The sequence below is a fragment of the Dendrobates tinctorius genome, unplaced genomic scaffold (genome assembly GCF_039654945.1).
Source record: "Dendrobates tinctorius isolate UK_male_01 unplaced genomic scaffold, ASM3965494v1 ptg000332l, whole genome shotgun sequence".
NCBI classification, from domain to species: Eukaryota; Metazoa; Chordata; class Amphibia; order Anura; family Dendrobatidae; genus Dendrobates; species Dendrobates tinctorius.
This window is the reverse complement of record NW_027361998.1, coordinates 11,368,165-11,430,501: the sequence shown is the minus strand read 5'-3', so window position 1 is coordinate 11,430,501 and position 62,337 is coordinate 11,368,165. Positions and strand designations below refer to the sequence as shown.

The window sequence follows — 62,337 nt, the reverse complement described above, 5'->3', positions numbered from 1 at the left end:
AGGTGTTGTTCCTGACCAGGAGCCTCCAATGACGACTCAGTAATTTTATTTTTTTGAAACTTCAGAAAAGGAGGCGAGAGAGCGGGAGGCTGTGTCAGCAATGTAAGCCAAAACGTGTTCCTGAAGCTCCGGCTTTAAAAGTGGTTTACCTACTCACAGAAAAGAGAGCCTTCGAGGCCTTGTGGAGCCAGACGATGACGCAGGCTCACCACCTCCTGCCTTAGTTGCTATTGTGCTTTTGCCACTACCAACCGATGCAACACCACCACCACCACCATCGGGACCAGCTGTCAACCCCCGCCCACTTCCATGGCGTCTTCCACCATACTTGCTCATTTTTGTGAAAATGTACCCAAAATACCACCAGCAATATGGTACTGTAAAAGAAGGTAGAAGGTGTATCTACTATTGGAGAGATTTTGAATCTCACTATAGATTTGAGGACGCAGAACTATTGTCTCAGGCCCAGGAGAGATTACACCTCAATGTAACAGGCTGAATTTGGATGGTGTATGACAAGGTGGAGGGTGTCTATAGGATTGGTGAGAATTTGGATCTCACTAGAGATTTTAGGAGGCAGAACTATTGTCTCAGGCCCAGGAGAGATAACACCTCAATGTAACAGGCTGAAATTGGATGGTGTATGACAAGGTGGAGGGTGTCTATAGGATTGGTGAGAATTTGAATCTCCCTAGAGATTTTAGGAGGCTGACAATGATGCTCTCAGTCCAAGTATGGACGCAGGCAGCCTAATAAGCAGGACTGCTGCACACACAAAAGGGTGGAAAAATGAACGCTTGGCAACTGTGGAGAAAAGAGGAAGAAAAGTATTTTGGCTTTTAAAAAAGCAGTTTGCACAGCAGTGTGCAAACAGCAATGCGGCTATCAGGGAGCCTTATAAGGCAGCCTAATAACCAACAGAGCTGATGCACAAAAATATATCCTCCCCTGTCACTGCACACAAAGTGTTATGTTGTAAGTGGAAATTGCTACCAGCAGAAGCCGTTTTTTTGGTTCTTCTTCCCTGCCTAACGCTCTCCCTACAGAATCAGCAGCAGCAGCTCTCCCTATGCTAAGATCGGCAGAAGTAAGATGGCGGTCGGCGTGCTCGCCCTTTTATAGCCCCTGTGACGCCCACCAAAGCAAGCCAATCACTTGCATGCCCTTCTCAAAGATGGTGGTGACCGATGCCTATGTCATCGCGCTGCCCACAGTGTGCGTCCTCCATCATTGGCTGAAAAAGGGCGCTGGATGCATCATTTGAAACGCGACTTTGGCGCTCTGGTCGCCGACCTCGTGGCCGACCTCACACTATGGTCGGGTTTTGTTTCATGAAACCCGACTTCAGCGAAAGTCGGCGACCTTTGAATATGACCGACCCGTTTCGCTCAACTCTACTTGTAAGTTCATGAGAAATCCCCAATATATGAGCACCTCCACCACATGTGACCACGCCACAATTGCTGACGTTTCTCCTCTCCGGTCACAGTCCCAAGCTGTGGATGTAATTCCCACTCAATCACGTGCTAATGTGGGGAAGAACCTACTACAAGCGAGTCCCGTAACAGGTGCTGTCCCATGTATGAAGGACCAGAGTGGCCCAAATTTGTGACAGGAGGATACATTTAGAAAATATAAAATCTGTACTCCGATAGATCATTTTAATTGTTAAGCAATCCAAATAAAACCCCAAGTAACGCTTGGGACTCACGTTACAGACCTTGGTCAGATAAACTGTGGTGCAAAAATATTAAAAGATTTGTCCTAAAAAATCCTGTATACGATAATATTTGCAAACCAACATATCAGAAGGATGCATTGATTCAGAAAAGAGAAGACATTTTCAATCAGGTCTTTTTGTATCACTCAGGATGGCTATTTTACGCAGTTTCCAAATATTTTACTGGACAGACAGGTCTTGTCCTTCTTCATTATTTATAACAGCGACAATTAACAGGAGATCCATAAACCTCAACCTCACAGAAGCTCAGATATCCTGTAATATCTGGTCTGATGATGTTCACGTATCGCCCGGTCATGCCGTCACATTGGAAGGTCTGACTACCGGCTTGCGGGATTGTTGTAATTTTCACGCACCTATGGAGAAACACAGATTATTACACAGACGTCCATGTCAGTTTCTTTTTTCAAACCATTTCAAGTAATTGCGTTCCATAGTGATGACCGCCAGGTGTCTCCCTTCTGTCTAACTTGCTATTCACTGCCTGTTGTCAAGTCCAATCAGTCTGATCAGTGACATCAAGTCAGATCCTTGATCCATGAATTGTGCCGGCAGAATGCTCTACCAGAAAAGCCATTATCTTAAATCAATGTAGTTTATGGCCAAAGAAGACTATCTGTAGTAAGTTGTATGGCAATCCCATGCTTTTGCAGTCCGTGTCATTCCTCACCTTCTATGCGTAACTAGACCAAGAGATCGTGTCACAATTTGGAGGTTTTAATGCTACCTTAAATAAATATCCAGCTTGTCCTCTGCAGATTGCTTACCTTGGGTTGTTATTCCCATTATTGGCCAACGAGTCCCCAATAAGAATTTCGGCTCCATTTATCAAATCCGGGCAGCAGTCTCCTCGGGTGGTGATTGTTATATGCGATATTGTGTATGTTTCCAATAGATCCACTCTCCACCAGGGTGACGGCTCAGATTTAGAAGAAAAGCAAGATCCGTGTTGGTAGAGAGGATCCACATTTCCATCGATGGCATTAATGGCGGCACTTAGGGATTCAAAATTTGTAGACTGTGTTGGCCGTCCCCGAAGGGCCACATTCTGCACTGCAATTCAATACAGAAAAAAAAATAAACTGAGCAATTGATGGTGATGTAAAAACTGGGTGAGAATGAAATAAAAACAGGAGGACCTAATGGTTGGAGTGAGGAAGGAAGGATCAGCCACTGCTTCAAACAGATGTTAGGTGGCCTTGGTAGAGCCCTTACATCACTGCAACCCCATTATTGGGGTTGTACTAAGTCAGTAAATGGTAACTTGATAACTTGCTGATTATTTGGGGTCTCATCTATAGGATCCCCACTAATTCTCTGCCACATGTGAATGAAGCAATGGTCTAGCATGGGACTACTGGAGACAGACGAGGAAAGCACCATGTTATCTCCATCAGGCAATGAATAGAGAGATTGTGCCAGTAGTACTCCATCTCCACTCTATTTTAAAAGGGCACAGTAGAGACTCGTTCTCAGGATCTGTGGGGTTGGAGCCCTCTAGTCTTCAGTGATCAGAGAGTTCTCACCTATCATGTGGAGATCTACCCAAAACCTGATATCTACGTGCCCAGAGGAACCCTGGAAGCTCAAGTTCGGGGAGATTTTGGGGAGATTCTCATACTGCAGCGTTTCTTTACCTGTCATTTTGCAATCTCTCACCTCCTTTCCTTGAAATCCTATAGAGGTCTAGGAAGCTGAGACATGAGGAGCTGATCGGTGGGGTTCTCACAATGTCTAGCTGCCATCTGGATGACTCAGAGGACATTTTTTGAGCTTCATCTTACCAAACAAAAATACCAAAGAAGAAAGGCCAACAATTAAGAGGGAAACTACCAGCAAATATAAGAAACCAATAAACAATGGAAGCGGAACATCCAAATCACTGTGATAAACTTTACTGATACAATCAGAACAATGGAAGAAAATCTGGATAAAGGATAGGAGTGTGGAACAAAGGACCCCACTCCCCAAGGGATCAACAGCATGAGACTTACAGGTAAGAGAAATCCAAGAATGTGAGGTATATAAGTACAATCATATAAACAAGTACACGTCTATATAACTCCAACTATACAAACTTATGCCAAAATGTGGCAGCAATATTGTGGAATAATCCTAGAGAGCAACAGAAAATAGACACAAAAATTGGTATTCCGAAATGATGGGCAAACAGCCAAACAATGGAAAGTGCAAATGCAAAAAAAATTACAAAATGGGGAAAAGTAACAAATCTGTTAAGGAAAGTCGGATTAGCCTTAAGGGAATGTAGCACAGACCCCGATGCGCGTTTCGCATCAGTTTCTTCAATTTTTATTCTATTGCTCTGATTGTATCAGTAAACATTATCATAGTGGTTTGTGTGTTCTGATTCTATTTTTTATCGGTTTCTTATCTTACCAAACAGCTGCATAAAATACCTATTCGTTGGGGAGTCTGAAGTCTTCCTTTAGCAATGACAGTAAAATCCATTTTCCATTAGATTTCACAATCAATAATAAATAAAGTTGTGCACCAAGCACCCATGTTATAGCCTGTGGTCACCAGACCAGATCCTAGAGAACTTCCTTCAATCTGCTGACATCCCTGACTTGTCTTAGTAGGTCCCACGCAAAGTCATGCATGCTTTGTGCCACAATGATGATATTGATGGGGATGCCGGCAGGTTGGAGGTATGTAGAGCTCTGGTCTGATCACCTCGGACTACAACAACAACCATTTTTTGGTAGCTATGAAAGAGAAACTCAGTGACTGTGTGTGCAGTTGGTTCTTGCTATGACATTATTTTGATGAATGGTCTGATTACAGGAGCGAGAAGTGAAGGACTGAACTCACAAGTCTTGGGTCTTGACTTCAAGAAGCCTGAGAAGACAGAAGATGGTAGAAAAGACAAGATCTGCGAGAATTCATCCTTTTCTTCCCCCTGTCTCATTATCATTTTATATTTATTACAGAACTCACAGTGATCTGAGTCGCCGGACACGGAAATCCATAAGATGATGAAGGTGAGGAAGAACATGATTATTCTACCAAACTGGAAAAAAGCAAAATAATTACATTAAGATCAGTAGAAGATGATCGTGAATCGAGTAGATTGCTGGAGCGTTACCACCCCCAGAGCTGACACACTCCTCTCCAACTTATAAATCATACAAGGAAAACTAGGAGTCTTCAGATTGCCAAATTCTGCATCCAGTAAAACGTACCTATACTTTCACGAGAGATCAAATATACTGTAGGACTCTGCAGTGTTATCATTTGCCCTAAATCAGTTTATTAGTGATTTTTGCTGATAACCCGCCTAAGGGACCTCCTGAAGTCTGTGCTTCTGACAACACTGAAACATGTATCGTCTTTTTCCTGCTACTGAGCTACCGTCTTCAGTGTGCCGAAAGCTTTTACAGACCTCGTTCCTGGATTGTAGATGGTAGCTAAGAATGATTAGTGGGACGTTGACTGTTTTTGTGTAGCTGTAGGGAGGGGAATAAATAGGCAGAGAGGGTTCCAGAAGGGAGCCAGTCCAGGAGGAAGAGTTCAGCAGAGCAGGAGACTGAAGGAGGAAGAGACAGAGAGGAAGAACTCCGGGAGAGACTGAAAGGAGAAATAGTCAGGGGGGTGGCCCTGACTGGAGAGCCGCAGGACAGAGGAAGCCCGGGGGTACCAGACGGAGGGACTCGGACAGGTGAAGCACTGTGGTGGTGGGCCTAAGGCAGCCACAGTGAAAGAGCCGCAAGGGACGTCACTGTAAAGGACAGAGAAGAAAGTGAAAGGTACCCGGGCCTGTGCGTAGAAGCTGTTGTGCTGCTGTTGTGTTGCTGTGGTCGTCGGGAGGACGGCCAATAAAGTGGACCTGTTGAACGCACATTGGTTTCTGTCTCCAGTCCGTTCACGGCAAAAAAAGGACTGCCCACCAGTCGGCACACGTACCGACACTTGGCGTAGTCGGCAGGATCATCACCGCCAATACACCAACTTCAGCGGTAAGACTGCGCGATGATCTAAAGGACCCAAGCCGAATGGGTTGAAGATTTACCCTTGTGGATTACAAAAGTGGACTGTGGTCGGGATTGTTGGCTTTAATCAGAAGGATCCGGAACGAAAAGGACTTTGCAGGATGGGGGTGGCATATAAGCGCCTGAAAGAATCGCAGAAGTTTGCTGCTAGATTGGACGATCCGGGGCTATGCCGAATCCACCCCTGGGGGGAGCGGTCTACATCCACTGACAACCGCCCGCTCCTCCTGAACACTGACAAATGGGTGGAGGGGCCGGCCAAAGCCCCACCCTGGAAAGGGAGTGACACTGGTAAACAGGCTGGGTGCGGCTGCCTTTCGCCACTAAGCTTCAGGAAATCGGACGCGATGCGATGCTGCAGCTGCCTTGGTCTCAGACGCCTGGAATAGAGGTATCTTCAGGAGATCGAGGCCCATCGAGAGACTTGCTCCTGGGAGCCACTGTCGGTAGCACGGACACCTACATGGGAAGAGGAACGACCCCGGACCCTGCTGGAGTGGCCACTGGAGAAACAACTACGGATTCTCCCTGCGGGATCATCGGGCCTGGAGGCTTGCCCTGCCGGATGGCGGGGTGAAGAACATCACTTGCTGGAGGAGCTGCGGAATGGCCTGTCAGGAGCCATGGCGCCGGGGAAGGTGAGCGTTCCCCCGGGCCCAGCCGGCAGCAACGCAGGCAGTTCCCGCCCCACGCCCCGTGCGTGAGACAGGCCCAAGGGCCCTGACACCGGCTCTCAGCCTCCCTCTCGGACTCCTGCTCTCTGGCGACCCCGGCTTCTGATGGCTCCATGGTCTCCGCAGGGCCGACCGGCACCCCCACAAACGACTCCGAGCCGCCCCGCCTGGTGGTGCCCTGTCCTACGTCTCCGGCACAGGGCGGGCCTGCAGCCTGTCCACCAAGGCTCGCAGTCACCCCCACCGCGTTCCACACCCCGGCGGCAGTCTATCCATCAGGGCCCGCCGCCACCTCGGCACCACTACCGACCGTAGCTGGGCCGGGTTGCCAGGATCCGCGGCCCTTTCACCAATAACCATGGCTGCATCCACTCCACTCCTGGCTCCGGTTGCGGCCTACTCACCGGCGCACGCGGCTGCCTCTGCTCGACTCGTGGTCCCGGTTGCAGCCTACACGCGGCTACTATGCCATGGCGGTCATCGCATACCCCGAGGGATATGACCTCCGATAAAGGAGAGGAGGACGCCTGGGTCCCGGGCATTCAGGACACTCGGGGCCCAGGGCCAGCTAAAGCATCCCGGGGACTTCACGGCTGTGGAGTTCCCTGCTTTTGGTGGAACATCGGCCGTCAGGAGATGGCCCGGAGCACCACTGGAAAAACGGACTACCGGGACTGCTGTGCGCTGTTGCACAGCCTGGGGACTGTTCTATGTCCCCTCGGGGAAAAATATCCCTACTCCTGACATGGCAGGGATGCATGGGGGGTGCTGTCCTCAAAGGAAGGGGGAGCGCTGATGTTTATGTTTCAGTTTAAAAAATGCTGAGAGTTAAAAAAAAAAAGAGAGGGAGAAGAAGTTTAAAGTGTTATACGTATTAAAAGTAGTATATGTTGAAATTATGTGTAGTTAGTTTACAATGCTAAACAAGAGAATGTTCAACAGGTCCCGGGTACTGGAGTACGGAAAAATGCTTGCCATGACTGATATTAAACTGAAGGTGCAAGAAGGTGTATGGAATTGAAACAGACACTGGTCCATAGATCAGATCCTGAGTAGCACAAATACCCCAAAATGAACAAGGGAATCTTGCGGTGATCTGGTAGGCCAAAGCCTCGGTCGTTGCGCTTCAAATTTAAAAATGGTGCTGAAAGTGAGAAAAGTGGGGGGACGCGCCCGTTGAAAAATCCAGGTGATCCTATCCCAAGAAGAAGGAATTGTCACAGAGGCATACACGGCAGCGGGTAGCCATAAGCTACTCGGAGCAGGATTGCTCCCGGTCTTGTTTGGCTCCCCGTGTATCATGGGCTTTGCTTAACGCCCGGTCAGACAAAAAGAAAGTGGAGAAGCTTCAGTAAGGAAAACGAAGGAGACGAGATTGTCGAGGACGACAATGATAAAAGGAAGGAGTATGTAGGGAAGTGGACTGACCTATGGACCTGTCTGCAGCAAGAAGGTGAATGCAAAATGTGCAGTAAAAGTACTTGACGTGGACTGCTGTGTATGTATGTGGGGAGACAGCTAGAGACAGTGGAAGATGGTAAAGTACTGGGTTTGACCACTAGGGGGAGACCAAGAACAGCAGGAAAAGGAGACAGTGCAGTACTGAAGATTGGCCACTAGAGGGAGACAAGAGAAAGGAAAAAAAGGACTTAAAGGGAAGGTGACATCCCAAAAAAATTTTTTCAGCATTTGAAAAAATGTAAAGAATTAATGTTTACATTTTCTTAAAAAATATTATCATTTGTTTTTAATTTTGTAAAATATGAAAAATAATTTTAAAAAGTTTGGCATTTCCACTTGTTAACACTAGGGGGAGCAGCTACTGAAGTTTGGCACAAAAACCTAGTGCAACTAGCTCACATTACTGCACTGGAGTAAATATGGGCGGAGTCTGCTGACATGTGTGTGATGTCACTCCTCTCCTCCCCTTCTGGGTGTTTGCTAAGGGAAAAGAGAGGATGACATCTAGGAACACAGTGAGCAGCCATTTTGATGGGGCCTGCAAAGTTACTGACTGTCTTTTCATGTAAAGTCTGGATCAGAACAGGCCATCAATCAGCAGAAATGTGTCCTGGATTTCTGTGGAGCAGACAAGCAGACGGTCCATCCATGTGTATATAACACAGCGCTCTATGTACAATCCCTGGCACTGAACAGGGCGCCCCCCACAGACCAGCACGCACACTGCTCTCCTGAAATACTCTGTGCTGCTGTCACCCTGCTCCTTCCACCATACATCAGGCCCCTGTCGCCTCACTTTCACACATCGCCAGGACAGGACCTGAGGAGAGGAATGGGGTCTTCAGTCACTGAGGATGGCAGGCAGCAAGGATTCTGGGAGCAGGGAGACAGCAGCACAGAGTATTTCAGGAGAGCAGTGTCACACGGGATAGGATTAAGGGCCAGTCACGCTAAGAGATATCGCTATAACTAGTGACGTTATATATATATTGCTAGCGATATCGCTGTGTCTGATACTTACCTCCGACCGCTCCCCCGCTGGTGATCTCTGATCGTGCGAGAACGTCCTGGACCGTTTCTCGTCGTCAGCTTCCTGCGGCGCTTCCTGTGGAGAGCCGAGCGACGCGTGGAGCCGGGCGGGAGGACGCAGGATCGCCTAGTGTGACAGGTAAGTAGCGACCCCCGACCCCAGCGATGTCGCTGGTGAGGTCTGCCTGTGTGGAAGCTCACTAGCGACCATTTAGCGATGCACCAGCGATCCTGACCGCGTCATATCACTGGTCGGGATCACTGGTGCATCACTAAGTGTGACAGTACCTTCAGATACACGGCTCAGCAGTCAGTATCACACAGGATAGGATTAGATACACGGCTCAGCAGTCAGTATCACACAGGATAGGATTAGATACAGGGCTCAGCAGTATCACACAGGAGAGGATTAGATACACAGCTCAGCAGTCAGTATCACACAGGATAGGATTAGATACACAGCTCAGCAGTCAGTATCACACGGAGAGGATTAGATACACAGCTCAGCAGTCAGTATCACACAGGATAGGATTAGATACACAGCTCAGCAGTCAGTATCACACAGGAGAGGATTAGATACACGGCTCAGCAGTCAGTATCACACGGAGAGGATTAGATACACGGCTCAGCAGTCAGTATCACACAGGAGAGGATTAGATACACAGCTCAGCAGTCAGTATCACACAGGATAGGATTAGATACACGGCTCAGCAGTCAGTATCACACGGAGAGGATTAGATACACGGCTCAGCAGACAGTATCACACAGGAGAGGATTAGATGTCCAGCAGATTGCCAAGTGTTTGAAACAGCAGGGAGCAGCTCCTCCTATGTTTTGCAGGGGCAGCAGCTGGTCGGGTGATTTGGAAAGAGCAGCTCAGTCTCCAGGAGCTCGTCCTGGTTCCTCTCTTACAGCTGGTATGTGCAGAGTGAACATCCAAGCCCTGTTGTGGTGGAACAGTACAGCATCCAGGGCTTGCAATAGAGTGTAAATGGAGCTAACAGGAAAGCCCTGGGCTCTAATAAGATGGCGCCTGGCCACACCTACAGCTGTGAATTGAGCTGCCCACAGAGGCGTGGCCAGTTCCCTCCTGATGCAGCTGCAATGAAAGAGATAGGGGTCGGGAGCCGACCGTTATGTCTTATGTCCAGGGACTGCCGTAAATGAGCATGGAAAGTGTCGTTCAGCAGCCAGAGTGGTAAGATGGCAGCCCCCAGTGGCTGCATTACTACAGAAAAAAAAAAAATCCATACACACCACTGAGTCAAGCTTAGGGGACAATATCTTTTTATACTATTTTCATTTTTACATTCAATTGTGAAAAAACACGGCACCTTCCCTTTAACAGCAGCTAATGCTTAGGAAACCGCAGAGTCATGGTGAGTGGAGTTACAGGAGCTCTAGAGGGGAATTCTCAGGGAGGGGAATAAATAGGCAGAGAGAGTTCCAGAAGGGAGCCAGTCCAGGAGGAAGAGTTCGGCAGAGCAGGAGACTGAAGGAGGAAGAGACAGAGAGGAAGAACTCTGGGAGGGACTGAAAGGAGAAACAGTCAGGGGGGTGGCCCTGACAGGAGAGCCGCAGGACAGAGGAAGCCTGGGGGTACCAGATGGACGGACTCGGACAGGTGAAGCACTGTGGTGGTGGGCCTAAGGCAGCCACAGTGAAAGAGATGCGAGGACGTCACTGTAAAGGACAGAGAAGAAGGTGAAAGGTACCCGGGCCTGTGCGTAGCAGCTGTCGTGCTGCTGTTGTGTTGCTGTGGTCGTCGGGAGGACGGCCAATAAAGAGGACCTGTTGAACGCACATTGTTTTCTGTCTTCGGTATGTTCACGGCGACAAAAGGACCACCCCCCAGTCGGTACACGTACCTACATAGCCAGCACAGATATTGGGAGATTATCGGCAAAAATGGCTAATAGAATGACTTAGGAAAATGATTATACTACAGAGTCCTGCACTGCAATCACTTTCTTGTGAAAGTGGAGCCACGCTTTAATGGTCTAGTAACACTTTACAGGTAAACGGCATGGTCATAACAATCAGTTTGCTGCCTCATGATTGCTAAGAAAATCCAACTCCTGATGCCAAACTATCACTTGGCAATGCAAAGAGTGGCATCTGCAGAAAATCCACAGCAAAATCTGTAATAAAATACAGACTGTTATTACAGATTTTGCCACGGAATTTCCATTGCAAAAATTCCATATTGGATCAGGTCCATGGGGATCTACACTGATCAGTAATGCAGTCCGCTTTTGCCATTGTAAAGATGAGGGACGGCCACAGGACGAGAGGTACATTATATATATATTTAGCAACCAGTTTATAAAAGCAAAAGACAGACCGGTAAACAGGGTATAAGTAGGAAATGCAACGACAGCAGTTCCTCTCAATAAGGCTACGTGCCCACGATCAGGAATAGTAGCGTTTTGGACGCAGAGTATCTTCACTGACCGCAAAATGCTGCATTTCAATTACCACACTTGTTTGTTAGTACATGCTCTACAGACATGCTGCGACTAGTGAACCCGCACTGCGAGGAGTTTACACAGCAGTGAATAGAAGCACAGTGGACAAGAGATTTCCGTAAATCTAGCCACCTACTGTAAAGTTTGAAACTTGGAGGGTTAGCAGGCGGCCCTCACTATTTATAGAGATCCAGCATATGGCCACAACTATTTTTAGAGGCCAGCAGGTGTCTTGTGGACAGATGAGACCAAGATAGTGCTTTTTGGTAAAGCACATCATTCTACTGTTCACTGTAAATTGAATTAGGCCTGCAAATAAAAGAACACAGTCCTACTGTCAAACGTGGCGGAAGGTCAAAGATGTTTTGGGGTTGTTTTGCTGTCTCTGGCACTGGGCACCTTGACTGTGTTGAAGGCATCATGAAATATGAAGATTCCCAAAGGATTTTGGGTACCATTGTAGTGTCCGGGGTCAGAAAGATGGACTTGCGTCCTAGGTCATGGGTCTTCCAGCAGGACAATGACCCCAAACATACTTAAAGAAGCCTCTAGAAATTGATGGAAAAAAGCGCTGGAGAGTTCAGAAGTGTTATTTGCAGCTCCAGTAGCGTAAAGTCTCCCACCACTTACATACAGATGCCAGAGAGAAACTGTGAATGGACACAAAAATTTTTGCCTGCTTTGATGAATTTCTGGGTATCAGATCACTGCAAAAAGCATGAATCGGTCAATGAGTGTGGATTGCCCGCCAGGGCAGTGGGGTACTCGGTACCGGGCCGGTATCTCAGAGGGAAGTGTCACAGTAGTGGTGACCCGGTCCGTGGCCCTGGGCGTCCATGTAAAAGTGGTTAAGATTGGCTGGTTAAAGTTTATAAGTGGATGATACGTGACGCCACCTGTGGTGCTCGGCAATGAAGGGGTTAAGCCGACGCTGCAGGCCTCTGGGACAGATGGTATAAGGCAGCAAGATGTAATAGCTCCCCACAGGTAGAGCTGGGGTCCCAGGGCAATGGTAATAGGTGTTGAGGAAGAGGTTGTAGTGTCTGGCACAGAGATGTAGCAGTGCTGGAGGGTTTGCAGGAAGAATGCAATGACACAGGGTGCAGTTTCCGTTACCTTTACTGTGCTTTGTAAGTGCAGTCCAGGGTCCAGATTACAGATGGAACAGAGGCTGGCCAGCCTGGAAGCAACTCAGGAATCTCTCTATGCAGATGGGTTGTGTAGTCTCCTTTCTAGCGCTTATCTGAGGTACTTGCAGTACTGTATTACACTGAAGTTCCCCTTGCTTGTTCTCTTTTAGAACTCCCTCGTATGGCAGACAGCTGTAGCCTTCTTCTTCTGGCTCACACGTTGCTGTTGTGCCTCCGAGTCTTATGGGGGAACAGAGCATTTACAGCTTCCTATTCCTCCGGTTTCTGCTGCAGGAACATCAGTATCAATATAACCTTGGAGACCGGACTCCAGACCATGCGCTACAGCTAGAAGTGAGCCTGAACTCTGCTCAATCTTCCAGCTCTTCTCCTCACGTCCACACACGTTTCCCTCCTCACATGAACTCCTAATTTCCCCTTCCTGGCCCCCAGAGAGCAGCTCCTCCCCCAGTTTTGGTTCAGAGCTCCCTCTGCTGGCCTGGAGTGGGAACTGTGCTGTGTGTTGTATTTACCTGATAGAGAGACCCTTTATTGCTTCCAAGCATGACATCACACTCCCTAGGAGGAAGGTAATGCCACTGTGGTGACCATACTCCTGGGGGGCACCACAAGTGCATGGGAAAAAAGCAGCAGCAAGGATTTTAATTTAGAAGGCATTTGTAAGGACTGGGTTTGTATATCTGTTTGTCTGCTCTTGCCCTTACTTCTGATGGATTCTGCCCTTAACCAAGATGGAGTTGCTGGCTTCACGGGGGCCATCTTGTTTCCTGTCTGAGACTCCTTGTTTCCTGTTTGCTGTATACATAAAGGAACTCTGCACACTATGCATTGCTTGTGTATCTTGTTCTTTACTTGCTGCATACCTCCCAACTTTTGAAGAAGGCAAATAGGGAGAAAGGCTGCGGCGCGCTAAGTGCGCCACGGCAAATTTTAGGCCATGCCCCTAGCCACACCCATTTTAGTAGTCACGCCCCTATCCACGCCCCAACAGTACCCATTTAGCACTGCTGATCACACTGTTTCATAAACAATAATTATAAACAGAAAAAAAAATGGAGCACTGTATGGAGCGCTGATGCCCCACCGCCGCTTCTCTGTCCTCCTGCGGAGTCCCGAACGATTACCTCCTCCTGAGGTGACATGCTATAAGCTGACCGCCGGAAATGAGGTCAGAAGCCATTTCCAGCGGTCAGCTTACAGCACGTAATTTCCTGTGGAATGTGATGTGCGGCGCAGAGCACAGTCAGTGGCGTAGCTACTGTTTGTGGCGCCCGGGGCGGTCGAAAAATTTGCCGCCCCTTTGGTCGTTGATAATCCAGAAGCATCCAAAGAGCCCACACTACACTCAAAGATCTAATTTTTAGTCTGCTACTAACTCTGCTGTTATTATTTCTAAATTTCTAGACTTTCATCTTCTTGCATTTCTCTCTCTATATATATATGTGTATTAGCTTGATGACCCTACTGAACCTCCACCACTGCCCTGCCGAGAGCCGCACCATAAAACAGTGTAAGGAGACCCACGTGTCCTCCTCCTGCACAGACCCACAGTACACCCCCTACAGAGCCCTCATGTTCTCCCCTTGCACAGCCCCTCCATGCCCTCCCCTGCACAGCCCCCCATGTCCTCCCCTACAGAGCCCCCCCATGTACCCCCAGAACAGCCCCCCATGTCCTCCCCTACACAGCCCCCCCATGTCTCTCCTACAGAGCTCCCATGTTCTCCCATACACAGCCCCCCATGTCCTCCCCTGAACAGCCCCCCATGTCCTCCCCTGCACAGCCCCCCATGTCCTCCCCTACAGAGCCCCCCCATGTACCCCCCAGCACAGTCCCCCCATGTCCTCCCCTACACAGCCTCCCCATGTACCCCCCCTGCACAGCCCCCCATGTCCCTCCTACAGAGCCCCCATGTTCTCCCATAAACAGCCCCCCATGTCCTCCCCTGCACAGCCCCCCATGTCCCTCCTACAGAGCCCCCATGTTCTCCCATACACAGCCCCCCATGTCCTCCCCTGCACAGCCCCCCATGTCCTCCCCTGCACAGCCCCCCCATTTCCTCCCCCTACAGAGCCCCCCCATGTCCTCCTCTGCACAGCCCCCCATGTCCTCCCCTACAGAGCCCCCCATGTCCTCTCCCTACAGAGCCCCCATGTCCTCTCCCTACAGAGCCCCCATGTCCTCTCTCTACAGAGCCCCCCATGTCCTCCCCTGCACAGCCTTCCCATGTCCTCTCCCTACAGAGCCTCCCCATGTCCTCTCCCTACAGAGACCCCCATGTCCTCCCCTGCACAGCCCCCCACATCCTCCCCCTACAGAGCCCCCCCATGTCCTCCCCTGCACAGCCTTCCCATGTCCTCCCCCTACAGAGCCCCCCCATGTCCTCCCCTGCACAGCCTTCCCATGTCCTCCCCCTACAGAGCCCCCCCATGTCCTCCCCTGCACAGCCTTCCCATGTCCTCTCCCTACAGAGCCTCCCCATGTCCTCTCCCTACAGAGCCCCCCCATGTCCTCCCTCTGCACAGCTCCCCCATGTCCTCTCCCTACAGAGCCCCCCCATGTCCTCCCCTGCACAGCTCCCCCATGTCCTCTCCCTACAGAGCCCCCCCATGTCCTCCCCTGCACAGTCTCGCCGTGGCCACCTATCTGCACAGCCCCCCAATTCCTAGTATCCCTCCTCCCGCCCTCACCTGCCAGTTGCTGGCTCCGTTCAGCAGCGGCGTGCTCTCCCCGGCCTCCTCCAGCTGCTCCTGGCCAGATCACGACACCCTGTTGGCCACATACTCCGCTCGCTGTTTGGGCATGTGACAGCCGGAGCCTCGGCAGATCCCACGGTCATGTGACTGCCAATTTACAGTGCTGCAGCGGGGTCATACGAGGAATGCGCGCCCGAGGCATGACGGGTAATGTAGTCATATAGTGTTACCTTAACAACACGGCTGCTGGGGCCTTTCCTAAAAGCAGCTGAGGAACTGTCATGCTGCCGCGCCGCCCCCACACACGTGCCGCCTGGGGCGGACCGCTCCCCCACGCTACGCCACTGAGCACAGTGCTGTATTTTGCGGGCATACACCGGCCACCGCGATTGCGGGATAGATAACTTCCCGGCCAGGACGGCGGGATACGGCCCCGAAATCGGGACTGTCCCGCGGGAATCGGGAGGGTTGGGACCTATGTTGCTGCCAAGCTGGAAGGACTAGCAACCTGTTTGCCCCTTCTACTCTTCGGGATACCCCTATAAAGAAAATTCTCCAAAGAAGCATTAATAGTCCATTACTGTAAGTACAAGAATTATGCCTCATGTAGGGCAGCACGGTGGCTCAGTGGTTAGCACTGCAGCCTTGCAGCGCTGGGGTCCTGGGTTCGAATCCCACCAAGGACCACATCTGCAAGGAGTTTGTATGTTCTCCCCGTGTTTGCATGGGTTTCCTCCGGGTACTCCGGTTTCCTCCCACACTCCAAAGACATACTGATAGGGAATTCAGATTGTGAGCCCCATCGGGGACAGTGATGATAATGTGTGCAAACTGTAAAGCGCTGCGGAATATGTTAGCGCTATATAAAGATTATTATTATTATTATTATTTATGTAGTCTCAATCGACAAAGACAACTCCCAGTAAATTGTAAAGAAACAAGAGAATGCTGGAGTCCAGATCTATCTAAAGCAGTGCAAAATATTATTGACAAAAAACAGGCACATATAGAGTAACAGAACAATCATGATAGTATAATAAAAAGGCAATAAATGAAAGCCCGGAGCCCACTGAAACAGACAAATCAGCTGCAAGTAAATTTGTTATCATGTGAAAAGCACTCAGGCCCTTTGTAAGGGAAATGAATTAGTGCAAGTAAAAAGTGCTGGGGAGTCTGCACTGAGAAGAGTTAATCCACAGAAGTCTATTGCACTAGACCCTGGCAGTATGAATCTATAGTGCTGTGGCAATGAGTCTGACCCCCACTGATATCTAATTCGCTGCGAACAATATAATCTGAAAATGCAGCATATCATAAGGGGGGCAATAAAACATCACCACCAGACAAGCGTCCCCGCAGTATCGAGTGCAGTACAATACAGGCAGAGAAAAAAAAAAGGGTTCAGCACTATGTGTTATATCTATTACACAGATGCCCAAACGAAGGGCCCCCTGAGGAAGCAGTATTTTCACTGCGAAACACATGTTGGGGTGCACAAATCAGCGCTCTCTTTGCACCAGGACATGATGGGTATGCACACACAATGATATTTCTCTTCCCCTTCGTTTGTAATGTGGCCATTTAGTATTGTAGCCTATGGGTGGGTGGCTGCGTATTTACGCTTGTGTTCCAAGAACTGGGGTAGGGACAACTGAGTGCTGCACTGGGAAAAGGACATGGACGTGGTTGCTGATGGTGGTTGCAAATGTGCAATGACAGGTGCAGCTCTTCAGAGTGTCCAATTGTGGAATCACTGTCTCCGGGTACTCAGCATGGTGACAGGAAGAAGTATCATTATGTGGTTCAGAATAATGGCTACTGAGACTGGACAGTGTGGAAGACAGGGTGGTGCTGGCAAAGTGATTGGAAGAATTATCTGCTATCCATCCAGCAACCTTTTCACATTGGTCTGGCTTCAAGAGTGGTGTTCTGTGCCCCCCTATAAAATGAGACAGGAAGATAGATAGAGATGAGATGTGTGTTTGTTGCACTTCTGTGGCAGGCACAGTTTCACCTTGCCAACGGCCTCAGCCTCTGCGCTCACCATACAATAAATGCAATCTAAAATGTCACAGCTGAAAAAAAAAATTGCAGTATTACAATGCCAGCAAAATTTGCTCACTTCAGATGGATGTATAACACTGCAGAATCAATGTAGCAATGTGACTTGTAAACAAATCATTTTTGGGGGGTGTTTTGAGGCACACCTTTAGCACGATAAATGCAGTATAAAATTTCACTACTGAAAAACGTTGCAGTATTACTATTGCAGGAAATTTTATCCACCTGAGATGTACTGATTACACTGCAGTATCAATATATCAATGCGATTGAGATCCAACCAAGTCTGGTTGTAGGCTCTTGATGCACAACTGTCACAGTAAAAATGGTGTATAATATTTCCATGATCTGAACAATTTGCAGGATTTAGAGAAAAAAGAATAATTTTAGCCCTGAGAAGGGGTTTTGGTATGATTTGCAGGCTGCAGCATAAAGGACGTGCAATTCACCCTATCCTGTCCTACACAAGCCCTTCAGCACAATCTCTTCCTAAGTGCTGCTAACAGCAGTATTAATATTATCATTAGCCCTAAGAAGGGCGGTTGTTTTACTTCACAGGAATATAAATGTGGTTGATTCCCTGGCTAATATGCAGCTACAATCCTGTTCCTCTCTCCCCAGCACCTCTCCCTACACTGCCTGTGTACTGGGTACAAGGTGCCGAGTATGGCGTCACGGGTCTAATATAGACCTGGTGACGCTATGTGACCAGCCAATCACAGTAATGCCACAACCAAAATGGCCACGGCATTACAGTGACTGGCTGGCAATTCCCACATTTTAATTGGCTGTCTACAAAATGCCAAACATGCAGGATGGAGACCTGAGCTCCCACTCGAACATTAAAAAAATACTTGCTCAGTAACAAGCATCCCGAGCACCATGATGCTCAGGCGAGAGACGATTAGTGACGAGCATGCTCAATCATCACGAGCCTCAGAGTCACCAACAACAGAACCAGAGTCACATCACCCTATTCAAACTTTCTCCAAAGAATTTAGCTTCACTCACACCTTGAACTCCCCCCTGACAACTGTCACCAACCACCAAACCTTGGCGCTGCAACTCCGGCCTCTTGCCATTACACTTTACTGGCCAGATCATATAGTACATCACAAATTGCCAACAATACAGTAAACTGTGATTACACTTGTAGGTATATAACTTTACGGTGGTCCATCTGAACCGTTGTGTATTTATCACTTGAATTGCCCTTCTCCTTCAGCGTGCACCTGTCAGTGGTGTGGCAGCCATCTATGTGTGACTCAGTTCATTGACGGTGGAAGTTCACCTGCCATAGCCACCTCTCCATGGTTAGACATGGCCAACTCTCCATGATCTGCCAATGCCAGCTCTCCATGGTCTGCCATTGCCACCTCTCCATGGTCTGCCATGGCCACCTCTCTATGGTCAGCCATGGCCACCTCTCCATGGTCTGCCTTGACCCCCTCTACATGGTTAGTCATGGCCATCTCTCTATGGTCCACCATGGCTACCTCTCCATGGTCAGCCAAGGCCACCTCTTTACTTGGTCAGCCATGGCCACCTCTCCATGATCAGCAATTGCCACCTCTCCATGGTCAGCCATTGCCACCTCTCTATGGTGAGCCATCACCACCTCTCCATGGTCAGCCATGGCAACTGTGGTGTAGTGGCCACTGTGTCCGCTAGGTGGCGCTGTGTGGGTGTCCCAGGAGAGAGGATGAGTGGCAGCATGCTGAATGACCGTTATGTATCTCAAGGTGGGTGGCCTTTGGATGGAAGCTTGAACATGTGTGTTGGTCAGCAGAGGTACTGCTGAGCTTCTGTTACACTGTGTCAGGGAGAGCGTTCCAGGTAGCTGGTTATACGGGCGGAGCCAGCTACCTACAAATCCACCCAGGGGTGTATCTAGAACGCCATAGTAAAGTGTATGTGTGTAAATGCTGGTAGGACCTGTGATGAGGTCATAGCCATGTGATCTGGTGGGTGTGGCTATGGACCATATAAGGTGGCCAGGGTAGGTCACATGAGTGAATGCTTGTACCCGATTGGTCTGTATGTAAGGTCTCGCTGGAAGATGGGGCTGCCTTCCTGACAGCACGTGAAGTGGCTGTGTGTAATGGCTGCAAATATTTGAGAGTTCCCAGTGGAAGGAATGAACGTCTGCAGTGTGGAGAAGCAGCCATGAGGTAACCCTGACGGGGTGAGATAACTGTGAGGCTAGAAAGCCTGCGTATTAGACATTGGATAACCTGTGTGACTACAGGGTTAACAGAGTGGAGCTCTGTCATGGATGCTATGCTGTTTGATATGAACTTTCTATTGCTTTGGGTTTATGATGCCTGAATAAACTGCATGGACTGTTATTGTTTTATGGAAAACCTGTGCCGGATCTGATTATTTGGCAGCAAAGCGAGTATCCCCTACCTTAATGACAAGCGCTACCTTACACAACCTTTCCATGATCAGCCATGGCCACCTCTCCATGGTCATCCATGGCCACCTATCCATGGTCAGCAGCACCTGGCATAACGGGTTCTAAGCTTCATCTATAAAATTTGCGAGCTAATAGCCAAGTGGTAAATTGCATGTGTATGGTAACCAGCCATACTGAACACTACAGCTATGAGGAGACCCAAACAGACACATGAAACTTAAGATTGTAAGGCTATGTGCCCACGGTGCGTGTTAAAACGCACACCAAAAACTGGACTCTTTCCCAGAAATCGCACGGTTTTTTCCGTGTGATTTCACCGCGATTATGATCGCGATTTTGCCGCGATTTTCGTGTGCGATATTCAAGCACTTTCCAAGCGATTTGAAGCATCGCTTGGAAAGTGATTGACAGGTTGGTCACACTCATCAAACATAGTGTTTGACAAGCGTGACCAGGTTTTTACTATTGAGGCCGCCTATGCTGCATCAATAGTAAAAGATAGAATGTTAAAAATGCTAAAAAAAATAAAAAAAATCGGGGTATATTTACCTTCCGGCGTCCCGCGCTGCATTCCCGGGCCTCAGCGTTCCCAGTAATGCTTTGCGAGACCTGTGATGACGTAGTCTCGCGTTGCTTTAGCGATCTCGCAAGACCACGTCATTACAGGGCGTTGCCGCAAGGCATTACTGGAACGCTTAGGCCGGGAATGCAGCGCAGGACGTCGGAAGGTAAATATACCCCGACTTTTTAGTTTTTATTCTTTTTTTTACAGGGGTATGGTACCCAGGGCCTGGAGGACAGTCTCCTCTCCTCCACACCGTGGGTACCAACCGCACATGAGACGCTTAACTTCGCGCATGGTGGGCATAGCCACATGCGGGAAGTAAGCGATTCTCATGCATTCCTATGGGTGCGGAATCGCGGCAATTCTTTGCGATTCCGCACAAAAGAATGAGCATGCTGCGATTTTTTCCGCGATGCGATTCCGCCGCGGAAAAAAGCGCAGCATTAGCACAGCATGTGCGGAATGCCATAGGAATGCATGGGGGGCGTTCTGTATACAATTTTTAAACGTTTTCGCGCCGAAAATCGCGGCAAAAATGCTTAAAAATCGCTACGTGGGCACACAGCCTAAAAGTAAGTGTTACTGCATTGGACAGTTTTTGTTGTTTTATGGTATATAAACATTGATATAGACGAGTTAATGGTTTGCCTTTATATCCCTTTAATTGCCTTTAAGACTTCAATTGCCTTTTGCCTAATATTGCTAGCATTATTCTTATGTAGACTACTAGTCTCTGTGTTCAAGGAGACTATACTTGTTATCATATTTGTTCTCAACATGTTCTGGGTACATTGTAAAAATGGCATAACTCTGAGGGTGATGGTGGGGGCTACATGAGCTCCACAGAGATACATTTGTTGTAAATGGTATAAAAGTTTTCCTTGTATTTCATTACGTCAGATAAAGTGATTTGACCATGGCTTGTGTGTTGAGTCTCTTGTCTCCAAGCGCTTGTCATCAGAAGGGCAAAAAAACTCATAATTCAGACTCACTGGTGATCTGGCATAGCTGACGCTTAGTCAGAACTAAAATCAGCTACAACAGTTTTGGCACCCAACGTGGGGCCGTGGAAACCAGCCTATTCGGAATCCGTATGTGGGAGCTTCCTGGGAGGTTGAATATTCAGAATCCAGGCTGCAGCAGGTGAGAACATTTATTCTTACACTGATTCTGCATCTGCGGCCTCTCTAAGGATCTCTACATATCTCTGGGTAAGACTGTACAAACACGGTTCAAAAGAACCCACATCACCAGTGAGTGGTGAATATGTCTGTATGAGAGTTGAATAATAGAGTAATAAGATAATAATTGTCATCTGTATTATCTGTTAATCTGTTCTGGCAAGATACTAATATACTAACTGGTTGTGTACTGGTGTACTGTGTAGCAGAAAGCCTGGGATAAACTCTGTGCAGCATCTATTTTGGATTGGCAGTAAATCATATGACGCTGTATTTTGTATAGGGCTGTGGTTTTTGGTTATTTTGGACCTTCTGACGTTGATTTGGTTCTCATTGACTCTTGTTGTTTAAAAAGTTGGCTTTGGTGTTCTCAGAGTGTCAGTGGACACTGCTGTAGGGGAGAAGGTGTCAAATCCAAAGTCCAAGATAGGCAGGCTGTGTGAATCCTTGTATGTATATCTATGAGAACCTCTGAATGAAATGAGAGATGAGTAATTGAGATAAGGGATTTTTGTTATCTTCTCTTTGTAAAATCAAATGACCGCTGAAAAGTGAGAGGAAAAAAAAAATCCCTGAATGAGCACGTATGAATGAATCACACATCATTTTTGTGTCAAGAGATTTGTTACCTTTCTAATGTAGTTGTGGGAGATCCCGGACAGATGCGTTATAGATATTTCAAATCTACATCTGAGACTGAATGAATTGAGTAATGATATAGCTCGTGTTATATGTGGCATTACATTGTAAAGTTTCCTGAATGCATTTGGCCAGAAAAGGGCAAGGCGTAGTTACTCACATTATACAGTTATCTGCTCTTACAGTGAAATCCCGTGATTTTGAGTTTTTCTTGTAGAAATTGATTTTGATCAAGTATAAAGAGCTATGGCATTCTGTTACTTTATGAAGGACACTACATTCTGATGGGAGGGGGGAAGGATGGCGCTGTGCGGTTTCTTCTCTCCCCTTCTCTCGCTCCCCTCGTCTTATCTCTGCTGAGTGTCTAATAAGAGGATTCACAGAGCTGCGCTCAGATTCTCTGTGGTTCTGAAATGCTCGCTATAAGATTTGTGCATTTTAAAGCAACAGCACTTACAGCTGTGGCCAAAAGTATTGACACCCCTGCAATTCTGTCAGATAATACGCAGTTTCTTCCTGAAAATGATTGCAAACACAAATTCTTTGGTATTATTATCTTCATTTAATTTGTCTTAAATGAAACAACACAAAAAGAATTGTCCTAAAGCCAAATTGGATATAATTCCACACCAAACATAAAAAAGAGGGTGGACAAAAGTATTGGCACTGTTCGAAAAATCATGTGATGCTTCTCTAATTTGTATAATTAACAGCACCTGTAACTTACCTGTGGCACCTAACAGGTGTTGGCAATAACTAAATCACACTTGCAGCCAGTTGACATGGATTAAAGTTGACTCAACCTCTGTCCTGTGTCCTTGTGTGTACCACATTGAGCATGGAGAAAAGAAAGAAGAACAAAGAACTGTCTGAGGACTTGAGAAACCAAATTGTGAGGAAGCACGAGCAATCTCAAGGCTACAAGTCCATCTCCAAAGACCTGAATGTTCCTGTGTCTACCGTGCGCAGTGTCATCAAGAAGTGTAAAGCCCATGGCACTGTGGCTAACCTCCCTAGATGTGGACGGAAAAGAAAAATTGACAAGAGATTTCAATGCAAGATTGTGCGGATGTTGGATAAAGAACCTCGACTAACATCCAAACAAGTTCAAGCTGCCCTGCAGTCCGAGGGTACAACAGTGTCAACCTGTACTATCCGTGGGCATCTGAATAAAAAGGGACTGTATGGTAGGAGACCCAGCAAGACCCCACTTCTTACTCCGAGACATAAAAAAGCCAGGCTGGAGTTTGCCAAAACTTACCTGAAAAAGCCTAAAACATTATGGAAGAATGTTCTCTGGTCAGATGAGACAAAAGTAGAGCTTTTAGGGCAAAGGCATCAACATAGAGTTTACAGGAGAAAAAAGCATTCAAAGAAAAGAACACGGTCCCTACAGTCAAACATGGCGGAGGTTTCCTGATGTTTTGGGGTTGCTTTGCTGCCTCTGGCACTGGATTGCTTGACCGTGTGCATGGCATTATGAAGTCAGAAGACTACCAACAAATTTTGCAGCATAATGTAGTCCCCAGTGTGAGAAAGCTCGGTCTTCCTCAGAGGTCATGGGTCTTCCAGCAGGACAATGAACCAAAACACACTTCAAAAAGCACTAGAAAATGGTTTGAGAGAAAGCACTGGAGACTTCTAAGGTGGCCAGCAATGAGTCCAGACCCGAATCCCATAGAACACCTGTGGAGAGATCTAAAAATGGCAGTTTGGAGAAGGCACCCTTCAAACATCAGGGACCTGGAGCAGTTTGCCAAAGAAGAATGGTCTAAAATTCCAGCAGAGCATTGTAATAAACTCATTGATGGTTACCGGAAGTGGTTGGTCGCTGTTATTTTGGCTAAAGGTTGTGCAACCAAGTATTAGGCTGAGGGTGCCAATACTTTTGTCTGGCCCATTTTTGGAGTTTTGTGTGAAATGAATGTTTTGCTTTTTGCTTCATTCTCTTTTGTGTTTTTTCATTTACGACAAATAATAATACCAAATAATTTGTGTTTGCAATCATTTTCAGGAAGAAACTGAGTATTATCTGACAAAATTACAGGGGTGTCAATACTTTTGGCCACCACTGTAATTGAAGTGGAATGAAATTTTGTAAGTTGAGGTTGAGAGTAAAATATGGTGCCTAATTTAGAAGGAAATTGTAAGTGATTGTTTGGTCATTGTAAGTGATTGCTTGGTCATAAATGTGGTTGAACCTGCTTCTAGTTGTGTGATTGATTTGTATGGCAAATTGTGGATCAACAAAGGAGGTAGCCGACTGTATGGCTGATAAAGTAGGTCAGAGGCCTATCACACCTGGGCCTTCTTACTTTAGTCAGCGGGTTTTTTTGTTGTGGGTGAGAGGCAAGGAGCCCTCTGGATATACCTTGGCAGGCTCACTCTGACTTGCTATGTGTGGGCTGTAAAACAGAGGTCCAGACACACAGAAGAGCATTTCAGAAGCAAGATGAGCTGTCTAAGTTGAAGTAGCCTTCCCACAATCCATGGAGCTGGGCTGGAAGGAAAAAGGCCTATTCCTATTCTAGCCAGCTGATCTAACGGGTGAGAGGCAGAGAGCCTTCTCGTTACATCCTGTAGGTCTACCGGGTGAGAGGCAAGGAGCCTTCCCGCTACACCTTGGCAGGCTCTCTCTGACTTGCTAAGTGTGGCCTGTAAGACAGAGGTCCAGGCACACTGGGAGGGCATTTCAGAAGAAAGGTGAGCTGTCGGCAGAAAAAGGTTGAAGCCATGGCAACTTGTTCTGTGTACAGTCGGTGCCCCCAATGGGATCCAAGACGGCTATGCAAATTGTAAAAGACAGAGGAGAAAGGAAGCAGTGAAACAAGTGGGACAAATATTGAAAAAGGCAAAAATACCAGAGTGTAAATGTTTGGATGTACAAAAAGGCACAGACAAGGGAAGAAAATAGCAAGTGAATAAATGATGCTTGAGAATGTACAGCAGTATGAAAGGTGTATAATGAATGTTTTGATTGACAAAGGTTAACCAGAGACCCAGACAAAACAGATGGACTTGTAAACACTGTGATCAGACTCAGACAAACCCAGACTGAATAGCTACTTGTGTGACCTGTGCTACTGACCTAAGCAAACTGCACTAAATCCTATCCAGACAAGATCATAAGAAGCTGACAAAATAGTCTGGTTAGTGGGTAGTGGAGACATTGACCTTTGAGGAGTGAGCTGACAGTAGACATCAGATGACCAACCACATCAGGACCTAGAAGGGCGACTAGAATAAGAAAGATGCAGGAGTATTGTCCCTGGAGCCCCTCTGACCAGCTAGCTTTGTTGAAGCAGTTGCCTGACCCTGAAGACCAACCATTCCCATTTTACAGACACATAAAGGAAATACAGCAGACATGTAAGTGTACCTGGGCAGACCTAGAGAGGTTGGTGAGTTTAAAGGCAGGTGACGCACTAGGACATATAATTGAGACACATACAGATGTGGCAAAGACTCAGGCTTGGGGCATGGATGATAAATCTGCACGCTCTGGGGAGACGTACTGTGAATCACTAAGACAATGGGCTACAGTGGAACAATCAGAGAAGTCTGTACTCCTGACTAACCTGACACAGCAAAGAGGAGAGTGTGTAGAGACGTACTTTGGACAGTTACAGCTGAAATGGGCAGACATGGGGTACATTTGCATAAACCCACTTGATCTTAGAATACTGGTGAATGCATTTGGGTCGCCCTCCCAGGGCTGTGGGGTACTCTGTACCAGGCCGGTGTCAGGGGGATGTGGTGTCACAGCGGCGGTGACCCAGTCCGTGGCCCTGGGTGCCCAAATCAATGGTGGTTTGTGATATAGTTTATGTGATAGTTCGTGACGCCACCTGTGGTGTTTGGCAAGCAAGATGTTAAGCCAACGCTGCGTGCAGATCCTCTGGGGCTGATGGTGTGTTGCAGCATAGATAGTGTAGCTCCCCACAGGTGAAGCTGTAACCACAGGGCAGTGTAACGGCAATAGATGAGGATAGGCGCAGGCGGTGTGAGGAATGCTGGTACTCAGATGTAGCGGTGCTGACGGTGTTAGCGCACAAATGAGTGGAGGACACAGGGCTTGCAGTTCCAAAGCTATATTCACAGTCCATGGTACACACTGGTGCCTGCCTCCGTGCCGTGTCCTCCGGGGCAGAGACTCAATCAACCTCCCGGGAAAGTCAGGATTCTCCTCTCCAACACTCCGCCAACATGTACCTTTCCTGAACGACTCCTCTATTGCACCTTAAGGTGTGAAGAGCTCCAGTACCGTGGTACTCTGAAGTTCCTCCTGTCAGATGTTCCTAACAACTCTACTCGTATGGCAGACAGCTGTAGCCTCTCTCGGGGACTCCTTTCTCCGGAGTCCTGGCTCTCTATTCAGTTGCTGTTGTGCCCCAAGTCTTAGATGGGAGTAGTGCATTTACAGCCAACTACCCCACCGGTGTCTGCTGCAGATCCATAAGTGTCCACACAACCTCGGGGACCGGGCCCCGGCCTTGCGCTGTGAACCTATAGGCAGGGTTCCTCTTCCGACCCACAACTCCTCTCTGTTCTCTCTACTCCTCTTTCCTAGGGAAGCTTAGGTTGCAGTTCTACGTCTTTCTCTTTCTGTTCCTCTCCCGTGCCAGCTGGCTCAGATCACTGAGGCAGCTGCAGCACTCCTTCTTCTCTCCCTCTTCTAGGGATCTCCTTCCTCTCGGACCCGTCCTCAGACTCTCCTGACTGACTGTCCAGACTCCCGCCTGACCTCCCGTCAGACTGACCTGTAATTCTAAACCTTCCCAACCTTTTATATGGATCTCAACTCCACCCACCTCCCAGCACATCCAGTATTCCAAGCAGGGAACCACCAGGGCACTCCTAATGTCTAGGTGGAGAGAGACCCCTCACTGTGGTTGTGCTGAACTACCCTGTTGTGTGGGGTGCGAGTGTTGGAGTGTGGAAAGGAGTTCCCAACTTACCTAGGTGGTGGGGCACTACACCTTAGGAGAAGGTGCAGTACCTCTGTGGCGACTGGGCCTCAGGGGCGCCACACATTCATTGATGGTATGAACAAGGACTTACGAGACGCAGTACAAACAGCCAGACCTGAATGGAGATATGTAGATCCGAAAGACCTCCTTAAGGTGGCTAAAGAAGTTGAACAAACAAGGACGATAAGACAACCTGTCATGTATGCTGGAGCACAAGGAAAACAGTGGAGACGTAGTAAGGTACCAAGGGACCTAGAGGTGCTGGGTGAGGTGAGGTGATGGAATTGTGGTGCTTACAAAACTTATTGTTAGTGACAATAACCCCTATGAATTTACTGGGAGCAGATGTGCTGAGTGCGATCCCGGCCACCATACAGTACTCTCCTGAGGGTATTACAGTCACAAGTCCCCTCTCAGATAAACATTTGTGTAAGATTGCGGCAATGGTGTATATGACAAAAGCGGTGAAACTAACACCTGACACCAAAATGCCTGAGGATGAAGAAATGGGACAGGTGCCAGGCACTGTTTGGGCAATTGGGGAAAACTGATGTGGGTCGGCTGCCCATTCCCCCTGTCATGATTACATTGGAAAAAAGGAACCACTCCTCCTTGTTTAAAGCAATACCCCTTGAGCCAAATCAATGGCCCTGAGCAGAGATATTAGAGAGTATGTTAAGGCAGGGGTTCTGGTGCAAAGAGACCCCCCCTGGACTGCAAAGATCTTCCCCCTGCGACACCCCTTTGTATCCCATTAGGAAAAAAAAAGGACTCAAGGGTTTGCTGACACTTACAGAAAGGTTCATGACTTAAGGGCTATTAATGATATTACAGAGAGTGTGACCTCAATCGTCCCTGATCCACACACACAATACTGTCACAGATCCCAGTGATGTCACAATGTTTCACAGTCATTGATTTAGCAGGTGCATTCTTCTCTGTACCCCTGCACCCTGACTGTCAGTATCTTTTTCTTTTACTCATGAAGATAAACAATATTGTTGGACAGTCCTCCCACAAAGGGGGAAAGAAATCCCCTGCCATCTATTCAGCAGCGATGGCAGGGGTCCTTGAGTAGTGGCCATCACCTCATCTGCAGATTGTACTATTACAGTACGTGGATGACCTCTTGCTGTTCTGCCTGGACCAGAGGTCCTGCAGGGAAGCTATGGTTTCCTTGCTATGCTTTTTTTATCGGGAAAGGGTTGCAAGGTCTCACGTGACAAATTACAGTATTACAAACAAAAGGTGACATTTGTTGGGACATTATATTGCCGAAGGCACCAGACACCTGACAGGAAACCGGCAATTCAAAATCTCCCTCTACCCAGGTCACATCAGCATCTATGCACTTTCCTAGGCTTAGTGACCTACTGCAGGCCTTGGATAAGATCTGCTTCACAAATGTTGCAACCACTTTATGACTGGTTGTCATCAGACCCGGGACCTCACACAAAATACAATTGATTCCTTCCATTCTCTCAAACTGCTCATTGTGTCAGCCCCGGCCTTAGGCATTCCAAATTAGGACCAGCCATTTTTCTTGTTTTGCACAGAGCAGGGAGGACATGCTACCGCAGTACCGACACAACAACATGGAGGGAAACAGAGACCAATAGATTGCTACTCAGTACAAATAGACCCAGTGATCAGAGGGTCACCTACGTGTGTGGGTCGCCCTCCCAGGGCTGTGGGGTACTCGGTACCGGGCCGGTATCAGTGGGATGTGTCACAGCAGCAGGGACCTGGACTGTGGCCCTGGGCGCCCAAGTAATAGGGAGATGTGAATGGTGGAATGTAGTTAATGGAATAGTTCGTGATGCCACCTGTGGTGCTCGGCAAGGGAGATGTTAAGCCGACGCTGCAACAGATCCTATGGGACTGATGGTATGGTGCAGCAAAGATGTAAAAGCTCCCCACAGGTGAAGCTATAGTCCCAGGGCAGTGTAGATGTGGCTGGCACGGGGATGTAGCAGTGCCGGAAAGGTAGGAAGCAGACAAGACACAGCGGGGTGCAATTTCTGTACCTTAACTTGGTAACTGCAGTCCAGGGTCCTGATTACAGATGGTACCGGAGCAGGCTAGCCTGGAAGCAGCTAAGGGATTCTCTCTCAGCAGATGGGCTGTGCAGTCTCCTTCCTAGCACTTGTTTGAATGAAGTACTCCAAGTACTGAGTTACACTGAAGTTCCTCCTGTCAGATGTTCCCAAGAACCTTACTTGCACAGCAGACAGCTGTAGCCTCTATCAGGGACTCCTGAGTCCTGGCTCACTATCCAAGCTGCTGTTATGCCCTCAAGTCTTAGATGGGAGTAGGGCATTTACAGCCTCCTAATCCTCTGGTGTCTGTTGCAGGACCGTTGGTATCCGTACAACCATGGAGACCAGGCTCCAGTTCATGCGCTCTCACTGTGAGGGAGCTCTCCTTTCCTAGCTCAACCTCCAGCTTCTCCCTACACGTCTGCACACTTGACCCTCCGCAGACTAACTAACTACTCCTTCCTCTTGGCCCTCACAGAGCACTCCTCCCCTTAATCCCGGTTCAGAGCTCCCCCTGATGGCCTGGAGTGGAACTGTGTTGTATATATGGATTGACTGGGAGAGAGACCCATCATTGCCTCCAAGCCTGGCATTACCCTCCTCTGGAGGAAGGCAAAGCCACTGTGGCGGCCATACTCCTGGGGGCGCCACATGTGTCCGTGCGGTAGGAGCAGCTGCACTACTACTAGTAAAGGCATGTGAGATCACACTGACGTTTCCTTTGACAATTTATTCCCCACATGACATCCATTCCATACTCGTACAAGTTCAACCAAAACATCTGTCTACGGCCAGACAGCTCCGACTTGAGTGTGCTCTACTAATTCCTGAGAATGTCACCCTCTAAAGATGTAATGTTCTGAATCCAGCCACCCTCCTGCCTGTGGATTTAGAAAAGGGGGAATTGGTGACCAAATTAGCAAGTGAAGAAGGATACTTTGACATGACGCATGAACATGACTGCATAGAACTGATGAGTCAGGAGACAGTGGGGTTTGCACACGTTCATGAAAAAAAAAAAGAAACCCGTTCCTAATGCAGATTTTGAGTTTTTTGTAGATGGCTCCAGATACCACCAGGATGGACGATTCTACTCTGAATATGCAGTAGTATCCTCACATGAGGTAATCTGAGCGGAACCAATCTCTCCTCACATGTCGGCACAGGAGGCAGAGTTGAAGGCACTCACTGAGGCGTGTAGAGCCGCTGCAGGTAAAGTCGCTAATATTTACACTGATTCGAATTATGCATGGGGAATAGCCCTATCTGGAGAAGCACAGCATTCCTTACATCAGCCATTAAGAATGCAGAGCTGGTGAAACAATTGATGGAGGCATTGATGTTACCAGTCCAGGTTAGCATTGTCAAGGTAAAAGCACACACAAAAGGTGACTCCGTGGAGGTAGAGGGCAGCAGAAGAGCGGATGAGGCTACTAAAGTAGCAGCAAGGCGGCCTAGGGAGCAGTGGACGGTGGCGGGGAGTCAGCGTGTTCCACTCACGCTGAGCCTAGATGTCCTGAAATCCCTTCAGCAACAGGCTGCCCAAACAGAGAAGGTACACCGGGGGAGACTGGGAGCTGAGCTGAACTCGAACGGAGTATGGGAGAATAAGGATAAGTTGTGTCTACCGAAGTCCCTGCTCCCAATCATGGCGCAAGCAACACATGGCCCCACTCACACCTCAAAAAGTCACGTGTGCCATGGTAGATGCCTTCTGGATTGCTCCTGGTTTCAGTTACGCAGCCGCGAAACTTGTGCAATTATGCCTCATCTGTGCACTACACCCCAGGTAAAACAGTAAAAGTCCCTAAGAAAGCGACATCTAGGCCTCTCTACCCGTGTCAGAGACTGCAGATTGACGACATACAGCTACCAAGGTAGGAGTGTATGCAAATGTCCTAGTATGTGTAGATCTCTTCTCTGGTTGGCCGGAAGCCTATCCGGTAAAATGTGCAAATGCTAAAACGACTGCAGACAAACTGATGAAAGAACTGATCTGCAGGTATGGTGTCCCAGAAACCACAGAAACAGATAGGGGTACACACTTCACAGGAGAAATAATGAGGGAAGTCATGCAGGCCCTGGGTGTACAGCAAGCAATTCATACAACATATAGGCCACAAAGTAGTGGGAAAGTGGAAAGACTAAATGGGACACTTAAACGGAAAATTCAGAAGGCCATGGCAGACACAGGAAAGCTGGGTGGAGTGCTTGCCTCTTGCACTCTTTTCAGTCAGACACACTCCAAATAGAAACACAGGCTTGTCTCCCTTTGAAGTCCTGTTTGGTAGTGCACCAAAGACTGGTCTGTACTTCCCACAGGTGCTACAAATGCAACACAGTTCTAGGACAGCCCACGTCCAGGCCTTGCTGGAAAGACTTAATGTGGTGCATAAACATGTGTTCTCATACATTCCAGATCCTAATGCCAGTGCAGATGTGCATCAGCTGAATCCAGGTGATTGGGTGGTTATACGCAGACACGATTTGACGGCCCCTTCCAAGTCCAGCTGACCACATCCACCTCAGTAAAACTTGAGGGAAAGCCCACCTGGATCCACGCCAGTCACTGCAAGAAGGTCCTTTCACCAGCAAATGACTGTTCTCCTCATCAGCTTGCTGGCAGAGACACAGGATAAACTCTTAAATGCTGATTGGGACAACAAACTTATTTGGCATCATGCTCTTCTTATAAAGGACATGGAAGGACAGAAACCGAAGGACTGTTGGATCTGTACACACAGCCCTGTATCCGTGAGGACTATGCCGTTCTTAGCCTTACCTCTGGAGACATGGGAGGTATTAACCCCACACTGCATACACCATGAGACTTGGACTCAATCTAGGTGTGCCCCGTGATATATCTGCCTCATTGGCTATAATCGGATGGGCCGCTAATCCCAGGTTTCAGTTTAATATAACGCGGCCTAAGGTACAAATGTGGTGGCGGGAATATGACTCAGATGTCGGAAATATGGTCGCCAGGAGGAGGACTGAAATCCCTCACTCAGACTCTATTCCCAATGATGGACGGTGGTTCAGTCTTCAACACACTGGAGCAAACACCTGTGGTGACGACAATAATTGCTTCCGCATATACACTCATGATCAAACCCAGGCTAATGAGACGCTGTACCAGGATGGTGTTGAAGGCTGTAAAGCATCTACGGGTAAAACAATAAGGAAAGAAAGGGGTAAATGTACATCTGGTATAAACGGAAAACAAATGAATAATACTTGGTGTGCCCATAAGCCTATGTCAGGACTTTTTGAGTTTATACCAATGTATACAGACCCCTGGTCACGTTTGTGTTCTCCCCAAAGGAGTATTCTTGGTTTGCGGACATCCTACCTACAGGTGGGTGAGCCCGGACATAAGAGGGGTCTGCACTCTTGCTAAACTGACACCAGTCACTTTCATAGTTCCCCATAGTAAAATAGACACAGCAGCAGTCCCAATTCACACCTCGTATAGAAGGGCTGCAGACAATAAGCCCCGGCCAAATGGTAGGCCGCATCTAGTAGAAATGGGGATAACAAAATATTCAGTAGTATGCTAATATACCCCTTCATAACACAACTGTGGGATAAATTAGTGGAAGCTACCGACTACCTGGACGATCAGATTTTCCAGATTCTTGAAGTTCTTAATGAAACTAATGCAATACAGAGACAATTGATCATAGTTACTAACCAGCATACTATAGTACTAGATTACCTGACTGCAAAAGAAGGAGGAATGTGTCAGATAATTGGTCCCACCCGCTGGCAATCTCTAGATCAGGGCCAGTATAGACAAAATAGGTGAACTTAGAGACCAATGGTTAAAGCGACACAGTGCAAACAGCAACTCCTGGTGGGGTAACACATTCTCTTTTCTAAATTCAGCAAATTGGTTTAATGGCCTAGCAGGATGGATTTTTGGCATTGTACAGACTTGTATGCAAATTTTGTTATTTTGCTTATTGTTTTATGTAGCTGTAAAAGCGCTAATATATGTATTACTTAAGCTACTGAATAATGTATGCCTGAAAAAGAATCTAAGGTTGAACTTTCTGTAGTGTATCATAGACCCCAGGTGGCCATTGCTGATGGGGAAAGTGAGTGTCCACACTGAGGGTGGATGGGCGAAGCAGGTAGGAAGCCCCCTTATGGGTACTAGACCCATGAGACAGTAGCTCCTTTGTGGACATCAGCAGACTCTGGCAAAGGTTATACCATTTACAAAAGGGGGAAATTGATATAGAAGAGTTAATGGTTTGCTTTATATCCCTTTAAATGACTTTAAGACTTCAATTTCCTTTTGCCTAATATTGCTAGAATTATTCTTATGTAGACTACTAGTCTCTGTGTTCAAGGAAACTATACTTGTTATCATATTTGTTCTCAACAACATGTTCTGGGTACAGTGTAAACATGGCATAACTCTGAGGGTGATGGTGGGGGCCACATGAGCTCCATAGAGTTACATTTGTTGTAAATGGTATAAAAGTTTTCCTTGTATTTCATTACGTCAGATAAAGTGATTTGACCACGGCTCGTGTGTGTTGAATCTCTTGTCTCAAGCGCTTGTCATCAGAAGGGCAAAAAACCTCATAATTCGGACTCACTGGTGATCTGGCATAGCTGACGCTTAGTCAGAACAAAAAGCAGCTACAACACCATCATTTAACACATTAATGGTTAATAAGTGCAGACCACACTTTATAGCAGTGGAGAGTTAGGAAAAGTTCTACAAAATTTTGAAAAGTTGGAAAAGTAAATTCAAATTGCAAACTTGCACCTGACCATTAGGACTACACATTCCGGTGTCGCTCTACTTTTCCATTGTGTTGACATACAGTAAGTGATTAAAGATAAAAAATAGAAACCATTTCTTACCTGTGGACACTGAAGTGCAGGTTATTTGCTCCTGTGAGATAAATTTGCGTATAACCCAGACTCTGGTCCCAGCAGCTGCCCGAGTCCTCCCTCACTGCTCAATGCGCCGGACCATGAAGTCTGAGGTACGTATAGGAAGAACAATGTCATCACAATTTTATTATCTGTTCTAACCAATTATGGATCTGTTCAGTGACGACCGCCATATGCGGCATATGTAAAAAGCTTCAATAATCCTTCTATAATCCTGAGGATGTGTGACGGTCGGCACAGCGGTTCAGGAGGAACTGCAGCTTCTTGTTGTGATGTAGCCCAATAAATGAATGTGGCGTCTCACAAAGAAAAAAAAAGGGGTTTGGTGCCGTGTTGCCAGTTGGAAAAAGATTGCGCTCAACGGAAAAAGCAAGATAATAAACTTGTAATTATGAGACCTATTAATGGCAGCAGAAATAAAATAAATGATGTTACAGAGCGGCTTTCAGAACGTCTTAGGTCTCTTCCTCAGTTATCAGGAATAACAAAGTATCTGAAGAAACACAAATATATGGTGATGATGGTGAAGCACGCGGTAGGTGAGATGATCACTGTCATGCAGTGCGAGCTTTCTTCCTTTGGCTATTTGTAAATATTACCTTACTACTAATATTCATTATTATATACCTGTGGGATATTTGTACATTTAACTTTATCAGCTGAAGAATTCTATTAAACCTTTCATGTCCATGCCCCTACTACTAAAGGATCAGACTTGTGAAACCTTCAAGACTAGCTCAGCTGATCTATAAAAGTGACACACTAGTTAACCCCTTCCGTGAAAGCCAAAAAAAAAAAAAACACAAAAAGAGTTGCAAACTGTGTTTTATCATCATACCGCTTGGAAAAAGTGGAATAAAACGCGATCAAAAAGTGAAATGCAAATAAAAATGGTACCGCTGAAAACACCACCTTGTCCGGCAAAAAAAAAGCCGCCATACGGCTCCCTCAGAGGAAAAATAAACAAGTTATAGCTCTCAGAATAAATAATTATTTTTTTCTATAAAAGTTTTTCTTGTGTAAAAGCGCCTAAACATAAAAAAAGATATAAATGTGCCATTGCTGTAATCGTACGGACCCAAAGAGTAAAGCTGCCTTATCAATTTTACCACAGGTGGAACGGGGAATAATAAAAAAGAAACAATTCCTGAATTGCTGGTTTATATACATTCGGCCTCCACAAAAATCGAAATAGAAAGCAATCCAAAAATGTCATGTGCCTAAAAATGGTACCAATAAAAATGTCATCTCGTCCCGCAAAAAACAAGCTCTCACATGACTCTGTTGACAGAAATATGGAAAAATTATAGCTCTCAAAATGTGGCGATGCAAAACCTTCTTCTTGCATAATGAAGCATTCTTTAGTGCAGAGGTCCCCAACCTGTAGCTTGGGAGCGACATGTGGCTCGCGGTCCCAGGAATTGTGGCTCGCGGCTGTCTGCCAGCTTGGTGCATTAGGTCCAGATCTAGCAAACAGGTGTGAAGAGAACATCTCAAAATGGTGAATTTTGTGAGTAGGAGTAGCCCAGCACAGAAGAGCAGATCTGCACATTTGCAAATAAAAAAAAGGTCCGATTTCAGGACCAAAAAAACGGACGAGTGCCATGCGATTTCTGTGCGATTTTTAAGAACATCATCCGTTTTCCATCCGTTTTAACCCCTTCACCCCCAAGGGTGGTTTGCACGTTCATGACCGGGCCAATTTTTACAATTCTGACCACTGTCCCTTTATGAGCTGATAACTCTGAAACGCTTCCATGGATCCCGGTGATTCTGATACTGTTTTCTAGTGACATATTGTACTTCATGTTAGCGGTAAAATTTCATTCCTATAACTTGCGTTAATTTGTGAAAAAAACGGAAATTTGGTGAAAATTTTGAAAATTTCGCAATTTTCCAACTTTGAATTTTTATGCCCTTAAATCACAGAGATACGGCACACAAAAAACTTAATAAGTAACATTTCCCACATGTTTACTTTACATCACCACAATTTTGGAACCAAAATTTTTTCTGTTAGGAAGTCATAAGGGTTAAAAATTGACTAGCGATTTCTCATTTTTGCAACACCATTTTATTTTTACGGACCACATCACATTTGAAGCCACTTTGAGGGGTCTATATGATAGAAAATACCCAAAAGTGACACCATTCTAAAAACTGCACCCCTTAAGGTGCTCAAAACCACATTCAAGAAGTTTATTAACCCTTCAGGTGCTTCACAGGAATTTTTTGAATATTTAAAAAAAAATGAACATCTAACTTTTTTTCACAAAAAAAAAATTCAGGTTCAATTTTTTTTATTTTACCAAGGGTAACAGGAGAAATTGGACTGCAAAAGTTATTGTGCAAATTGTCCTGAGTACGCTGATACCTGATATGTGGGGGGAACCACTGTTTCGGCGCATGGCAGAGCTCAGAAGGGAAGGAGCGCCGTTTGACTTTTTCAATGCAAAATTGGCTGGAATTCAGATTGGACGCCATGTCACGTTGGGAGAGCCCCTGATGTACCTAAATAGTGGAAACCCCCCACAAGTGACCCCATTTTGGAAACTAGACCCCCTAAGGAACTTATCTAGATGTGTGGTGAGAACTTTGAACCCACAAGGCCTTCACAGAAGTTTATAATGTACAGCAGTTTTTTCCACAAAAATGATCTTTTCACCCCCAAATTTTATTTTCCCAAGGATATCAGGACCCTAAAAGTTATTGTGCAATTTGTCCTGAGTACACTGATACCCCACATGTGGGGGTAAAACACTATTTGGGCGCATGGCAGAGCTCGGAAGGGAAGCAGCACCATTTGACGTTTTTGGCTGGAATTGAGATCGGACACCATGTCACGTTTGGAAAGCCCCTGATGTACCAAAACAGTGGAACCCCCCACAAATGACACCATTTTGGAAACTAGACCCCCCAAGGAACTTATCTCGATGTGTGGTGAGCACTTTGAACCCCCCAGTGCTTCACAGAAGTTCATAACGCCCGGGCGTGAAAATAAAAAATTCGTATTTTTTCCACAAACATGATCTTTTAGTCACCAATTTTTTTTATTTTCCCAAGGGTAACAGGAGAAATTGGACCCCAAAAGTTGTTGTCCAATTTGTCCTGAGTACGCTGACACCCCATATGTGGGAGAAAACTACTGTATGGGCACACGTCGGGGCTTGGAAGGGAAGTAGTGACGTTTTGGAATGCAGAATTTGATGGAATGGTCTGCGGGTGTCATGTGCGTTTGGAGAGCCCCTGATGTACCTAAACTATTGAAACTCCCCACAAGTGACCCCCATTTTGGAAACTAGACCCCCCACAGAACTTATCTAGATGTGTGGTGAGCACTTTGAACCCCCAATGCTTCACAGATGTTTATAACGCCCGGGCGTGAAAATAAAAAAATCATTTTTTTCCACAAAAATGATATTTTTGCCCCCAATTTTTTATTTTCCTAACAGTAACAGGAGAAATTGGACCCCAAAAATTGTTTTGCAATTTGTCCTGAGTAGGCTGATACCCCATATGTGGGGGTAAAACACTGTTTGGGTGCAAGGCAGAGCTTGGAAGGGAAGGAGCACCATTTGACTTTTTCAACGCAGAATTTGCTGGAATTGAGATCAGACGCCATGTTGCATTTGGAGAGCCCCTGATGTGCCCAAACAGTGGAAACCCCCAATTCTAACTCCAACCCGAACCAGAACACACCCCTAACCCTAATCTCAGCCCTAACCCTAACCCTAACCCCAACACACCCCTAACCCTAGCCCTAACCCTATGTTTGGCGGCTGTCGCACGCTAAAAAACGCTTTTTATCGTAAAAATAGTTTTTGTATCACCACATATTGAGAGCTATAATTTTTCCGGATTTTGACCCACCGAGTCATGTGAGGTCTTATTCTTTGCGGGACGAGTTGACGTTTTTATTGGTACCATTTTCGGGCACGTGACATTTTTTGATCGCTTTTTATTCCGATTTTTGGGACGCAGAATGAACAAAAACGAGCGTTTCATGAATTTCTTTTGGGGGGTGCGTTTACACCGTTCCGCGTGCCGTAAAATTGATAAAGCGGTTTTATTCTTCAGGTCGGTATGGTTACAGCGATACCTCATTTAGGTCATTTTTTTATGTTTTGTCGGTTTTATGCAATGAAAACTATTTTATATAAAAAATAATTATTTCAGCATCGCTTTATTCTGTGAGCTATAACTTTTATATTTTTTTGCTGATGATGCTGTGCGGCAGCTCGTTTTTTGCGGGACAAGATGACGTTTTCAGCGGTACCATGGATATTTATATGCGTCTTTTTGATCGCGCGTTATTACACTTTTTGTTTGGCGGTATGATAATAAATCATTATTTTTTGCTTCGTTTTTTATTTTTATTTTTTAAGGGGTTCGTAAAAGGGGTTAACTAATTGGACAGTTTTATAGGGCGGGTCGTTACGGAAGCGGTGATACCTAATATGTGTACTTTTATTGTTTTTTATTTCCAAAAAATGGATTTATTGGGGGAATATTTTTTTTTTCTAATTTATTTGGCAATTTTTTTTAGTTATTTTAACACTTTTTTTTTTTTTAACTTTATTACATTGTCCCAGGTGGGACATCACTGTCCTGTGACACATCGCTGATCTGTCACATCACAGATCACTGTGGCAGATCAGCGATGTGTCACAGGCACTGCTGCAGACTTCCTCATGCCTGCGCTTTGCAGGCACCGAGGAAGTCAGCTCCCTGCAGGCCCCCGTCGCCATCTTGGATTCGGGGGCCTGCAGGAAAGGAGCCACCCGCAGCAGCGCTGCACATTGCGCTCCCGTGGGGGGCTCAGGGAAGCACGGAGGGAGCCTCCTCCCTGCCGATGCTTCCCTTTAAACCCCGGTACACTGCGATCGTGTTTGATCGTAGTGTGCAAGGGGTTAACGTGTCGGAGGCTGTCCGTGACTGCCCCTGACACATTGTGCCGGGTGTCAGCTGTGATAATCAGCTGACACCCGGCCGCGATCAGCGGCGCTCACCACGTGGGCACCGCTGATCGCGCTAGACGTACTATCCTGTCCATGGGCATAGGGGCCCGGGTCCCATGGACGGGATAGTACGTCTGATGTCAGAAAGGGGTTAAGACGTAGCTATGCCCTGTCCTGCTGGCCGGGCTCTAGCTTCAGATGATCAATGGCTTCCATTTCTTATGGACGTCGACTCACAGTGACATGCAGTGGTGGTTTATCATCAGCTTTCACAGTTTTCCTACTCACAGACGTGTGACATTCCGGCGCACAATTTTAAATGTGCCCTCTCATGCCAATCCCATAGAATCGCCTATGGCCTGTGGCTTCTGTCTTTTGCACTCCAAAGTTACGTGACAGATCATGATAGGCAGTGAGCACCATGTTTACATCTCTCCCTGTGATAAAAATTTGATGGAGATGAGTAACGCTGATGGGATCAATGGTACTGTGATACAGCAACACTTTCTTCACAAAGAAATGTTTTTGCTGTCTCCACACACTAATTAAATGAGGGTCAGCATCGCCTATGAGAATTGTGACGGAAGTTTTTCCCGTGATTATCAATTCCAAGATTTCTGCAATCACTAGACTTTATGTCAGTAATTGTATGCATCTCATTTCCTATTGCAGAGAGGCTGGACTGTATTACTGAGACAGAAATATATATGAAGATTTAAAAATACCACCAAAAGTGTATACTGGTGTATGCTTCAAAAACATTTCCTTTTTTCTACTTTTTAGATTGTTGTCTAATCCATACTGAGACCACGGAGATTTTAAATGTTTAAACTATGCTATACAGTGGGGCAAAAAAGTATTTAGTCAGTCAGCAATAGTGCAAGTTCCACCACTTAAAAACATGAGAGGCGTCTGTAATTTACATCATAGGTATACCTCAACTATGGGAGACAAACTGAGAAAAAAAAATCCAGAAAATCACATTGTCTGTTTTTTTTTCATTTTATTTGCATATTATGGTGGAAAATAAGTATTTGGTCAGAAACAAAATTTCATCTCAATACTTTGTGATATATCCTTTGTTGGCAATGACAGTGTTAGGCGTCGGATTCCTGGCACTGCACAGCGGGAATCCAGAGCCAGACATCCTGCGGTCTCCCATTCTCCTCCGACCGCTCGGACTCTTGCTCAGCAATCTCGGCGAACCTGGCATTCCCCGCAGACTCGTTCTGTGAGCCTGGATGTTGCTGCCACCTCTGGTGCAGCAATGATAACGCAACCTGCTTTGCAGGGAACTGCTCTAGAGGCTAAGTCCTCGCGCCGTGCGACTGGGCATGCCCGCAACTTGTCCTCTCAGTGGAGAGCAGGGGTCACATGTGAAGGTCCTATGTCGGATCTGATTGGTCCTTCCTATAGTACTGGAAGGTCCCGGAAGCGCATGGCTATAAAAAGCCTGCATGGCGGCTCGGCCATGCGCTAGTGTAGCATATTATGCTGTGTGTGTATGGTGATGGATGCATGGACTGGTGTCTGACTTATTATGAAACCCCTTCCCTCAGATATTACGAATGGTGACAGTATGTTGGGTTAGTCAGCTCCAGATTGTGGCAGGCTACACGCCACTGAGCCTTCCTCACCTACACTAGCGTCCGTCGGTGCCCGGCTCCTCCGGCATCGTCGCTTAGCGGCTTCAGTTACGGCCGCGCTGCAGTAGTAGCAGCTTTTGGTGTTCGCGGCTGCGACGCCACACGCCGGCTGACCTGTGCAGCTAACAGGTTCAGCCTTTATGTCTAGTTCATACTTTGGCGTCTCTGTGACTAAACAGAGTCCGCTCTCAGGCTCTCGGGTGACGTTAACCCGAGCGCTGTATCGCACTTCTAGCGTATCTGCCATTGTCCAGCAGCGGTCTTGTCATCTACCGCACGGTGGACCCCGGGCGGCGAACGCGCTTTCCATTATTTATATCTGGTGCGTTCCGCCGACCCTAACATTACACTAGCGCCAGGGTCTGGCTGGCAATGGCAGACGTGCAGCAGCTGCAGCGCTACATTCGGCAGCTGGAGAGCAGGTTGGCGGCTATTGAGAGCACCAACTCAGCTGCGAATGCTGCGCTAGCTGCTGCTCAGACAGTCGCTGAGGCTGTCTCACGTGCGCCCACACTTTTGCCCCTGCCGACAATGTCTCGCCTCCCGCTCCCCGATAAGTTTTCGGGTGATAGTGCCTCCTGTAGGGGATTCGTTAGTCAGTGCTCCATCCAGCTGGAGTTGCTGGCTGCACGGTTCCCTACGGAGCGGGCTAAGGTGGGATTTATTGTCTCTCTGTTGTCTGGCCGGGCATTACAGTGGGCCACGCCATTGTGGGAACGTGGTGATCCCGTGGTACAGGGGGCTGCTCAGTTCCTCGCGGCTCTGAAGCAAGTCTTCTTGGGACCACGGGTCACCCACGATACGGCTCTCCAACTGTTATCTTTAACACAAGGGTCACTTTCGGTTAGCCATCATGCTGTCCAGTTTCGGACACTGGCTTCCGAGTTAGAGTGGCCGGACAAAGTGTTGGTCCCGGTGTTTTGGAGAGGCCTGGCTGAGCACGTAAAAGATGCTCTAGCTACTAGGGAGATTCCCACCAGTTTGGAGGAGTTGATCGCCGTTTCCACCCGCATTGATCTCCGCTACACGGAGCGCGGGTTGGAACGAGCGCAATCCAAACGTAGGGTTAATTTGGCTCCCACCTTTACTGAGCCGCTGAAATTTCCCGCACAGGAGCACCTCTCCTCTGAGCCTATGGAGGTGTCTCGCACCGGCACTAAGTTGCGTCCGATGCGAACCTTTGTGCGCTGTTATCAGTGCCGACAGTTGGGCCACTCGGCTGGCACATGCCCTCAGCGGCCGAAAAGACGACCACGTTCAGTGGCCGTAGGTGGTGGTCAATCCAAGGTGGGACCCTTTTCACCCAAACCGGTGTTCCAGGGTACATTAGATAGTGGGTCCTCCTCCTGGGAGGCAGAGGTCACCCTGGATTCCGGGGCCGAGGGGAACTTTATGTCCTCGACTTTTGCCCAGAGACACGCTATCCCTCTGGTGATACTCCCCCAACCTCTGACCATCAGGGTGGTAAATGGGGCACCATTACCATCTCAGGTGACCCATCAGACAGCCCCACTCGGACTCTCTATTTCACCCTCACATCGGGAGACTCTGTCCCTGCTAATTATGCCCAATGGCATCGATCAGGTGCTCCTCGGAGTTCCCTGGCTTCGTTGCCACTCCCCGCATATTGACTGGGCTTCAGGGAGGATACTGGGCTGGGGCAAGGACTGTGAGGGAAGGTGCCTGAGGGGCAGCGTTCAGGTGGCTTCCACAGAAGTGCCTGCGGATCTCTCCTCACTCCCCAAACCCTACCACCATTACGCGGACGTCTTCTCTAAGAAGTCTGCGGAGACGCTCCCACCGCACCGTTCCTATGATTGCCCGATTGATCTCCTGCCAGGCACAGAGCCTCCCCGAGGCTGTGTTTACCCTTTATCACTCCCTGAGACGGAGGCTATGTCCCAGTATATCCGGGAGAACCTGGCTAGGGGTTTCATCAGAAAATCGGTGTCACCGGCTGGTGCCGGATTCTTCTTCGTACAGAAGAAGAACGGAGAGCTACGCCCCTGCATCGACTACCGAGGTCTCAATGCTATCACGGTTAAAAACAAATACCCCCTACCGTTGATCTCGGAGTTATTTGACAGGTTGCGGGGGGCCCGGATCTTTACTAAACTAGATCTGCGGGGTGCATACAACCTGATCCGCATTCGCGAAGGAGACGAATGGAAGACAGCTTTTAATACCAGGGATGGCCATTACGAATACCTGGTTATGCCCTTTGGCCTTTGTAATGCCCCAGCTGTCTTCCAAGATTTTGTCAACGACGTCTTCCGCGACATGCTCTCTACCTCGGTGGTGGTCTATCTGGATGACATACTCATCTTTTCGCCAGATTTGACCACCCACCGGAGAGACGTCTGCAGGGTCTTTGACCGTCTGCGGGCGAACTCGTTATTTGCCAAGCTAGAGAAGTGCCAGTTTGAGCAGGAGTCCTTGCCGTTCCTGGGCTATATCATCTCGGCCCAGGGGCTGGCCATGGATCCGGCCAAACTACAAGCGGTAATGGACTGGCAGGAACCCCATTCCCTCAAAGCGGTGCAGCGCTTTTTGGGGTTCGTGAATTACTACCGCCAGTTCATACCACACTTTTCCACACTGGTGGCTCCTTTGGTTGCTCTCACCAAGAAAGGAGCTAACCCCAATGCTTGGTCAGAACATGTCTCCAAGGCCTTCTCGGCTATAAAATCACATTTTGCTGGCGCTCCCATATTACATCGTCCCGATGTGGATAAGCCGTTTATCCTTGAGGTAGACGCTTCTTCCGTCGGTGCAGGAGCAGTCCTTTATCAAAAGGATGCTCAAGGTCGGAAGCACCCCTGCTTCTTCTATTCCAAGACCTTCTCACCGGCGGAGAAAAATTACTCCATCGGCGACAGGGAGCTGCTAGCCATGAAGTTGGCTTTTTCTGAATGGAGACATCTCCTGGAGGGAGCCCGGTTTCCCTTTCTGGTATATACGGACCATAAAAACCTGGTCTATCTACAGACGGCCCAACGCCTGAATTCCCGTCAGGCCAGGTGGTCGCTCTTCTTCTCACGATTCCGCTTCACCCTCCACTACCTCTCTGGAGAGAAGAACGTCCGTGCGGATGCTCTCTCACGTTCAGTGGTCTCAGCGGAGGAAGGAGAAGCTGAGCCTCGGTTAATTCTCCCGCCGGAGAGTTTTACGACCGTGGCTCCAGTTGCGCTCGAGTCGGTACCACCGGGCAAGACCTTGGTGCCTCCTCAGCTACGGCCGGAGGTCCTCGCCTGGGCACATGCCTCCAGAGTGGGTGGCCATTTTGGTAAAAAATGGACCGCCGAACTCCTGGCAAGGTCATATTGGTGGCCACATATGGCTCGAGATGTCAAGGAGTACGTGCAGGCATGTGTTTCGTGTGCTCGGAACAGACCCTCTAGACAGAGGCCGGCGGGGCTGTTGTTTCCCCTGCCAGTGGCGGATAGACCATGGGAGATGGTTGGCATGGACTTCATAGTTGGCCTGCCCAAGTCTGGTGGCAGTATGGTCATCTGGGTGGTCACCGACCATTTTTCCAAAATGGTGCATCTGGTGCCACTCGCACGCCTGCCTTCCGCTCGAGGTCTGGCCACCTTGTTCATTAAACACGTATTCCGTCTACATGGCATGCCGGACAAAATCGTGAGTGACCGTGGTCCCCAGTTTGCGTCTCGGTTTTGGAGGGAGCTCTGCAGTTTACTCAGCATCGAGCTAAATCTATCCTCCGCTTACCATCCCGAGACGAATGGCTTGGTCGAGAGAGCCAATCAGACCTTGGTCACCTATTTACGACATTTTGTCTCTGCCAGGCAGGATGACTGGGCATCCTTGCTACCTTGGGCAGAATTTGCCCTAAACAATGCGGTGGCTGATTCCACTGGTCAGACGCCCTTTCTCCTAAACTATGGCCAACATCCACGTGTCCCTGTCCCGATGCCAGTGTCCTCCACTGACTCCAGGGTGGCAGACTGGGCAGTGGAGGCCCGGGACATTTGGGATCGCACTCAGGATGCTATCCGGGCATCTAAAGAAAGGATGAGGGCGTCCGCCGACATGCATCGGCGGCCTGCGCCAAGCTTCTCCCCTGGCGACATGGTATGGCTCTCCACCCGAAACATTAAACTGCGGGTTGAGTCTCCCAAGTTCGCACCGCGATACATTGGACCATTCAAGGTCCTCGAGCGACTTAGCTCGGTGGTCTACCGCCTGGCTCTACCTCCACATTTGGCCATTTCGGACGTGTTCCATGTGTCCCTCCTCAAACCAGTTCACATGGTCCGGTTTTCTGAGTCATCTGCCGGGTCATCAGACTTATCGTCTGATGAGTTTGAGGTTAACGCCATCGTGGGGCGCAGGTTTGTCCGTGGCAAAAAATTTTATTTGGTGGACTGGAAGGGTCATGGGCCCGAGGCTCGGACCTGGGAGCCGGTGGAAAATATTCACGCACCGCTCCTGATCGCGGCCTTTGAGCGCAGTGAGGCTCAGAGGGGGGGGGGCCATGTTGGGCGTCGGATTCCTGGCACTGCACAGCGGGAATCCAGAGCCAGACATCCTGCGGTCTCCCATTCTCCTCCGACCGCTCGGACTCTTGCTCAGCAATCTCGGCGAACCAGGCATTCCCCGCAGACTCGTTCTGTGAGCCTGGATGTTGCTGCCACCTCTGGTGCAGCAATGATAACGCAACCTGCTTTGCAGGGAACTGCTCTAGAGGCTAAGTCCTCGCGCCGTGCGACTGGGCATGCCCGCAACTTGTCCTCTCAGTGGAGAGCAGGGGTCACATGTGAAGGTCCTATGTCGGATCTGATTGGTCCTTCCTATAGTACTGGAAGGTCCCGGAAGCGCATGGCTATAAAAAGCCTGCATGGCGGCTCGGCCATGCGCTAGTGTAGCATATTATGCTGTGTGTGTATGGTGATGGATGCATGGACTGGTGTCTGACTTATTATGAAACCCCTTCCCTCAGATATTACGAATGGTGACAGTATGTTGGGTTAGTCAGCTCCAGATTGTGGCAGGCTACACGCCACTGAGCCTTCCTCACCTACACTAGCGTCCGTCGGTGCCCGGCTCCTCCGGCATCATCGCTTAGCGGCTTCAGTTACGGCCGCGCTGCAGTAGTAGCAGCTTTTGGTGTTCGCGGCTGCGACGCCACACGCCGGCTGACCTGTGCAGCTAACAGGTTCAGCCTTTACGTCTAGTTCATACTTTGGCGTCTCTGTGACTAAACAGAGTCCGCTCTCAGGCTCTCGGGTGACGTTAACCCGAGCGCTGTATCGCACTTCTAGCGTATCTGCCATTGTCCAGCAGCGGTCTTGTCATCTACCGCACGGTGGACCCCGGGCGGCGAACGCGCCTTCCATTATTTATATCTGGTGTGTTCCGCCGACCCTAACAGACAGAGGTCAAACGTTTTCTGTAAGTCTTCACAAGGTTGCCACACACTGTTGTTGGTATGTTGGCCCATTCCTCCATGCAGATCTCCTCTAGAGCAGTGATGCTTTTGGCTTTTCGCTTGGCAACACGGACTTTCAACTCCCTCCAAAGGTTTTCTATAGGGTTGAGATCTGGAGACTGGCTAGGCCACTCCAGGACCTTGAAATGCTTCTTACGAAGCCACTCCTTCGTTGCCCTGGCGGTGTGCTTTGGATCATTGTCATGTTGAAAGACCCAGCCACGTTTCATCTTCAATGCCCTTGCTGATGGAAGGAGGTTTGCACTCAAAATCTCACGATACATGGCCCCATTCATTCTTTCATGTACCCGGATCAGTCGTCCTGGCCCCTTTGCAGAGAAACAGCCCCAAAGCATGATGTTTCCACCACCGTGCCTTACAGTAGGTATGGTGTTTGATGGATGCAACTCAGTATTCTTTTTCCTCCAAACACGACAAGTTGTGTTTCTACCAAACAGTTCCAGTTTGGTTTCATCAGACCATAGGACATTCTCCCAAAACTCCTCTGGATCATCCAAATGCTCTCTAGCAAACTTCAGACGGGCCCGGACATGTACAGGTTTAAGCAGTGGGACACGTCTGGCACTGCAGGATCTGAGTCCATGGTGGCGTAGTGTGTTACTTATGGTAGGCCTTGTTACATTGGTCCCAGCTCTCTGCAGTTCATTCACTAGGTCTCCCCACGTGGTTCTGGGATTTTTGCTCACCGTTCTTGTGATCATTCTGACCCCACGGGGTGGGATTTTGCGTGGAGCACCAGATCGAGGGAGATCATCAGTGGTCTTGTATGTCTTCCATTTTCTAATTATTGCTCCCACAGTTGATTTCTTCACTCCAAGCTGGTTGGCTATTGCAGATTCAGTCTTCCCAGCCTGGTGCAGGGCTACAATTTTGTTTCTGGTGTCCTTTGACAGCTCTTTGGTCTTCACCATAGTGGAGTTTGGAGTCAGACTGTTTGAGGGTGTGCACAGGTGTCTTTTTATACTGATAACAAGTTTAAACAGGTGCCATTACTACAGGTAATGAGTGGAGGAAAGAGGAGACTCTTAAAGAAGAAATTACAGGTCTGTGAGAGCCAGAAATCTTGATTGCTTGTTTCTGACCAAATACTTATTTTCCACCATAATATGCAAATAAAATGAAAAAAAAACAGACAATGTGATTTTCTGGATTTTTTTTTCTCAGTTTGTCTCCCATAGCTGAGGTCTACCTATGATGTAAATTACAGACGCCTCTCATCTTTTTAAGTGGTGGAACTTGCACTATTGCTGACTGACTAAATACTTTTTTGCCCCACTGTATATACCTGCTATCCAGTGATAATGTACCCTTTCTCACCTTTGTCCAATCACGTCTAATCCATACTGGGCCTGAGACCGTCTGAGCCTGCCTCCTGATCTATAGACATAGGCTTTTAATGTGTAAACTATGCTACATATATACGTGTTATCCGGTGAAACTGTACCCTTTATCAACTTTCTACAATGTTGTTGAATCCATACTGGGCCTGAGAACGGCTGCCGAGCTTGTTAAGCAAGCTACAGCACCTGTGGTTTGGACACGTAATTTTTTCATTTTGTCAGGAATGCCGGTTAGGCCTAATTCCGTAATTGCGGTTGACCTGCACTTACTGGGAAATCATCGTTCGCGGGGAATAATTGGAATCCCAGATCCCCATCACTAACGGTGTTCAGCGGGTTATCAGCACCTGTAAGCGACAAAATCTGGTCCTTTCAGTGTAGCGCGCATGTAGCCCCGGACATGTAAGGGCATGATAGACCTGTTATTGCTCGACCTCGCGTGCCAGAACCTCGCGTATCCCTCTAGTAATCTCAACGCGTACCGCGGGGGCATGCCGGAGTCTCGGTCGTTAATGGAATAAAGCTGAGAAATCGCTAGCACAACTACAAATGGACATACCACACCACACACAAAATCGACAAAGCTTGCAATCTGTCCATCTTTTCTGTAGCTTGTATGGTTGTGGTTTCCCGGGTGGAGTCCAATTAAGCCGCAGGCTCCACTCCTGGTGGTGCCCTTTTGGACATTCCTTTAAGGTTCATCTTTTCATTCATACAGCCCCCGGAAACCAAACACTTTGCCTTCATGGACGCTGTTTGGAGGTTCGTGGGAATAACGCCACCCGATCACCAGTTGGCATAATTTATTGGTGGGAAGTCCGACGGTATATGATCGTGTTCGATTTCAGAATTTTTTTTTTTTTTTTTTCTGGTTTGTATTTTACATTTTTATTCCAGCCTTTCTTGACTTCATAAGGGCAGGACAAGCCTATATCTGTGTCTCCTCCACCTCCTCCTTTTACTCCTCCACCTCTTTTCTATATGAAGTTGCCGTTTTCCATATGTTATTTTTGTCTTCTGAGCATTTTGTCTGCTTTGGGACACCTTTAAAAGTGTTTTGTAATTGTTTTCTATGTGTTTGTATGTGTTTGTGCTTGCCTGCCATTGTTTTCAATGGGGTTCGACAGTGTTCTTCGAACGTTCGACAAACATTCGACGAATTTACCTCCTGTGCGACGAACCAAAACACTAGCGGGGTGGCTCAACACTACTCCTGATATATAGACATTCATTGTTAATGTTTCAACTATGCTATATATACCTGGTATCTGGTGATACTGTACCCTTTCTGCCAGGAAGTCCTCCTCCAACCAACACTCTAAGTGTGTCATTGACACCTGGAACATTGTCCCACATGTGTGATTATTTCTTGCGGATCTTCTTGTTATATTGTGGTGTGATCCATCCTGAGCGTGTGAGTGTCTATGGGTTACTCCTGCAATTTAGATGTATATTTAAAAATTACCCCAACACTGTATACAGCTCTACGCTTGGGATACATTACCCATTTACTGCTTGTTATATTCTGGTCTAATCAAAACTGACCAAGTGAGAGTTATTTTCTGACTGTGGAAATAAATACTGAAATTGACAACAATGACCCCTACACTGTGTACAGCTGTACTCTTGAGATCCATTACCGTTTTACGGCTTTTTATATTGTGTTGTAATCCATACTGAGCCTGAGAGCGTCTGTGTCTGCCTCCTCAAATATCTACGGAGATTTAGAATGTTTAAACTATACTATATATACCTGCTATCTGATGATACTGTACACTTTGTCTAATTTTTATATTCTTGTTTAATCCATACTGAGCCTGTGAGCGTCTCTGTGTGACTGATGGAATATATATTGAGATTGACAATTATCCTTTGACTGAATTGAGCTGTACGCTGCTGATACAGTGCCATATATCTGATGTTATTTTGGGTCTATTTTCTGCAAAATTTTGAAGTTTGGTGGAAGAGGCCACGGACGTGGGCGTGGGGGGGCCAGCTGGTGCTGATGGTGGTGGTACATCTGCTGGTAGTGGCAAAAGCACAATAGCAGCTAAGGCAGGAGGTGTTGAGCCTGCGTCATGGTCTGGCTCCGGAACGCCTGGAAGGCTACCTTTTCTGGGAGTAGGTTAACTCCTTTTAAAGGCGGAGCATGAGGAACTGGTTTTGGCTTACATTGCCGAAACAGACTCCAGCAAATATGCCCTCCTCTTCTGAAGTTTCAAAAAATGCAAGCACTGAGTCGTCAAGTGCTGGCTCCTGGTCAGGAAGAACCCCTTTCCTTGTGTACTGCACCCCCACCCAAAGTGAATGATGCAGCAGGCCACACTTCACATTAGTCCATGTAGCTCTTTCTATCATACCATGCCTGGGTTATCAAGTCAAATCGTGAATTCCCCAGTCCAAGATGAATCAGACATGGAGTGTGGGTGGCCAGCCAGGGCAGTGGGGTTAATCGGTACCGGGCCGGTGTCTCACAGGGATGTGTCACGGTGGTGGTGACCCGTTCCGTGGCCCTGTGTAAAAAATGCGTATTCTTGTACAATACTCAGGACCAGATAAAAATATAGTGGTTTATTTGGATTCTTCCATCAAAGAAAAGATTATTACAGAAAAACATAAAAGTAGGTGAAGAGATTGTCCATTTGTTCATAGCAAAGCAACATGTATTCTTCTTTCTCTGGGATCCCACATGGCAAATGGCGTCTGTCTCTGTTCAGCTTCTCACGTAGCCATCAAGTTACATACCAGCTGTCTGTAATGTCATGGCCCAGCACAGATGACTCCTCGAATGTGTTTCATGGTGATAGGGAAGGAGTGAGCGAGCGAGCGACCTCTAGAGTAAGCCATGAATTATATACGTCTCTTAAAGCACGTGATCTCTGTATATATGGAGTTGTCCTTTTACCATGAGCTAAACTTAAATATGTAGTGGAGTTGACATTTAACATGAGCTAAACATGCTAAAATAACACATGTAGTGTCAGCGGAAGGCACTGTTCAGTACAGAACTGAGTGTAATAAGAATACAACTCCATAACTAATATAAATCCATAACTAATAATATTTAACACCCTGGGCGTCCATGCAAAGGGGTGAATTACGTTTATAGGTGAATGATACGTGACGCCACCTGTGGTTTCTGATTAGATTGACCAGCGCTGCAGTGTCGCTTCTCTGGGACAGATGTTGTGGTGCAGCTAAGATGTAGAAGCCCTGCACAGGTAGGGCCGTAGTCGCAGGCCAGATGAAAGAGTTGGTAGATGGTGCAGGATGTAGCAGAGCCATGCGCCAGGCGCAGGAGAAAGATGACAGACACAGTCATGCAGTTCCTTTACCTGTACTTGGTAAGTGCCGTCCAGGACCCAGAGTACAGATGGAGAAGGAGTTGGTCAGCCTGGAAGCCAATTTCAAATTCTCTCTCTGCAGATAGGTAGTGTGGCCTTAATTCTAGCGCTTATCTGAGGTACTCGCAGTGCTGAGTTCAATGAAGTTCCCCCTGTTGACTCTCTTTTGGAACTTTCTCGTATGGCAGGCAGCCGTAGCCTTTTCCTTCTTGCTCCCACACGTCGATGCTGGGGCCTCCGAGCCTTAGTTGGGTACAGAGCATTTACAGCTGCTACTTCCTCCGGTTTCAGCTGCAGGAACGTCAGTGTCCCTACAAACTCGGAGACCGGAATCCGGACCATGCGCTCCAGCTAGGAGTGAGCCTTAACTCTGCTCATCCTCCAGCTCCCCTTCTCACGTCCACACACTTCCCCTTCCCTGCACAGACTGCCTTAACTTACCTCCTCCCGACCACAGAGAGCAGCTCCTCAGCAGTCAGGTTCAGAGGTCTCCCTGCTGGCCTGGAGTGGGAAATGTGTTGTGTGTTGGTTTAACTGCTAGAGAGATCCTTCGTTGCTCCCAAGCATGACATCACACTCCCTAGGAGGAAGGTAATGCCACTGTGGCGACCATACTCCTGGGGACGCCACAAGTGCACTGATGCCCAGCCACTGCTGGATGATTCTGCTGGTACATTGACCCAGACCACTACATTCCCCTCACACTCTACACAGCCAGAATCTGACCCTGAGGAAACTCAGGTTCCCCTTCCCGCATACTATACCACCTTACAAGGTGACAAAGAGGAAGGTGCAGATGAAAGTGCAGGTTCCTTGAGTAGGTGGGGGGCATACTCATGGGCGACGGCACTGGCACACGGCCCCTCATAGTACGCAAAAGTGTCTCTGTCGGTGGGAGGGCCCACCCGCCATCAGACACTCCACCAGACACCGCCGTACTATGAGGGCCCCTCATAGTACGGCGGTGTCTAGCGGAGTGTCTGACGGAGTGCCAGTGCCGTCGCCAAGGAGTGAGCCCCCCCTGCTTGCTCCGGATCACAGCACTTGCAAAGTTGAAATACTTACCTGTTAAATATTATTAGTAATGGATTTATATATTAGTTATGGAGTTGTATTGTTATCACACTCAGTTCTGTACTGGACATTGCCTTCCACTGACACTGCATGTGCTATTTTAGCAAGTGGTAAATGTCAACTCATCTACATATGTAAGATTAGCTCATGGTAAAAGTTCGACTCCATATATACAGAGCTCACGTGCTTTAAGAGACGTATATAATTCATGGCTCACTTGAGAGATCGCTCTCTCCTTCCCTATCACCATGAAACACATGGAGCCATCCTTGCTTGGACATGACATTACGAACAGCTGGTATGTAACTTTGCTACGTGAGAAGCCTAAGAGAGACAGACGCGATTGGCCATGTGGGATTCCAGAGAAAGATGGTTACAAACTTTGCTATGAACAAATGGACAATCTCTTTATAATCATGCACCTATTTTTATGTTTTTCTGTAATAATCTTTTCTTTGATGGAAGAATCCAAATAAATCACTACATTTTTATCTGGTAACTAGTCCTAAGTATTTTGCAAGAATACGCATTATTTTACATTGGAGAGCCAGCCAGATCTGAATTATTGTATTTTTTTTGCGGATTTCCCTCAACTTGCCCAAAAGGGGGATTGAACTTTGCTAACGTCAGTCATATGTGCAAGTTATCAGGAACTCCACTACTCACAAGAATCAGACAGGAAAAAAAAGAAAAAAACCAGGGGAAGAGTCTTGAGGAGATCATTTGCATATTCCCAGTGCCTTCTGGGATAAGTGAAGAGTCTCCGCGAGCTCAACGATCACTGGGTTTTGGCCGTTGCAGCTGAAAAGAGGAAATCGGAAAACCGCGCGCCGAATTTTAGCTCATCTTTCATCGTTTTTAAGAAATCTCAATATGGAAAAGGCCAGGAGCCATTTGGTGAGCTGCACTTCTTGCTACATGTTCACAGACTTACCAGTGGAAAAGCCAAACTTCACATGCCACAAATGCAAGCTTGTGTCCCTGTTGGAGGAAAAGTTGCAAAATCTCGAAGAGAGGTTAGCTACGTTGAAGATCATTAAGGAAGGTGAAGAGTTCTTAGACAGAGCAGAATTATCTCTTCATGTTACAGAAAGAGAAGACATTCGAAGTGCACCTGAAGAAACAGAGGAATGGAAACATGTGACCCAGAGAAGCAGGAGGACCAGGAGGCAGTCAGCACCCATTCTTCTCAGGAACCAGTACCAGGCTCTCACGCAGGAAAATGATGAAGAAATACATCAGGATAAGACTTTGCCAACAAACAGCAACCTTGTACGCCTTCAGAGTCCTCCTGGATGGAGAAAGAAAAATGTTGTGAAGAAGAAACGGAGAGTGGTGGTCATGGGGGATTCCCTGTTGAGAGGAACAGAGGCCGCTATCTGCAGACCGGATATAACTTCAAGAGAGATGTGCTGTCTTCCAGGTGCAAAAATTAAAGATGTGTCTGACAGGATATCAGGACTCTTCAGACCTACAGATGACTACCCATTCCTGCTACTACACGTGGGGACAAATGACACCGCAAGAAACGACCTGGAAACCATCTGCAGAGACTTTGAAGATTTAGGCAAGAAAGTGAAAGAACTGGGAGCGCAGGTGGTCTTCTCTTCCATCCTCCCAGTGGATGGCCATGGAACAAGGAGGTAGAATAAGATTCTGCAGGTGAACAACTGGCTACATCGATGGTGCCGTCAGCAACGATTTGGATTTCTGGATCACGGAGTGAACTACTTATACGATGGACTACTTGCTAGAGATGGGGTGCACCTTACGAAGACTGGAAAGCATGTATTTGGAAGTCGCCTTGCTACACTTGTAAGGAGAGCTTTACACTAGAACAACGTGGGAAGGGAAGCAAAAGACCAGAAAAAGCCATACACCTGACAAATGCTATTGAGAACTCTGCTATTAGAAGTGGAAAGGAAGAACAAAGACAAAAGAATCTAATTAATAAAAATATTGGAGAAAGAGAAACCAATCACAAACTAAAATGTTTCTATACTAATGCACAAAGCATGGGCAACAAACAAGGAGAACTGGAACTACTAACACAGGAAAAGAAATATGATGTCATTGGAATCACTGAAACTTGGTGGGACAATACACATGATTGGAATACAAGACGAGAAGGATACAACTTATCTGCAAGAAACAGACTTGAGAAACGAGGAGGGGGTGTCGCATTGTATGTTAGAAACGCGTATATCTGCACAGAGATCCAAGCTTCAGGGACTGGGAGTTCTGTGGAAACTGTTTGGGTAAGAATACAAGGACAGAACAATGGAAAGGACACCATTGTAGGCATTTACTACAGGCCGCCTGTGCAAGCTGAAGATATGGAAGTTCTCCAAAAAATATGACATAGTTGTCATGGGAGATTTCAACTATCCTGACATTTGTTGGGAATCTCTCTCAGGCAAAACTAACAGGTCAAGGAAATTCTTATCCTCTCTTGCTGACAACTTTATCTTCCAAAAGGTAAGGGAGAAAACAAGGGGAACTGCTACCTTGGATCTAATCCTTATAAACAGGGAGGAAATGGTTGAGGAAGTAAAAGTGGCTGGGACCCTAGGAGGTAGTGACCATGCTATTTTAGAATTTTGGATAACTAGAGGAGGAAGACCTGTGAAGACTCAGACGTCAAGGTTAGATTTCAGAAAGGCAGATTTTAAGGGATTCAGAAAGAGAATTGGAGGGATCCAATGGCTGGATATCCTTAACCCCTTTCTGACATCAGACGTACTATCCCGTCCATGGGACCCGGGCCCCTATGCCCATGGACGGGATAGTACGTCTACCGCGATCAGCGGCACCCACGTGGTGAGCGCCGCTGGTCGCGGCCGGGTGTCAGCTGATTATCACAGCTGACACCCGGCACAATGTGTCAGGGGCGGTCACGGACCACCCCCGACACGTTAACCTTTTGCACACCGCGATCAAACATGATCGCGGTGTACCGGGGGTTAAAGGGAAGCATCGGCAGGGAGGGGGCTCCCTCCGTGCTTCCCTGAGCCCCCCATGGCAGCGCAATGTGCAGCGCTGCTGCGGGGGGCTCCTTTCCTGCAGGCCCCCGAATCCAAGATGGCGATGGGGGCCTTCGGGGGCCTGCAGGAAGCTGGCTTCCTCAGTGCCTGCAAAGCGCAGGCATGAGGAAGCCTTCTGCACTGCCTGTGACAGATCGCTGATCTGTCACAGTGATCTGTGATGTGACAGATCAGCGATCTGTCACAGGACAGTGATGTCCCACCTGGGACTATTTAATAAAGTTAAAAAAAAAAATTTAAAAAAAGTGTTAAAATAATTTAAAAAAAATCGCCAAATAAATTAGAAAAAAAAAAAAATATTCCCCCAAATAAATCCATTTTTTAAAAAAAAAAAACAAAAAAAAACAATAAAAGTACACATATTAGGTATCGCCGCGTCCATAACGACCCGCCCTATAAAACTGTCCCGTTAGTTAACCCCTTTAGTGAACCTCTTAAAAAATAAAAATAAAAAACGAAGTAAAAAATAATGATTTATTATCATACCACCAAACAAAAAGTGTAATAACGCGCGATCAAAAAGACGCATATAAATATCCATGGTACCGCTGAAAACATCAACTTGTCCCGCAAAAAACGAGCCACAACACAGCATCATCAGCGAAAAAATAAAAAGTTATAGCTCGCAGAACAAAGCGATGCAAAAATAATTATTTTTTATATAAAATAGTTTTCATTGCATAAAATCGACAAAACATAAAAAAAGACTTAAATGAGGTATCGCTGTAACCGTACTGACCCGAAGAATAAAACCGCTTTATCAATTTTACCGCACGCGTAACGGTGTAAACGCACCCCCCCAAAAGAAATTCACGAAACGCTGTTTTTTGTTCATTCTGCGTCCCAAAAATCAGAATAAAAAGCGATCAAAAAATGTCACGTGCCCGAAAATGGTACCAATAAAAACGTCAACTCGTCCCACAAAAAATAAGACCTCACATGACTCAGTGGGTCAAAATACGGAAAAATTATAGCTCTCAATATGTGGTGATGCAAAAACTATTTTTACAATAAAAAGCGTCTTTTAGCGTGCGACAGCTGCCAAATATAAAAACCGCCATAAATAGTAAATCAAACCCCCCGTTATCACCCCCTTAGTTAGGGAAAAATAATAAAATAAAAAAATGTATTTATTTCCATTTTTCCATTAGGGTTAGGGTTAGGGCTAGGGTTAGGGTAGGGTTAGGGTTAGGGTTAGGGCTAGGGCTAGGGTTAGGGTTAGGGCTAGGGTTAGGGTTAGGGTTAGGGCTGAGATTAGGGTTAGGGGTGTGTTCTGGTTTGAGTTGGAGTTAGAATTGGGGGTTTCCACTGTTTGGGCACATCAGGGGCTCTCCAAATGCAACATGGCGTCTGATCTCAATTCCAGCCAATTCTGAGTTGAAAAAGTCAAATGGTGCTCCTTCCCTTCCAAGCTCTGCCATGCGCCCAAACAGTGTTTTACCCCCACATGTAGGGTATCAGCCTTCTCAGGACAAATTGCAAAACAATTTTTGGGGTCCAATTTCTCCTATTACCCTTAGGAAAATAAAAAATCGGGGGGCAAAAATGATTTTTTTATTTTCACGTCCGAGCGTTATAAACTTCTGTGAAGCACTTGGGGGTTCAAAGTGCTCACCACACATCTAGATAAGTTCCGTGGGGGGTCTAGTGTCCAAAATGGGGTCACTTGTGGGGAGTTTCAATAGTTTAGGTACATCAGGGGCTCTCCAAACGCACATGACACCCGCAGACCAATCCATCAAAGTCTGCATTCCAAAACGTCACTACTTCCCTTCCGAGCCCTGACGTGTGTCCATACAGTAGTTTTCTCCCACATATGGGGTGTCAGCGTACTCAGGACAAATTGGACAACAACTTTTGGGGTTCAATTTCTCCTGTTACCCTTGGGAAAATAAAAAAATTGGGGACTAATTGATCATGTTTGTGGAAAAAACACGATTTTTTTATTTTCATGCCCTGGCATTATAAACTTCTGTGAAGCCCTTGGGGGTTCAAAGTGCTCACCTCACATCTAGATAAGTTCCTTAGGGGGTCTAGTTTTCAAAATGGGGTCATTTGTGGGGGGTTTCCACTGTTTAGGTACATTAGGGGCTCTCCAAAGGCAACATGACACCCGCAGAACATTCCCTCAAAGTCTGCATTCCAAAACGTCACTACTTCCCTTCCGAGCCCCGACGTGTGTCCATACAGTAGTTTTCTCCCACATATGGGGTGTCAGCATACTCAGGACAAATTGGACAACAACTTTTGGGGTTCAATTTCTCCTGTTACCCTTGGGAAAATAAAAAAATTGGGGACTAATTGATCATGTTTGTGGAAAAAATACGATTTTTTTATTTTCATGCCCTGGCATTATAAACTTCTGTGAAGCCCTTGGGGGTTCAAAGTGCTCACCTCACATCTAGATAAGTTCCTTAGGGGATCTAGTTTTCAAAATGGGGTCATTTGTGGGGGGTTTCCACTATTTAGGTACATTAGGGGCTCTCCAAAGGCAACATGACACCCGCAGACCATTCCATCAAAATCTGCATTCCAAAACGTCACTACTTCCCTTCCGAGCCCCGACGTGTGCCCATACAGTAGTTTTCTCCCACATATGTGGTATCAGCATACTCAGGACAAATTGGACAACAACTTTTGGGGTCCAATTTCTCCTGGTACCCTTGGGAAAATAAAAAAAATAGTGACTAAAAGATCATGTTTGTGGAAAAAATACGAATTTTTTATTTTCACGCCCGGGCGTTATAAACTTCTGTGAAGCCCTTGGGGGTTCAAAGTTCTCACCACACATCTAGGTAAGTTCCTTAGGGGGTCTAGTTTCCAAAATGGTGTCATTTGTGGGGGGTTTCCACTGTTTTGGTACATCAGGGGTTTTCCAATCGCGATATGGTGTCGGATCTCAATTCCAGCCAAAAACGTCAAATGGCGCTGCTTCCCTTCCGAGCTCTGCCATGCGCCCAAATAGTGGTTTACCCCCACATGTGGGGTATCAGCGTACTCAGGACAAATTGCACAATAACTTTTAGGGTCCTGTTACCCTTGGAAAAATAAGAATTGAGGGTGAAAAGATCATTTGTGTGGAAAAAATGATTTTTTAATTGTACGGCTGTATGTTATAAACTTCTGTGAAGCCCTTGGGGGTTCAAAGTTCTCACCACACATCTAGATAAGTTCCTTAGGGGGTCTAGTTTCCAAAATGGTGTCATTTGTGGGGGGTTTCCACTGTTTTGGTACATCAGGGATTTTCCAATCGCGACATGGTGTCGGATCTCAATTCCAGCCAAAAACGTCAAATGGCGCTGCTTCCCTTCCGAGCTCTGCCATGCGCCCAAATAGTGGTTTACCCCCACATGTGGGGTATCAGCGTACTCAGGACAAATTGCACAATAACTTCTATGGTCCTGTTACCCTTGGGAATATAAAAATTGGGGTGAAAAGATCATTTTTTTGGAAAAAATATGATTTTTTAATTGTACCGCTGTACGTTATAAACTTCTGTAAAGCCCTTGTGGGTTCAAAGTTCTCACCAAATATCTAGATAAGTTCCTTGGGGGGGTCTAGTTTCCAAAATGGGGTCACTTGTGGGGGGTTTCCACTGCTGAGGTACATCAGGGGCTCTCCAAGCGTGACATGGCGTCCGATCTGAATTCCAGCCAATTTTGCATTGAAAAAGTCAAACGGTGCTCCTTCCATTGTGAGCTCTGCCATGTGCCGAAACAGTCGTTCCCCCGCACATATCGGGTATCAGCGTACTCAGGACAAATTGCACAATAACTTTTGCAGTCCAATTTCTCCTGTTACCCTTGGTAAAATAACAAAATTGAACCTGAAGTATTTTTTTTGTGAAAAAAAGTTAGATGTTCATTTTTTTTTTAAATATTCAAAAAAATTCCTGTGACGCACCTAAAGGGTTAATAAACTTCTTGAATGTGGTTTTGAGCACCTTAAGGGGTGCAGTTTTCAGAATGGTGTCACTTTTGGGTATTTTCTATCATATAGACCCCTCAAAGTGGCTTCAAATGTGATGTGGTCCGTAAAAATAAAATGGTGTTGTAAAAATGAGAAATCGCTGGTCAACTTTTAACCCTTATAACTTCCTAACAAAAAAAAATTTTGGTTCCAAAATTGTGCTGATGTAAAGTAAACATGTGGGAAATGTTAGTTATCAAGTTTTTTGTGTGCCGTATCTCTGTGATTTAAGGGCATAAAAATTCAAAGTTGGAAAATTGCGAAATTTTCAAAATTTTCGCCAAATTTCCGTTTTTCTCACAAATAAACGCAAGTTATTTGAATGAAATTTTACCACTAACATGAAGTACAATATGTCACGAGAAAACAATGTCAGAATCACTGGGATCCATGGAAGCGTTCCAGAGTTATGACCTCATAAAGGTACAGTGGTCAGAATTGTAAAAATTGGCCCGGTCATGAACGTGCAAACCACCCTTGGGGGTAAAGGGGTTAAAGACAAAAATGTCCAGGAAGGATGGGAAATCTTGAAAAATGAAATTCTCAAAGCACAATTGTTAACAATTCCGAAAAGAGGGAAGAATAGGAAGCATTTAAGGAAGCCAGGATGGATGAACACAGAACTTAAGCACATGCTAAAAAGGAAGAAAAAAATGTTTATAAAATGGAAAGAGGGAGGCATATCTAAAGAAGAATATAATGCTGTCTGCAGAACCTGCAGGGAACAAATCAGATTATCAAAAAGCTGACAATGAATTGAGGCTTGCCAGAGATGTCAAAAGCAATAATAAAGGATTTTGGGGATATGTCAAAAGTAAAAGAAAAGTCAAAGATGCTATAGGATTTTTACAGGATGAAAATGATGAAATGGTAAGACAGGATGTTGAGAAGGCCGAACTTTTAAATTACTATTTTGCATCTGTCTTCTCTCAGAAAGGAAATGTAACATCAACTGTTCTTCACTGTCCTATTAAGGGAATAGAAGAATCCAGGATATCTATAAACAGAAAGATAATGAGGAAACACTTAGCTAACCTAAATGAATTCAAGTCTCCAGGTCCAGATGAATTACACCCCAGAGTACTGAAGGAGATAGCAGAAGAAATTTTTGAACCCCTCTCCATAATCTTTGAAAATTCTTGGAGAACAGGAGAAGTGCCAGAAGACTGTAGAAGAGCAAATGTTGTACCTATCTTCAAAAAGGGGAAGAAGGTGGACCCAGGCAACTATAGGCCGGTGAGTCTGACTTCTATACCAGAAAAGATCTTTGAGCAAATTATTAAACAACATGTATGTCAGTACCTGGATAAGAATGAAGTGATTAAACAGAGTCAGCATGGGTTTGTAACTAATAAGTCATGTCAGACTAACTTAATTTCCTTCTATGACGGAATCACTGATTGGGTGGATCAAGGAAATGCTGTAGATATAGTATATCTTGACTTCAGCAAAGCATTTGACAAAGTATCTCATACAATCCTTATTGAAAAAATGACTAAGTATGGAATGGACAAGGCAACTGTTAGGTGGATTCATAACTGGCTTAGTGATCGGACCCAAAGTGTGGTCGTAAATGGCTGCACATCCAGTTGGAAGAATGTCTCAAGTGGGGTACCACAGGGCTCTGTCCTGGGCCCTGTATTGTTCAACATGTTTATCAATAATTTAGATGAAGGAATTGAGAGTAAACTGATTTAATTTGCTGATGACACAAAGCTAGGAGGGATAGCTAATACTAGAGAAGAGAGAGAGAGGATTCAAAAAGATATAAATAAACTGGAGCAGTGGGCAGCAACTAACAGAATGGTTTTTAACAGGGAAAAATGCAAAGTACTACATCTGGGCAATAAAAATGAAAAAAGCATATACAGAATGGGAGGAATAGGCCTAAGCAACAGCACATGTGAAAAAGACTTGGGTATACTAATAGATCACAGACTGAATATGAGTCAACAGTGTGATGCAGCAGCAAAAAAGGCAAATGCAATTCTAGGATGTATTAACAGAAGCATACAGTTTAGATCACGTGAAGTCATTATTTCCCTCTACTCCTCTTTGGTCAGACCTCATCTGGAATATTGTGTCCAGTTTTGGGGACCACATTTTAAAAAAGACATCAACAAACTGGAGCAAGTTCAGAAAAGAGTGGCCAGAATGGTAACCGGTCTGCAAACCCTGTCTTATGAGGAAAGGTTGCAGGATTTGGGAATGTTTAGTTTGCAAAAGAGAAGACTGAGAGGAGACTTAATAGCTGTCTACAAATATCTAAAGGGCTGTCACATTGTAGAAGGATCAACATTATTCTCATTTGCACAAGGAAAGACTAGAAGCAATGGGATGAAACTAAATGGGAGGAGACACAGATTAGATATTAGAAAAAACTTTTTGACAGTTAGAGTGATCAATGAGTGGAACAAGCTGCCACGAGAAGTGGTAAGTTCTCCTTCAATGGATGTCTTCAAACAGAGGCTGGACAGACATCTGACTGGGATGATTTAGCGAATCCTGCTTTGAGCAGGGGGTTGGACCAGATGGCCCAGGAGGTCCCTTCCAACTCTACGATTCTATGATTCTATGAACCTAGAAGTGAGGACTAAGAATTGCCAGATGGATTGAGAAGTACTACAAGTGCCAGACGTGCTGAAGCCAGACGTGTGAAGACAAGTGCCCAGCGTTGTCCATCAAAGGAACAAGCTGAGACATTTCAAGGTAAGAAAAATAAAATGGATGTCGTTAATTCTCTTTCTAAGCAGAGTAAACTGAAATTTAAGTCTGTAGACGAGTCTAATTTAGACGTATTATGGCTCAGCTTATATGCAGAATGTGAAATGGAAAATCAGAAGTTAGATTCTATGCTTTTCATTAGAGAAAGAGATAAATTAAAAAACATTCTACAGATGGTAGATATATTTCACAGGTATCAGAAAAATCCAAAAATGATTGTTGTGCAGATGTTCCCGAGATTGGCTTTAAAGTTAGGAAGATTGAACAAGACTGTAATCAAATGTCTGTAGCCGCCATTCAAGGTGACCTTGCAGATGTGGAACAAGATGGAGAAGTAGGAGGAGACTTCAGAACTGACGTAGAGGACGTACAAGGGAAAGATGGACCACTAAAAATAGACGATTCACAGGCCCAACTCCGAAGTAAAGTAAGGAAAAGTTTGCTAAAAATATGCAAAATCATTCCTGCATATGATAACAAAATCCATGTTTGTAGAAACTCTGAGGTTTTTGAAAGCTGTGTTGACAAATTTGATTTATCTAACGAGGAGAAGAATCAGTTCTTCAAAATGTGGATCCCTGTAAACTTTGCTAGGAGATTGATTTTAAAGTTATCTGGTGAAACACATGAGAATTTAAATGATAAGGACAGATTAAAAATTCTGATTTTTTTGTGCATCAAATGAAAATTATCCAGATATTGATATTCTTCAAAAATTAAGGACTGGTCGGAAGGAATGCACTTATA

General features: G+C 46.6%; 1 protein-coding gene across 4 annotated transcripts; it reads right to left on the bottom strand.

The window, feature by feature from the left end:
• Positions 1-1,647: 1,647 nt before the first annotated feature.
• LOC141074352 (fucolectin-like) lies at positions 1,648-34,640 on the bottom strand. 4 transcript variants are annotated; one of them, XM_073561993.1, is made up of 6 exons: positions 33,986-34,532; positions 4,700-4,772; positions 4,574-4,600; positions 3,401-3,520; positions 2,509-2,794; positions 1,648-2,097 (listed from the first exon to the last, which is right to left on the bottom strand). In XM_073561993.1, exons 2-6 carry the CDS (start codon positions 4,755-4,757, stop codon positions 1,932-1,934), a joined length of 657 nt encoding a protein of 218 aa, XP_073418094.1. In that variant the 5' UTR covers positions 4,758-4,772; positions 33,986-34,532; the 3' UTR covers positions 1,648-1,931. The 4 variants fall into 4 exon arrangements, with proteins under 4 accessions (XP_073418094.1, XP_073418093.1, XP_073418096.1 ...); XM_073561992.1 differs by having other exon boundaries at positions 4,574-4,772; positions 33,986-34,640; XM_073561995.1 differs by lacking the exon at positions 3,401-3,520 and having other exon boundaries at positions 33,986-34,527.
• Positions 34,641-62,337: the final 27,697 nt, after the last annotated feature.

Bases quoted from the DNA above. Each gene is read 5' to 3' on its own strand.
- LOC141074352 (XM_073561992.1), bottom strand. From the start codon at position 4,757: ATGTTCTTCCTCACCTTCATCATCTTATGGATTTCCGTGTCCGGCGAC. The intron at 2,795-3,400 runs GTGAGAGATTGC...ATTGAATTGCAG, and splicing joins TAGGATTTCAAGGAAAGGAG to TGCAGAATGTGGCCCTTCGG. The intron at 2,098-2,508 runs GTAAGCAATCTG...GTTTCTCCATAG, and splicing joins AATGGGAATAACAACCCAAG to GTGCGTGAAAATTACAACAA.